This window comes from Falco rusticolus, chromosome 11 (assembly GCF_015220075.1).
Source record: "Falco rusticolus isolate bFalRus1 chromosome 11, bFalRus1.pri, whole genome shotgun sequence".
NCBI lineage: Eukaryota > Metazoa > Chordata > Aves > Falconiformes > Falconidae > Falco > Falco rusticolus.
In genome coordinates, this window is record NC_051197.1 from 1824875 (window position 1) to 1893482 (window position 68608).

At 47.6% G+C, this 68608-nt stretch overlaps 2 protein-coding genes across 2 annotated transcripts; both read left to right on the top strand.

The window, feature by feature from the left end:
- The first annotated feature begins 11676 nt into the window (after positions 1 to 11676).
- WLS (Wnt ligand secretion mediator) lies at positions 11677 to 48453 on the top strand. The gene is made up of 12 exons (XM_037404329.1): positions 11677 to 11785; positions 27106 to 27378; positions 36619 to 36743; positions 37914 to 38075; positions 39021 to 39157; positions 39527 to 39695; positions 39882 to 39979; positions 40137 to 40200; positions 41079 to 41222; positions 42858 to 42941; positions 44403 to 44556; positions 45088 to 48453. Exons 1-12 carry the CDS (start codon positions 11680 to 11682, stop codon positions 45195 to 45197), a joined length of 1626 nt encoding a protein of 541 aa, XP_037260226.1. The 5' UTR covers positions 11677 to 11679; the 3' UTR covers positions 45198 to 48453.
- A 6957-nt stretch (positions 48454 to 55410) lies between these two features.
- Positions 55411 to 57560, top strand: DIRAS3 (DIRAS family GTPase 3). The gene is made up of 2 exons (XM_037404834.1): positions 55411 to 56426; positions 56662 to 57560. The coding sequence occupies exon 2, from the start codon at positions 56746 to 56748 to the stop codon at positions 57340 to 57342; it is 597 nt and encodes a 198-aa protein (XP_037260731.1). The 5' UTR covers positions 55411 to 56426; positions 56662 to 56745; the 3' UTR covers positions 57343 to 57560.
- The last annotated feature ends 11048 nt before the right edge of the window (positions 57561 to 68608 follow it).

A 68608-nucleotide genomic window follows, 5' to 3' on the forward strand; every position in this document is an offset into this window, starting at 1 on the left:
TTAGATTGCATAGCAGTGTCATGTACTCACCGAAGGCAAGTGACCACTAACTCTGCCTTTGCCTTATGAGGTTATATTTTCATTCCAAGAAGAATGAATATATACTTTCATTCCAAGTCTTGCATTTATGCAACTCTGGGTTAGCAGATCATAAACAGGAGGAAAGCTTTGCCTGCATATGCATCCCACAGTACGTGGGGTGTTGTAGTAAATCGATAAACTGGTCCTCCAGTCGCAAATCTCTTTGAACTCAACTGTGAGGTTTGTCTCTGGATCTGATGCTGCCACCTGGTGTCTAGGTGATGCTCTAGGCTGGCTCCAACCGGGAGGTGAGGGCCACCCCTGGCCCCGGGGCTGTTGCCAAATATCCTATAAGAGCTTGGGGTAAGAGGACAGGGATAAAACAGGCTTGGTTTATGCCTAGCTGCACCTAAGGATCAGCTGGGTTGTCTCCAAATCCACAAAAAGCTAATTCCATCTACCACGCTGTCTGCAGCGGCCGGTGAGGAGGAATCTGCGTTGTGACAGTCCTCAGCACTAGCTCCGGTAGTGAGGAACCGGGATTCTTCTGTCTGGAGCAATTATGGCAAATTCTCATTTCATCTCCCATCTTCCCAGCAACAGCAGGTAGAAGAGTGGCCCTGGAGACAGAACAATCCCCACAGAGGGGTCCAGGGCTTTAGGATGGGTTAGTGCCAGAGTTAAAAGATGTCTCCTAGGAAGCAGAACCAGGCTTCACAGTAGCTTTCCATTTACAAAACTGGCCGCACAAAGTGAGCAGGACGAGAGACCCAGGCTCTGAAGGGTGGGAGGGTCTGGCCGGGCTGGCACTGGGGGTGGCTCTGCTGCCGTGTGGGGCGGCAGCACTGGGGGGCAATGCTTTTGGTAACGGTGGTTGATTACACAGCCCCCCCGCTTTTTCTTGTGTCATGATGTAATGTTGGTAAAACTGTGTAGCCATGCTGTGAATTAGGTTAGAAGCACTAAAATAACTTTGATGCTGTGATTCTGTGAACTAACACCCACCACACCTCTCTTTATTTTTAACATAGATGAATTCCTCATCCAGTTCACCCAGCAAAAACACTTCTACAAGAATTCGCACAACCTCTTGATGAACCGGATGGGAAATCAATCCAGCTGGAAAAATAAACATCTACATCCCCATTCCAACATAAAAATTGTTTCCCTGCCAGATCAGTTCCTCAGCCTGTGCCATGCTGTGCAAAGCCAGGACAAAGTGAAGAAGAAGTGAAGAAACCCAGCCTTTGAATGTGAGATGGTCTAAGGCTACACCTGGAAACAATTTGCTCTCCACCTCTTTTTCTTTCTCTCTTTCTTTCTCTGCAGCATGCCTTTCTGCTTGGTATCTCTCCACGGTACCACAAACAGCTTCACGAGCATGGAGCAGGGATAATTCCTGTGCCCAGGGCTGGGCAGAGGAGAGGCTGCCTGAGCTGCTGCTGCTGCCAAAAGAAATGTCTTTGGAACTGGGGCCAAGTAATCAGGTAAAATGCTTTCTGTCTGCCTATGCCAAGCAGTGTCTTTTGCTATTCTCCAAATATTTATGTCTTTGCAAAACATAAACTTTTCAACAGTGGTCTCTTTAGCACTTATTTCTAGCACTTAATGTGAAGTTGCTGTTTCCATGCTCCTAAACCTCCTTCGATATGACTAATTCACACTGGGTGAGCTCCTGACTTGTCTAACCAGAGGCACGTAGCCCCATAATATGAGAAACAAACTCAGACAGAGAAGTGACGGGAAGTGGTGACGGGGATAGCTGCGCTGCTGCGTGTTCACATACCTGCAACTGAAGTTCACATGTCGTTATTTCTTTTTCCTTTCTTTTTTCCTTCTTTGTCCTTTCCCGCAGTGGTTAATATAAGAATTTGAGGTTTAAAAAGTGCCTGCCTCTGAACTTTCCAAAACTAACAAAAATGCAGGAGAAGTTTGGAAAGTTAATGTAAATCTATATTCAGCCGGTATATTACAGTTCAGTGTCTCCTTCACTATTTATTAATAATTTACACACTTAGCATATCTTCTCATCTTAAAATTCTGAACTCCTCACTGATCTATACTAGTAAACACCCCGTCACATAAGAATTTCCCCAGTTAGGATGAGTAATTGAGGAGCTGAATTAATCAACATCGTGTGTTCTGTGGCAGCCAGAAGATAAAACTCCCGAGTCCCCGTTACTTCATTTACTTTCTGCATAAAGCCTTCCTTTTATATTTTTAGCGCTTAGAGGATGGCATGTACATAGCAAGTTACATCGAAATAGCACACTCTCCAAAAAGTTTGCTATTTTCTTAATGTTCATGAATATTTCAGGAACTCGTGCTAAGAGGTTTCAGTGCATTCCAGGACAATGATTTCAGGTTTCTGTTTTGCCTTAAGAGGAAACATGGCTTACTGTGACACATTCTACATGGTTTGCATTATTCTTTCAGACAGGCTTTATTACTGTTACAGAATCGGATGTCCTGAAAATATACTACCTTTTTTCTTTTTTTGTAAGAAGGAGTATATGTTCTCCCAACCTTCTCCCTGTTTTTCCATTCTTGTCATCAGTCCTCGACATGAGATGGGCATAGTTTTCAGCTGTTGTGAGAGCAGAGGTCTCTCTAGAATTTCATTCTTACAAGTCATGAGCAACACTGGAGTTAAGGAATAAAGTTTACTTTTCTCACCCTTTCAGTTTATTGTTTTCCATTGCTTGAACTGGTAAATACACTTGGATAAAAATTTGCCATGACAGCAACTCACAAGATAGCCACATTAGTCTTTTCCAGCTGAAATGTCTGTGATTCTATTGTAAAATGACTACAGCGATTGGCATCAGCATATATTATAGTATTTGGGAAATGTTAACTTAGTCACAGTACAAGTTACATTTAAATATTTAAATGTGTGATTGCATTAGTAATCTTCCTTTTCTTATATTGATGCATTTTTAACACACCGTAAGACCTCTTGAAAATAATGCTCTGTTTAACAAATACATTTTCTGCCTACAAGGCACATGTTCTCAGAAAACTGAATGAGCGTTTCAATAGCATATAAAATCCATGTCAGAGTTCAAGATACATACTTACACTGATTGCTTTTACTTTAAAGAAATGCCTGATAGCAAACTAAGGAAATTATTCTAATTTAAAACACTAGCATGTGAGAGAAACCAATATTTAAAAGTATCTGGGTCATTCCTTCTTGTAGTTAGAGCAGAGAACTCAAAGAGCGCTGAGACATGAGCTCCAGCAAGTCCCTCTATTGTAACGTAACACGAACTTGCCTTACAGCTGGTTTAGGTGGGTTTGCTGTTAATTGGAGCAGCTGAGATGCAGCCATTTTGCCAATTTGCATTTGGGAGCAGAAAGGCAGAGGGCTCGCTAATAACCCAGACTGCCATATATGAATGTGTATCATTGCATGAAGACTAGAGACCACAGATTATTTTTCCCTTAAGTTAGCCATGTCCTTCATTAACTATTTTAGACTCAGAGTAAAAAGAGGATGGCCAGGTTCAGCAATGCAATGTTCTTTGGCCACATTAAATATTTGTGTTATTTAGCTCAGTTAAATGATGCTAGAATAGTCAGTGACACAGAGACAGCAATTTACTACTCCAGTTACAAGGCACTTCCCTGCCAAGGGACACGGAGCTGTAACTCCTAATTACAGGTGGATTAATCTGTGACAACTGAGGCAGTTATTACTGCCAGCTGCACTCTTCTGCCGTGGATCACCTCCTTGCAGGTTTGGGATCTGTCTGTGCTTCTTGGCCAGCTCCGTTTACAGCCCAATATAGTGATGTAATTTGAAATCAGTGACAGTTAACATAAATACGCTGGGTTGTGAACTGGGACAGCTGAGGAGCAGAAGGTTCCTTGACTAGGATGTGTAGCTACAGGGATGGAAACCTCCAAGGAGCACAGCTCACAGCAATAATTGCTTTAGCCACCCCACCTCTCATCATCTGCTCTTGGAATAAAAGCCCTGCACTTGGGCTCAGATGGAAAATAAGATTAACAAGAAAACCATTTTTCTTTCTGAATTTTTACCCTGTCTAGTACACGCACTTTTATTTAAGAGGACAAAAATCCCCTATCTTGCTAACTCCAATTCAGTCCCTAGTCTGTGGGGCAGCTTGCCTTGATTACATTGTATTAAATTACTCATCTTGGATATATGCTTCCCTTTATTTTCTCTGCCAAGAGCAAAAATATGATATTATTTGGCAAGAGGAATGTGTATCTGAAATGTCAAATTACAGCTCATAACTATTACGGGATAGTTTTGGCGATAGCCCTTTGTGATTGTTCCAAAACAGATGTCTCTTTCTAGGAGATCCTTAAAACTAATACAAGCTTTATGTTTGGTTTTAGGTGGTATTTTGAGAATGTCTCACAAGGACATTATCTGGGTGCATGCATTGCTTTAGTTTAACTTCTTACTTCTAATTTCTCAAGACTTTAGAGTCTTCAAATTGCATTAACTGATAATTCTGCGTGTACACACAGCGCAGACATTGAGAATTGCAAGGCCTTTTTTACAATATCCCGTACAGCCAACCTATGTAACCACATGTTATTCAACATAACAGAAGAAGAATAAAATGATAAAGCTAGTTCATATTTGTCAACATTTTCATCTGTGTTAAAAGACTGTTACCACTGGAACTTGATTAAATCTCTCGTGCCTCTGCCATCTTAACTAACTAGTATCAGCTTTAACTAAAATTGAATTAAAGTGTGTTGCTTGGTGTTACAGCTCTGAAGCAGGTACCACCATTACAAATGCTCAGCCCATGTGCATTTGTTCACTTCTCGTGGGAATACAAAAAAATGGCTTTGTTTTAAATTTAGCTGCATCTGCTAATTTGGTCTTCAGCACTGGACTTAGAATGGATTGAATTCATGGGAGTATAAAGGCTTAACAGAGAAATGGTAGGAGGCTGTCAAAAAACCCTCTGGAATTCATTTTTTGTATTCTGAACACCGATAGGAGCGATTGAACCATGAAGATTTTACTATAAACAACTGTACAATTCAGCAAGTAGAAAGAATTAATTTTTGTTAGTCTTACTGTCCTAAGATAGTATACTGGACATAATTTTTAATATAAAAGTATCCATATCTATTATTTTAATATTACAGTATCCATATCTATTAGTAATACAGCTTTCTTTGCTTGCTTTTGAGGAGGTTACAAACCTGGGAAAGGCAGTCTCCCAGCCTGGATGAATGCTCAAAGCCATTCTGGTGGTTCGCTGCTCCTGCATGTGGTGCCAACAATTCCTTGGAGACCCTTAACCGTGTTTAAGCTGGTATTGGTGCTGTTCATCACTGGAGTGGATGAAAAGACAGACACGTAGGTAAGGAAATGCCAGACTGGTGTGGTCTTTGTAAAGGAAAGCCATGATATTATGGTAGATGCCAGAAGTGGCAAGTTCTGAATGGGGTTTGATGTGGAGATTCAACACAAGGTGAGAAGCCCTGTGAGAGGTGGAGTGACTGTGGTAAAAGCCATTGCGGAAGTTTGATGCGAGGTGGGAGGTTCAGTCTGAGGGATGGTGGCTGAGGAAAGACCCGGCTATAGAGCGAGCCCTAAGAGAAAATAAAAGAGCAGATCTCTGAGCTTGCATTTTCACAAGGACTGAGAAGAGGTAAGAATAACTGGTGAAGTGGTCCATGGGAAAGCTGTGAGAGGCTGAGCACAACCTTGGCTGATCATATGTGGTCCACTGCACACTGATCATGCAAACTGACACTTGGCAAAAATACCAGGGATGCCATTTGAACTGGTACAACAAATTTAGACCAGGCTAGCATGGTGTATTGTCAGCTCTCAACTGCAGATAAGCAAAGCCTTCCAAGTGACCTGAGTTACATGGCTTTTGAGCTGTGGCTTTTTTTTAATGGATTTTGTAGAGGTGGGAAGTAGTCATGTGGGGGTGGAGGGTGTTAGGAGTGTTTTTGATGAGAGAAGTCTTCTGGGCCTCCAGATGATTACTCAATCAATCAAATAGAAGGATTCAAGTAGAGCTGTACTTACTGCCAGATGATCGTTATGTAACGGAAGAGGTTTGGATAGAGGAACTTGGAAATTCAATGATAGACTAATGATGAATCTTCCCTAGGCTTGTTCAGCTATCCCATTGCAGAAACTCTGCCTCTTGATGATTGGATTAATGGTTGAAAGAGACAGCTTGGCAGACTCAAATAAAAGGCTTTCCACAGATTTGCTTTGGAGGGCTTGAGCCTTTTAACCACATGGTAATTGTAAAGACTATAAATAAAACTTAAAAATCTAGCTTAAAGTGTCTTTAATAAATTATTTTAATGCAGTGTTATTGGCCTCTCCTTCAGGATATCACAAGTCTGCACTTTCAGTCTGACAAGCTAAAATGTGCTCTCTGTCAAATTATCAGCTCAGTTTTGTCTTGCATGCGGAATGGAAGCTTTGATGCCCCTATTTGTAGCTGTGGTGCTTAGGGACATGGGTTAGCGGTGGGTTTGGCAGTGCTGGGTTAACGGTTGGACTCAATGAGCTTAAAGGTCTTTTCCAGCCTAAATGATTCTATGACTCTGCTGAAGCTTCATCCTAATGCGAGCAAGGTTTGCCATCTGATTGAAAGCACATCAGAGAAGAGCCATCAAGAGAGAGTAACCTGAGACTGTTCTCTCAATGTTTTTCAGATGCTGGTCCACACCCAATGAATTATGGCTTTTCTTGCCCAGTTCCCTACTGAGACAGGCAGGACTTGGTGAGAAAGCAGAGGGCAGAGTGGAGACAGTTGCTCTGGAGGACCTAAGTGGGACATTGCCACTCACCCAGTGCTGCTGAGGAGTCCGGTATGTACAGAGTGGCTGCGAGCACATGTTTGGGGCTGTACTGTATAGATCTTCTTAGCTATTTGTGGTCATTGTATGCTTTAAGATTAAAATCTGGGTGACTGGGTAATTCCCTTGCTAAGATTGTGTTTCTTTCTTTCTTGCCATCTTGTCATCAAAGAAACCATGCAAGGAGTCCATGACTCCTGGCAGAGATGGAGCTTTGGGTTGCACATGTAAAGCCTGAAGAACAGCATGGGATCTCAGATCTAGCAGGCTGGGTGGCACTTAAGTAAAAGGCATCATGCAGGGGGAAAAAAAAAAATAAAATTAAGCCTAGCTCTCTTCCCAGATGTAGAAACAGTGGCAAAATTCAGCTGTCCTGGTTCCTAATAAGTGGATGAATGTTTAGCCTTGAACTACAACGGGGCTTGGAAATCCCTCAAAATATTTATGTTATAGAGTGGGGCTTGCTTGAGATGAAATATTGCATATCTGTCGATTTCCTTCCTAATCCAAACCGCAGTGGGCAGTTACAAGTTGCAGATCTCTGTCTACTCACCCATCTCAACCCCCACATGCTTTTTTTTTTGATGCGTGCTGCGCTAAGTTTTACATTTGAGTATCTTTACAAACCATAGAAAAGGCTTTTCTTACAAACATAAAATGTTCCCCACCATCTGTGCACTAGAAATAACATAAAACGCCCTTTTCCTGTTCTATGAGAAAATTTTCCATGTTATCAGTATTTGTAAGAGAACAGAACTGTAAAGTTACCTATAAAAGCAGTTAGGAGTACTGAGAAGTAAGCGGTGCTTTTGAAGGCTTTTAATCGTCTTTCCCCTGTAGCAGCAAACTACACATTATTCATTACTAGGGGTAACTTTGTAATGTATTAGGTGTGTTCAGAACAAAACGAGAAACTGCAGTCATATCATCGAGCAACACCAACGCCCACGCTGAAAAATACAGCCTACAAACTGGAGACCAGAGCCAAAGCTTAATCCCCACAGGTCTGGTGGTGTTATGTTGCATGCTGTGTTGTAAATAAAGTAGGCAAGTACGAACAAGCATTCAAAAATTTATATCTAGGGGTAGATGACCATAATTTAATCATCTTTTTGTCCACTACTATGCTTTGTATTTTACGTGTGGGATCAGAGTCCACTGTTGTGCTGGTATAAATAGCAATACTACTAATATTAAAAAAACCTTGCCTTTGTAAAGCAAAAATGAAGCAGCTCAATAGTGGACTGCTATGCAGTGAATTAAGTCCAGATTACTGTGGTGGGGGTTTTGATTTTGGGGTGGTTTGGGTTGGGTTTTTTGGTGGTTTTTGTTGGGGTTGGTTTTTTGTTTTCCAAAGCTAGAAATTATTACTATGAGCATGTCATTTGATTTATTTGATTTTCTAATCTAGATCCTAGATATTCCTCTGTCGAGCCTTTATGGTGTATTTGAAGCATATGTCCTTTTCTTACAGTTGTGTTTGGAAAATACCTCTGAATTCTAGCCTTTTTTTTTCCAAATTATTTCTATTAACCATCCAATTAACATAAGACAACAGAGGAGAAAAAATACTGAAACTTCCAGAGAGTTTGATCTCTGTGCAAACTGAGCATCTAAAGAATGTTTCCTCAAAACTTTTGCAGTAACTTGTAGCACAGACACATAGCACCAAAAATTAGGAGTTTGTGGAAATTCCGCTGAGCCCTTACCTACATCTTTAGGCAGCTAAACCTCTTCGAAAATCTGGGCTTTGGGCCCAACCCTGCAAAGAGTTCTCTGTGGAAAGACTCCTCCTCCTGCCTGGGGCTGACTGTAGGATAGCTATTTTAATAGCTGAGGCTTTCAAAACAGCCTAAAGCAGTCAGGAAAAAATAATGTAGTAACCAGCAAGTAGATGAGTTCCCAGATGATTGATTCCGGAGATCTTACAGAGGTAGAAATTGTGATTTGTAAACAGCTGAAAAGGAAAAGCAATGGCTGGAGATGTACTTTCTAATATGCTTTGGGGCAGTTTCTTTCTTGGATGATTTTGTGTGTGGTCATTTTCTGGCAAAAGCGAGGTCCCAACTCACTATGGTATTTGCTCTATACGCCCTTTGGATGTATGTCAAAAGTCACATGTGATTAATATCTCTAAACTTTGCAGTATTAAAGATGTAGGAATGTGGCAGAGATGGCAAGTGTCTTATAAATTTATTGTTTCCTATGTTTTTGTTATTTTACTTTTTTCACTTAAGAGTTTTTATGATGGCAAGATCTTTGCTCTACCTCTTACATTTCTGTCCCAGAAATACATTGCTTGGAACAAATAGGACATTTAACAGACGACTGTAGCATGCAACTTTTGTAGAGTCATTAAGGCAGATTGGATTTAGTGGCACTCGTGGCTCCAAAGATGTTTGGTCATACAGGTCCCTGCATTTGGATACCTGTGGGACCTTGAAGGGTGGCCTGGACTTGTAAGGCTCTCTCCCAGTCAGCGGTGATTACAGACCGTAAGGGAACTGATGGAATTCAAAAGCCTGTGCCATTTCCAACGGAGAAAATAGCAAAAGTTGTCACTCAGAATCAAATGTTAGATTAGTATTAGATATTTCAAAATAAGCCTTTTTAATAGCAATTCAATAGCAATTGCTCTATGCGTTGGTTTTGTTATTATCATTTCAATATAAAGTATTTGGTATTTTAAGTCTTTAATTGTCTCTGCCAAAAGCCACTAACAGGCTTTGATTTTGGAAGCACGTCTGTGTGAATGATCCTAGTGGGATCATAATGGGTACAAAGGACTTGTCCATTAAGAGCTATTTTTAACATTGAAGGCATAACTGTAATGTAAAAGTAAAGATTAAACTAAAAAAAAAGTTAAACTTGCAATACGCTGGAAAATTAATCTGTCCTGCAGTCACAAAATGTTTAAAATTATCCCTAACACCTATAATTCCAACTTATATTGGCGGAAGAGAAGAATTATTTAGCTCTGCAAATTGAGAAAAGATCGCAGAAGTAAAACACCACAACAGCACATGAGCTTAATTTGATTTTGTTTTTCAAGCCCAACTTTGGATGCCAAAGACTTAGTGCTAGAAACCCAGGATAAGCATTTGGGGATCACCGCTGCAATGCTTTTCAGATGGGTTCTGTTGTAGCCAGGATCTTGATCGTAGCATGGCATCTTATGACATCATCCAAAATACCCCGTGGGATCACCGGCCGGCCTCTGGCGTTACGCCTTCGCGTGTCTCTGACACACTGGGAGCCCAGCACATTGAGTGCTCCTGGAGGCATGGAGCCTGGAGGACTGGGCTCGAGGCTCAGGAGGGCAATCAGCCCACGTCCTGAGGGGGACACCAGCTGCCAGCTGTGGTCCCTTCTCTGGTCAGGGAAAGGGTGCAAAGCAAGTGAGTGCTTGAGGCCTGATCTTGGGCAGGGACACATACCCTCCATCTTTCTGAAGGGCACCTCTTCCTAAAAATCTATCAACAAAACACCAGGTACATACAGTTCTTGCGCTCCCCTCCTGGCGTTGACTACAGGTTGTATGGCCAAGGTCTGGCACAGTCATTCCTTACGAGTGAAACCCCGCGCCTTCTGCTTCTCTGCTCTTCCTTGAGTTTCCAGATTCACTCTCTGTGCTGCTTACCCATGCTGTTGTAATGCGCCACGCTCCCATTAGGCTAGGCAAGGCAAATCAGCGTGCAGACGCTCTCTGTATCCCAAACTGACCGAACGCATTCCTGGAAGCCCAGTAGGTTTGGCTACAGGGCTACCACCTTGCATTGCCACCACTTCTGCAATCTTCCTGCCATTTTTTGTTGGGTTTTTTTGCATTTGTTTCTTCTGAACTTTTTTTTCTCATCGCTGACTCTTTGCTTCAGCTTATTATTGGTTTGTGCCTCTTGAGTATTCAACCCGATTTTCATTTTGGTAGTTCTCATCTATGTTTTTGTCACCAGTTCTTCCCTTTCACGGCTTGTTTGTCCTCAGGGAGGTTACTGGCAACACCCGGTCTGGTTGCGCGCGATGGCACTCTGTGCAGTGAAGTTGCACGGCGAGGAGGGCGGCGTAGCACGGATCCTTGTGGTATCCCATGAACTGCTGGAAGGCACTGCCGCTGAAAACCAGAGACGATGGCAGGGGGTAGTGGAGTCATCCTGGGTCAGCGCGTAAAGCAGAGCGCCTCAGACCGGGCGGCAAGCATCTTCCCGGCTGGACCGCAGCATCCCCGCTGCCAGCCCTCGCCTGGGAGATGGGGTCGAAGGGAGGGTGGCAAAACTCGGAGAAACTGCTTGGCGCGGGCTAGAGACGCATCGAGGGAGCGCTCGGGGAAGGACAAAGCATTGCCTGGGCGCCACGGGGCCGCCGGCAAGCCGGGAGAGGCAACGGCGCGTTTCAGCCGGAACGGAAAGCCGGGTGCCGGCGGGGGGCCGGGGGGCCGGGGGGGGGGGGGCGGGGGCCGGCGCCTCGCGTCCTGCTGCCCCCCCGTGAGGCTGCCGCCGCCTGCACCGCCCGTAGGTGCCCGGCAGCCCGGGCGTTCACCTGCAGCGCCGGCCGCGGCCGCCCCGCCCGCAGCCCGCCCGGGGAGCGGCCCGGGGGGCCGGAGCGGGCCCGGCGGCGGGGCTGCAGGACCGGGGAGGGGCGGCGGAGGCGGCGTCATGTGACCCGCTCCCAGCTCCTTTAAAGCAGCCACATGCAGCCGGGCAGCGGCCACAATCACGGCGGGCGGCGGAGCGGCGGCCGGCTCCCGGCGGGCCCGGCAATCAGTGCGGAGCCTGCCCGCCCGCCCGGCCCCCCGCCCGGGGAGCGGCGGGGGGCGCCCAGCGCCGGGCGAACATGGCTGGGGCCATCATCGAGAACATGAGCACCAAAAAGCTCTGCATCGTCGGGGGGATCTTGCTGGTTTTCCAAGTCATCGCCTTTCTGGTGGGAGGGCTGATCGGTGAGTGCCGAAGGTGCAAACTTTCTCTTCCTCCTCGCCTCGCTCGCGTTGTTTAGCTACTTGTTACAGTATCGCTGACTCGCTCCTATGATCTAATTAGCCCTGCTATTGTAGTTAAGAAAACACGGCTCCCTGGGCCTCTTTGTGCACATTTCACTCTAGTGCCTGCAAGAAAAGAAGGGGCAGAGAAAAAGTTTTTCTGGCCTGGATTCAGTCCGTACTTAAAGAAAGAGGAAGGGGGGGAAAAAAATCTTCAGTATGGCGACTGGTCGCGCAGGGAAGCCTTGCATTGCAAAGTTGGGTTCTTTTTCAAAAATATATTTATTTTTTTAATTTTTTTTTTTCTCCTCCACTCTTTTTCTTACCTCTGCCCCTCCCCGTTTCTCGGCCTCCGAACCGACCGCAGGAGGAAACCTCGCCGCTTGCCAGAATGATAACAAAAAAAAAAAAAAAGTAAAAATTAAAAAAAAAAAAGAAAGAAAAAAGGGAAATTAATGGGCGCTGCCCCGGGCGAGGCCAGGGCTGGTCCTGCTGTCCCGGGGTGCGGTGCCCGCCGCCCCCCCGCCAGCAGCCGCTCCCCGCGCCGCCGCACTCGCGCTTTTGTCCGGGGTCGTTTCTCCCGGGGACCCCCCCTGCGCCCCCCGATCCCCGCTGGAAACCGCACGGGCTCGGCCGGGGCTTGTGGCTGCCCGGGAGGGGGGCTGAACCCGCACCCCTCCCCTCCCCGTGCTGCTGCCCCCCGCCCAGCCCCGGGGGCGGGCAGCGCCCCCCGCGTCCCGCCTGCCCCCAGCCGCTTCCCCGCGCCGCTGGGGCAGCCCGGCTTTTCGCACGCGAACCTCCTCGCATAAAACTTCTTTTTTAAGCCCAGATTGTGTTTGTTTCTTGAGGAGCTCGCAGGGAGCGTTACAAAATCCTTGGGGAAGCGCTGGCACGGGTGGAAACTTTGGCAACAAACTTGCAGTCGGGAGTTGCCATCGCTCTACCTCCGAGGGTTTTTGGGGTTTTTTTTATTATTTTTATTTTTTTTCCTGGAGTTGGAAGGAGAAAGATGGAGGAGAGCATGGTTTTGGGGCAGTCCCGGGAATTTTTATTTATTTATTTATTTGTTTTTTTACTAGAAAGCAGCTGAGTTATGCGCCAGCTCCTTGGAATGAGCTTCGTGTATATGTGGCTACTTTGGCGATTTGCGGGGGGGAGGGGGGTGGGTGATACCCTCCTGCGGAGGAATCCTGCCCCCCCAAACCCTCCCCGCAACTCCCTTCTCCCTCGGGGCCAGGGCTGGCTCACCCAAGGGACCGTCCCCCCCCCTCCTCTGGTGCAGGCTCTTCTCGGGGGCTGCTGGCATTTTCCATACGGGCTGTGGATAGCTGAAGTCCCATTGCTCTGAAAGGGCGTTGGGAAAATTATTGCACTTATTTGGGAGACTAAGGTTGGACTGTCCAAGTGGTGGTCTTTATATTGAAAAAATATCTGTGGCCATTCTTCAAAGCAGATTCTGTGTTTTCTGGTGCACGCCGGTGCTTTGTATTTGTGCCCTCTCTAATTTTCAGTTTCTAAGAGCTATAGACATACTACTACATAAAATTTTGAAAAACTAAAGTTCCCCTTGTTCTCTAGCTTCCTCGTCTTTGCTTAATCACAAAGTTGTCGCTGGCACATAGTGGATAAAACCCAGTTTTTCTCGTCTTGTGGGCCTGAACCAACACTGGAGGTTGTCAGGATTGGCTGGGTTTCCCTCCCCCTTTCCTTTTTTCTCTTAAGAGCTGGTTCAGGAGTGGGTTACTGAACGCGATGCTGATTCATTAGATAAAACGTCTTGGCCTGTGTTGTGTGGAGAAGCCAGGCTCGGTGTTCAACTTCAGTGTTTTTTCTAGTAGCTTGTTGCTTCCAAGTTTAAAAAAAAAGTAAGTTGCTTGTACGAAAGGAGGGTGTTGGTATCAGAAAGCCAGGTTTCTGTTGTCATCTGGGGGCATGTGTGATAAATAGATATGTTTCTGTTTACAGGGAATGAACAGAAGTATTTCTGTTCAAGTTTGTAGGGATTGCGAGATGAAAGAACTTGGATGCTATTGGTTCAGTCTTCCATCTTCCCTGTTCCTTCCCTCACTGGCTGCTTCTGCATCCATGATGGATCCCCATCCTGGGTGGGGGGCCCAAGCTGATGTTAGGGCTGGAAAGCTGCCTAGGCAGGTCGGTGATTTGGGGCTGGATCTCAATGCCTTGCACAAACTCTGAGTAACTTCATACAGCTGGAGTAAGTGCATCTATCTGCGGGCGAGTCCTAAAGGGTTATTGTGGGCAAACAAACTTTAATAGCTGGAAAACCCCACTTCTGATCTTCTAGCAGATTAAACTGCCCTAATCAATCACCCAAACTGGTTTTTCATCCACAGTATTTACCACTTCTGAGTGAAGAGGCTCATACACTGAAGGGTGTGGAGGTGTGTGTAATGGCTGTGGGGCAGCAGTGCTGAGGGGCTCCTCCTGGGAGCTGGAAACTTAAGCTAAGCGTATATGTGCCTGTGAAACAACTCTTTTTAAGTTCTTACATGTAAACTAGTGTGGTCCACATCTGGCACTGCAACACACGGGCAGGGCATCGCACCTCAGGGGTCTACATGAAACTTCCTGGGAAGCTGCCTTGGATCTCCCCTCGCCCTTGGGGTCCCTGTGTCCCTGGAAGCTCTGAGCCAGTGGCATGTGGTGGACCCTTAGGCTTGCAGCTGTGGGGTCCTGGCCCCTTCAATTAGTTCCTAGCACGAGGCATTTTCTAAGAGGCATCTGGTGAGTAATGGGTCGGTGGCCGATGTTCTGTGGTGTGGCTGGAGGCAGCTGGTAGGGAGTGAAGCGGTGGTATGAGTGCTCACACTGCTGATAGCTCTGGCAGCAATGACATGGCCCAGCTGCTTTTCAGAGAGGTGTGACACAAGGTGGGATGGGAGCTGAGGTGTCACTGAAATAGCGTTCTTGGTCTGGTTTGATCCAGCGCACCAAGGATCTAGTTATTTTAGTTTATTCAGGTCTAGACAAACCAAAATATGTACACAACTGGAACACAGCTACAAAGCTAAACCAGCCTTTCCTTTAGCAGTCAGTTAGGTCATAATTCAAAACAATGACTAAGTGCTCTATTTTAACAGATTACTTGTGCAAGTCCAAAATACAAAAATGCATGCATTGGTACCTGATACGACAATGACAACAAAGCTTCATTTTTCTGAAACTGGGGGTTTCTGCCAGTGGTGGTTCTCTAGCTGGTTTTTAAGCAGGTAACTGTGAAATGTCTGAGTTTTAATACTGCTTGCACATTTCTGACAGCTCTTTTTATCTAGAAGCAGGAGTCTTATTAGCTGTCACATGGGTTTTGCTTAGAACTCTGTTGGCAAAGCATGAGATGTACATGTATGGGAGTCATTCCCTTACCGAGGTGAAGCTCCTGTGACGGTCTAAGGAGGCTTTGCAAAGATGGGGGGGTCAGAAAATGCCTCAAAAGAAAATTTTATCGAGCCATTTCTTTGTTGTCATGCTGTGGTAATGAACTGTTGGCTCCAGACAACTGGGACTGTCGCAGCTTCAAACTGTCCGGTTTTGAAACGCTGCAGAATTTTGGGTGTCTGTTCTGTGGTAAGCATCTTGTTTAAAGGTTATGCTTCTGGATTGCGCGTGTTGTGTTCAGTAAGGATGTATCAGTACTTGATAAAAAATTATTCATAAAATTAGTTGTAATACAGCCTTGTGTTCACTATCTCGCTATAAATGCTAGCGTACATGTATTACAGGAGAATGGAATCAAACAAGAATGCTTTCTGTTATCATTCAAGGCAGCATTAATCTTTGTGAGAAATTAGGCTAACGCTAATTTACAGTCATGCTGGCAGTCCCAGGAGCCCTTGCATGCTATGCATATGTATGCTCTGCCTTTTCAATCTATGGTGGGGGTTTAGCCAGATACCTGGCATCCTGGCTGGCTCCAGGAGTACTGCCAGGCTTAAACAGGCATTGAGTTGTGCTAACCAAGTATAAGAAGCCAGGTTAGCTGGTGACGGTCTTGGACTCGGCATGACGACAAACCTTCCCACATCTGGACTAGCTGCAGCATCTGTCTGGCCATGCTTGTTACTGGGAGTTTGGATCAGGGTGTTTCAATGGAGGTCACGCCACGACTGCTGCTCCAGGGCCAAAGCTGAGCTAGGACACCTTGTGTCCTCTCCTGACTGCTGGCTGGGTGGTAGAAGTGTTGTCTGTATGGAAATCTGACTTGACTCTAGTGTGGGCTGAATGCCTCTTGGTTTGCTGTAAACCAAAGCTTTTGATTACAAATTTTCTTCCTCTGTATACCTTGTGGGAAGCTGTTGTCGGTGTCCCTCTTTCTAATTTCCTTTGCATCCTGGAATTCTTTTATATATATACACCATTTTACAAAGAAGAAGAAAAAGGGAAGAAAGAAAACAGACTTTACTGCTCAAATCCGTCTGGAGTTAATGGGGATAGCAGGAAATTTTGGGTTAATCAAGTCCCAAAGCGTGGGGCACTTTTCATAATGCTCCGTAGCTCTGCAGCTCCTGCAGAGTCCTGGAGAATGCTGAGCCTCTCAGGTGCTGCTGGCACCCAGGCAGGATTTCGTGCATCTCGGTGGGCTTTGTGCCACTGCCTCATCGCCACAAAAGCAGCGGGGCAGCCGTACAAACCTGCAGCCTCTGGCACGCTTGCTGGCTTGCTGTTAAGGCAGCTTGTCCTGCACTGAACAGTGTGGTTTGTTCTAGCAACCCAGGGTCAAGAAATTACCCCACCTCCCCTGCAGCTTTCTGTCTTTCCCCATTGCTTTAGTCGAGCAAAGCAATGTGTATCTTTTCCCCTGGTTTTCCAGTACCACAGGAGGATGTAGGAAAGAGCAAAGCTGGGCAGATAGGCAGGCTGAAATGGAAGGTGCGGGAGGAAACTGGGCAACAGATGTCTGTGCAGCAATATTCCTGCTTCAAAACTGGTATTTTTTTTGTTTGGTTGGTTTGTTCCTTTAAGTTATTGAAAAGGCAACTGCTCAATAACTTATTTTATGCAAGTTACTTCCAGGACTCCAAGGATGCCTCATCCCAAGTCACAGATAGATAGATAATCTTGGTTTCAGTTCAGATGAGCTGCCAATGCAGGAGAACCTCTCTGTGATGAAGAGAAAGTCCAGGAGCAGGCATACATACAGTTAAGGACTGAAAGTCTGGTGCCCAAAAGTACACTTTACAAATTTAACTGATTGGAAAAGTGGAGGTATTTATTTAGCACATGAGTCTTCTGAGGCAAGGGGGATGCATTTAAGAAGGTGCAGGTTCACTGCTCCCTTGCCTCAGCTTAAGGTTGAAAAAACAGAATTGTTTTGACCGGAGCAAATAAAACTCTTACTTGCGTGTCTCGCCCAGAGAGATAATGAGTCATGTGTATAAATGGCTGAGTAGCTATCAACAATTCCAGTTCATTATCTAAATGTCTGATTTGGCTCCTGAACAGTGAGTTTCCAGGATTTAATTTTCTTTCCTGGGATTTCATTACCTTCTTAGGGCTGAACTGATCTTTTGATGGCAGAGATACTCTGATTTCTAAGGTATGTGGATATAGCCTGCTTAGGGAAGAGTGTGGGCTCCAGGACAAAGACCATTTTTATGTGCCTGACTTTCTTTCATCACTGGCCTCTCCAGAAGATGGGCAAGCTGTGCTGAATAGGTCGGTGCTGTACCGTGGACATGAATGCCAATAGACTTCTCTGTATAGACACATTCCTTTAGTGCTGCAGCCTTGGCAGAAGCACTGGGAGCCGATGAAAAAGCAGACATGAAAGGTCATGTCTATTTAGTTTAGGTCTGCTCAATTCTTCTTTTTAAGAGCTGTAACTGTAGCTGAATGGGCAAATGTGCCAGAAATTGAGAGTTCCCAGGCAGCAACATCCGCACTGGGGGCCTGAGGAGTGGGTGGCACAGCTGTAAATCCTCCAAGGTGCTGGGGTTTTTTTTTTTTTTGCTCTTCTCTCAGTTGCATCACTTCCAGACTATTAGACTGGGGGGAGATGCATCAGGGAAGCTCTCTGCCTTGTAGTTTATGTGAAGAGGATGGTCCTCTTGCTGCCTCTCTTTTTCTTTTGTGTTGATTCTAACTAAGCAGGTTTGGTTTTAAAACATGACCTGAACGCTTACCAAGCGGTGGTCGTGCTGCCTCTCTGCGCTTTGCAAGGGATAACCCTTATGCAGGAAGTCTTTTTGTTAGCAAATAACGTTTATGGTCTTTGAGGCCAAGTTATAACTCTCTGATAGCCTCGGAAAGCCTTTGAAGGGTGGCAAGGTGTCAGTCTGCCCCAGGACTGCCTGCTGCTGGCCCCAGCCTGGGGATCTGCTCCCTCCTATTCAAATGCAGATGAAATTCTTTACATATCTTGAGCATTGGCGGGTTCAAGGTATCTTGTTATCTGTAGTGTGCCACTTGGGGAGTTTCAGGCTGTCGCTCAGGAGAAAAGCTGCTGGATAACGTCAGGTCATACTACTATTTTAGACCTCTGTTTGCAGGGATTTAATATCTTGGCTGGGCGTAGCAGGAAATGCATTTCATCTGAGTCGAGAATTGACAAAGGACGACTTGGAAGAAGATCAAACTGCCTGTGGCAATTAGTAGATCAGTTCTGCTTTTTTTTTCTCTCTCTCCTTTTAAATAAAATATTTCTGAATATATATTTCTGCCTTTATGGAACTCATACTGCTAGTGCTCTCTTCATCTGCATTTGTGGTTGCTGTTGCATATGTATATGAATCGTGGAGGTCACTCATTTAGTTCTCCCAGCAAATATATTTGTACTCTACTGCCTCATAAAGATTTTCTTGTGTTGTGACTTGCCTGGGGCTGAGGGAATAATCCCTTATCTCCGAGAGCAAGACTGTTCCCCAGAAGCCCTTTGGTTGGTACTCGGTGGCAGCAGCCTTGCAGGGTGCTTGGACTCTGTTCCCACAGTGGGGATCCCGACTACACTTTCAGTTTTAAAGGCTGCTGGCACAGCTGCTTCTGTGGCTCTTTGAGAACTTACTGAAGAAAATCTCTAATTTGTGCTGCTCTAAAGAGGCTGTGTGCTACATGGAAAACTTTTCTGCTGGTATGGCCCAAAGCTGCGAAAGTAGCATTGAGGAACAAATCTTGAGCAAAAAAAACCCAAACAACACCAGCTAGCCCTCCAACATGAATATGCACACGTATCTCGAGCTACTGCATGGTTATAGGGAGATAAGCAAGCATAGAAATTGCTCAAAACCTCAGCATGACTGTTCTGCTGGCTGTAGTGTGTGGTTAGGGACCTCCACATCCTGGCAGCTCACTTCCCACCCGGGTCTGGTAAGAGGGTACCTGGAGTTCGGCAGAGGCCTAGGCTGCCCTCCGTGATACCAAATACCGCCTTCATCCAGCCGTCCTCTGAACTGGGTCAGGACTCCCACCACCTTCCACATGAGGCAGAAGAGCCTGAGCCAGTGCAGTCCCTAGAACAGGCATGGGCACAGCCCGTTGCTGGCTTGCTCTCCGCATCCAAAGCAGGGGACCTGGATGCAGAACACCAGCTTGGGTCAGGAATCTCCCAAACTAGGCTCTGGTGGTTTGGGCAAGTTCATAGTCATGGTCCGAAACAAAAAACAAACCCAACCCCACCAAAAAAAAACCCCAAAAAAGGACAGAGAAACCTGTAGTATTGAAAAAATCCTATTCGAGATGACAGAAATAGAAGTGTTCAGCTACAATAGCATGTCTGGCAGCTCCCACTGTAACTAAGGATGGAAATGGTGCCCTGAGGCTTTAAAGGACTATGGCCTTGATAAAGCTCGAAGCCAAATGATGAGAAAGAAGGACCTTCCCCAAGGGGAGTGAGCTTCTGGGGGGGGAGGTGTTTTGTTTTGTGCTTTCTTTAGAGATGAGTGAGGAGATTTAAATATACAGCAATTCTGCACATAAAAGCTGCCAGTGTTCAGAAAAAGGCTTTCTTGTAGCTCATGAAATAGTAACTAGTAATAAAAACCCAGTAACTTAAAGACTTCATTAGTGGTCACTGTCACTAATGTATTAAACCGGTAGCGTCAAGGTCAGGAAAGAAAACTTTCACAGTGCAATAAATACATATTTATAAATAATAAGTATATGTAATGTTATTCAGGTTCTCAGTGTTCTAGTTGGAAAAGCTCAGTCTGTCCGATGATAAATTAGCTTGTTTATTCCTATCCTGCTGTTGGTTAGTGTAATGAAGCAGAAGTCCATTGTGTGTGCTCATTGGGTAGTGGTGGCTCTGCACAGAAGGGGGTAATTGAGTAGAAAAGCAGAATGCTCCTGGTGCATGGGAGAAGTTAACACCACATGAGGTCAGTAGGATTCAAGCTTTAATCAATGTAGACACAATGCAATTGAGAGTTTCTAAAGGGCTTGTTTATAGTGCGAGAGCAAGGGTCAGTAGTTAATCTGAAATGCTGTAGGTGTTCTAGATGAGAAGGTACAAAATATATATCATAGAGGTAAGTATTCATGTGGGAGAGGAGAGGGGATGTTATCCTTGTAACTGGGCTGAATGCCTTGTTTGCGGGAGTATGGAGGAGGGGAAAAGGAAGGAATTATTCGAGAGTTTATTGTGGGAGCATTTTAAAGATCTACTTAATTTTATTGAATCTAATAAACTGAGTGATGGTGGCTCTTACGCAATCTAGGCATATGTATTATTGTAAAATATTGAAAAATTGAGCTCACTTAGAGTAGAGAGTTTCTTTAATTTAAAAAATTAAGTCTAAATATAGAAAAACTGTTTCTTTCTTCTGAGGAATAGTTCCTAAGTTAAGCCTCTTTACAGGTAGGATCTTATTTGCTGCTTTTTTTTTTGCTTTTTTTTTTTTGCTTTTTTTTAATAGAAAAGAAAAGAACAGATGAATGCTTACCTGAGATAGATTGCTTCAAGGACAGTATAGCTGAAACTGAAGGAAAGCTACTTACTGAGGTACTAGAGAGAAGTTAAAGCTGTCAAGCCTTGAACTGGGGCTTTGAGCATTTAAAAAAAAATTAATAATAAAAAGTTCTATAGCTGCTCAGTGCTATTTGCTGACATCTTTCAGGGGAAGTCCAGTGAGCTGTAAATGGTGCTGAGTTTCTCTAAATGAGTTTTCTCTGTTCCACTTGCCCTCGCCCATCGCCACGTGCCATCACCACCGTGCTTTGCAGGAGAGGTAAAACCAAGAGATAGGTGGGAATAAGTTTTGCTTGTGGCACAAAGATGTTGAAAAGGTATTTATTAACAATGTATAGCTGTTTGGAGAAATTAGGCTTGCTTTCTTCTACCATTCTTAAAGGCATAACTGGTTTAACTTTTGGTTTTTTTTAAATGTGAAGGTGAAATGTCATTTTTCCCTATGCTTGAAGACTCACTAAGATCTGTGGCCACCAAAAGGCCTCCTTCCTCAAGTGTTACTTATTGTCAGTCTTTGTGCTTAACCTCAACTCAGTTAAGCTTTGGGACCCTAATTTTTCTGTAGGGGCAGCCAAGCATCAGCTGTAAATGCACCCAACAGTGGGAGGCAGTGAGTTGGGTGGAGAAGAGCAGAAGCATCTGTGGGGGTGAGGGGACAAAGCACTCGGAAGATCTGGGAGCTCTATGGAAAACCAGCTGTGACTTTTCAGAGTGGAAGAGTGAACTGTGTTGACCAGTCGTGTTTATGTCCGTACGATGTGCTCCCCGGCAGGTGCCCTCATGCAAATATACACAGATTGTAAATGTGATTGCTGCTTGGCATGGGGAGGCTTCACCCTAACAAAATAAAGGTTGGGATGCTCTAATTAATTAATTATGCTTGTATTGATTGGGGGAACAGGTGTTTACTTTTCTTTTGAAGTAACCAGACCAGGAGGGTTAAGTCTCAACTAAAACTTGCCAGCTCCCCCACCGCCAGAATACTCCTGTTTGTGTAATTTAGTTGGCCGCAGTATTGTCTTGAACGGAATTAAAACTTCCGCTTCTGAGGATTTCTGGAAGCCAAACTCAGGAGCAAAGTGGTAACCAGGGTCTAACCCAGTGATTCAAGAAAGCATGACACCAGTGACGGCCAGCCCTGGATCCCCCAGGTCCCTTCCAAGTACTCTGCTAGTTACCAGTTTGCTGGGTATTTGGGGTAGGATGCTGAGTTCCTTCAGCGGATGCTGTGGGGTTTTACTGTAGAGAACTTAGGGGAGCAGAAGCAGCGTTGGATGGCTCAGGGTGTCTCAGCTGTGTGATCAATCACTTTGGCTGTTTGCCTAGGCTCGTACTCTGTTTAGTCTATGTGAAGTGAAAGAATTCTGAATCTGGTTGAGAAGAGGGAGAGAAATCCTCTCTACCTTGGCAATGAGGATGGTCACCAGTGCTGAGAAACTAAATGATGACATCTTTTGCTGAATCAGGTCATAAGATTTTTGACCTCTCTGGCTACTAGCTATAAAGTATGCTGAGATGTCTCTTTCAGATCCCTTTAGCTGGAGTTGCTCTATAACACTGCCATCCTTGGGTGAAACACCACTACCAGCTCAACACAACACTGAGTGGGTTTGGATCATTCAAAACTGAAAGCAATTCAACTTATGTCTGCCCCCCCCAAAGTCTCCCTTGCTTTTAACTGCTGCTGTTTCTTGGGGACATACCTTGTGAAAATTCATATGCTTGAGCTATACGGCTTTTTTTATATAGGCTATATGGTGCTGCCAATATGAAAAGAGAGAAAAATCTCCCTGGACATAATATGAAAAAGTTGGTTCAATCCATAAGACGTAGCTGAAATGGCTTTGAAAGTTCATCTGAAACTTGCCTGGATGTCTGATGTGGTTTCGCTCCCCGGGAAGCGGTGGCTGTGCTGCTAGAAGGCACATTGATCTCCGGGGGCTCGCTGGCTGCTCACAAGGAGCCATGCTTCCTTGGCAGGGACAGCAGGATCTGCCTTGACCTCCTGTAACTTGGGATAGCCTTGAGGCCTTTGCAGTGAGCCGGGCACCTCCGAAGCCTTTGCTGGAGGAGATGTGGTGGGCCGTGTCCTCGATCCCCAGCAGTACACAGGCTGGCTGTGCCAGCCGGTCGCCTCCTACCTTTAAGACATTTTGTGTTTATAGCATATATGCAAACAAACTTCAAAGGGGCTAAACTACTCACTCCCCAAACTAGTATGAAAAGCAGTGAACTGCAAAAGAGAGGTTGCTCAGACTGCGTTGGTTTTATTTTCATGTCTGTGCTTGCCACTGTTTCAAGGACGATTTAATGAAGGTCTGTCCCATCGGAGCTAAGGAAGGTGACAGAGGTGCTTCCCTTGGGCACAGGCACGCTGGCTTCTTGGAGATCCTGCCTGTCGCTCTGAAAGCGTTTGCTGTGAATCATCCTGTCTCTAAACTTGTCTGTGGGAAGTTTTTTCTCTTAAGTAGGGGGGTTGGAAGTATCCACCGACAGTGCTAGCAGCTCTGGCAGCCTCGTGCCTACGGCTTTTGGCATCTGTGACCGCAGGGCTTGAAGCCCTTGGTGTGAGGGGTCCCTGCCCGATGCCTTCCCGGGGCTCTTTCACGGGGGCTCCCCAGGCAGCCCCAACCCAAGTGAGCGGCCTCTTGGGGAGCCACGTTCCTAACCAGCTTCTGCAAAACTTTCCTGATAAAAGCCCTGCTCTTTAGTTACTTTGTTAACCCCTCCAAATGGTACCTGCATTAATTACTGCAGTGCCTCTCATCACAGCAAGCAGACTGGAACACAGGCCGAAGCTTATCCGCTGTATTATGCATAAATGGCTATTTAATTATTTACAGGCTGACATATATCATTTAATATATAAAGCCGAAGCATCTACCAGCCCACAGGCAGAATAGCTGAAAGCAGCCTGCTTGGCACCATGTTTTAACTGAAATCCCTCGATGCTAGCTTTGTTTTGCATAGCACTTTGTAATACTGTTAGTTGACTTGGCTGCAGTTTCACAAAGCATTTTTTTCCACTTGGTTCAACACTCGCTTGAATTTAATGGGACTGGAGCCAAATAAGTAATGGGAGCCAAGTGCCGACGTTTGTTTGGTGTGCAGTTCCCAACAAGGAATATATATAGCGATTGTCTCTTGCTCCTCAAAGCTGTAACTTTGGCAGAGGGGATACTCAAGGGAGCATGCCAAGTATTTAAAATCATAATCGGTCGGTGATGAAAACATGTATTTATGGCTATAATGAGTTGCATCAAAGCAAGAAACATTAGTCTTCTCTGTAGAAGTAACAATGTCTTTTAATTCAGAAATGCCCACTCTTAAATCACACCGAGATTGGTCAAAGTTAAAAAGCTTGGAGAGCTTGGCCTGGATAGCTGGCTTATTTCACAGCAATATTCCTAATACTCACTTACAGCTGCAGTTTCAGCCGTGGTTACTAGGTTCTGCATCCAGGCATGATGAAGGAATGTTGCACCATTTTATGCATTTGTGGCATGTCATTGAAGTGTTCTGTAATCCTGGACTTGCAGCTAGGTTTTTTGTTTGCTTGTTGAATGCTTTTTTTTATTCTGGTTTTGCTGTTTCTTTCTGGCCCATCAATGATTTGTTCTTCTGGGGGGGCTGCTGTAACACATGAGCTTTCTGTGGTTCCTGGGGGACTGCTGGATGCAGCGAGGGTTTGAGAGGCAGCAGTGCTACATCTCTGTGATGTGCTTAGGCTGTGGATTGATAGCGAGAGCAGGTATGAATCTGGGAGTATTTCTGCTTAAGCAAATCCCTTTCCTTTCAGCCCACCCTTTATGCTAGCATCACTGCTGCTCTTCAGCAAGAAGAAACTTGCTGCTGTCAAAAAAATTGGAAAAAAATGCAGTTTATAAACAACTGCTTTTTAATAACTTCCTCCCGACTGGCACGTTGAGTCATCTCTCCCCTGCCTGTAGGAAGGAGTGCGGATGTCATCTTTCTGACGAGGTGGCACGTTAGGGAAGATGCTATGCAGGGTTCCTGGCTTGGATCCCAAAAAGCAATAGAGCTGGTGTTGTGATGCTGCGTCCAAATTACCAGGGAGCCAGGTCTGAATCATCTGGGTGTAGCGTGTGCAGATGTCGGCATGCTGAGCCGGGGAGCCCTGAGCTGGCCCTGCCCGGGCTGAGGCTGCGGGTGGCTGGGTGGGCATTGCTCAGGTTTTTTTCTTATTGGAATACTTGGAAGTTTGTAGGTAGGGTGTTGTTGCTTGCTGCTGGAGTTTGCTGGTTAGCTGTGATCTGTCCAGGAAGTTATAGAATCATAGGATGGGTTGGAAGGGACCTTAAAGACCACCTGGTTCCTGGGCAGAGACACCTTCCACTGGAGCAGTGCCCCATCCAGCCTGGCCTTGAACATTTCCAGGGATGGGGACCTGGGCCATTTGTCAGGACGAAGATGGTGACAACGTGAAAATAACCTTCTGCAGGAGCTCACGGGCTGGCCAGCTTATCCCCAATTTTACATGACCACCTTGGTGTCTTTTCTCTGCAGACTTTGACATGAAGTCATCTGTTATTCTGTGTGCCTGGGTATCTGTTATTCTATGTGCTAATTCTGTTTTAATTCATAGACAGGGACCTTTCAATGCTTATCACTTGTGTTAGAGCATTTTTACATTATTAGGTTTAATTTGAACTTAAATTTTTCAAGTTCAAGCCTTATTTTCATTTTAAAAAGGGCTGGATAGTTCGGGGTTTTTCATCAATGTCACTTCACAACTTGGTAATACATAACTTTAATTTCTTCAAATTCTAGTGAAAACAAATACCAAGAAAACTCTTGAATAGAGTTAACCTGCTCTGTCTGTTTCCCCAAAGCTGTGAAGCTGGAAGGAATTTGTTACAGCATGTCAATGGTACCTCTCTGGTAATACTTCAAAAAATAAGACCGTTCTGGCTTAATTGCAGGGAAATATATGGAGCTGGCCATTCTGCCAAAAAAATACTTTCTATGACAAAAGGGGAATAGATCTGTAAGGGACAGGAGAATTATCAACCTTCTGGTCACTGGATGTTCTGACCTGTGGAAGCCCCTTGGATCATACTGGGGAGACAAGGAACTGGAGCAGCTCTAGCTCTGCTTGTCTCCATGGTTTGCCAGTTCTGTGATGCATTAAAATAGCATTAAAATATTTATTTCCCAAATGATATTGGAAACAGGGCAGAACTGCTGTCATAAGAAGACTGTATGGCAGAACTGTGTTGGAAATGTATTTGAGTTTTTAAGAGCTTTTTTTTTCTCTGAGATTTGGAGATGTTATATGCTGAAATTCTGGCTGAAGGTGCAACGTGTTTCTCTTCTGCTTTCATCCCTATTTGTATGTCAGGGTTGGGCTGTTTCCTCATTGACATAAAGCCCAAGCAGTATACTCCTCCGTAGTTTTGTCTGATCTGGGACGTTGTACACTGACCTGATGTAATCACAATTAGTATCTGATGTGCATGCACCAAGCCTTGTGGCTTGCTGTGGCAATGGGGCAGTGCAGAGTTTGGGGAGCATTTCAGAGCCAAGATCTCTGCTCAGCTTCTTTTCTCCCAATATCTCAAAAAAAACCCCAAAAACCAACTAGGGGAAAGAGAGACAAATCTTTGGTTGTAATAGTCATTAGTTCACACCTGACTTACAGGAAGAGGAAGAACTACCTTCCTGCAAAAGGTTTTCCTACCGTTAGCAGCAGTGGGTGAGCAAGGATCTTTGGAGCATCATGGAGGCAGCCAGGGTACCCGGTGTTTTCCACAGGGGGAGTTTTAGCAAGGCTGAGACGGCTCCCACAGCAAGTTTGCTGGGCTGGGTTAGATGCAAAGTGGCGCTGCTGTCTTCCCTTACCAAGCAGTGAGAAAAGCCTTCCTGCTCAAGGAAATGTGTGTCTGTGCGTGGTTTACATCATTCTAAGTCCTGCCCTGCTCTGCAGGACCACACGGTTTAGGATTAGTTCGTCCATCTAGGTCTGCGATACAGGTACGTGCTTTGCATGTGCGTGGATTGGCTTGAGTGAGCAAACCAGAAGGGTGTATGCACAGAAAAAGACGCCAGTAACTTTCATTATGATTTCTGGTGTAACTAAGGTATCTGAGACTGAACCAGCAGATTCCAGCTGCTTTAGCTAATCCTAATTTGATCCCACTACAAAGTCAGTAATATGTCTGTAGATGCACTAAACTTAAGTAATTAACTGCAAGATCAAGGATCTGTGAAGGAGAATAATTTAATGCATTTGTTTTAAATTGCCTTCAAATAGTTGAATATATAGCTGCATATTTTGGTGCGGAAACCACTATATAAGATATCTCAAGATGCTAAAAATGCACTTCTCTTCCATTTACAGCTCCCAGCCCCACTACAGCTGTTCCTTACATGTCAGTGAAGTGCATTGATGTAAGAAAAAACCACCACAAAACCAAGTGGCTGATGCCCTGGGGACCCAACCACTGCGAGAAGCTCAAAGACTTCGACGAGGCGGTGAGCAAACAGATTGAAGCCAACGACATTGTGTTTGCCGTGCACATTCCCCTCCCTAGCAAGGAGATGAGCCCCTGGTTCCAGTTCATGCTTTTCATCATGCAGCTGGACATCGCGTTCAAGATGGACAATGACCTGAGTAAGTCACTCTGTCATTTGTTAGTAGATTTCCCAATGCGTTTCTCTTAAAGTCACTTTTCTCTTGCACCATACGTTAACTGCTGCAGTGCCTCCATGCAGTGAGGTGATGCAGGAGCACGTTCTAAAGGTGGGAATCGGTAATGAGACATCTCAACATATATCTCTGCAGGCAGGGCTGTTCATGCCACACTAGTGAGTAGCTAAGCCAATGATGAGCAGGTTCCCTGTGGAAGTGTGTAGCCCATCACGCTGGTTTCAATCCAGCAATTTGCTTTTGTAGCATACACTCCTGGGTTTTATACAGTTTTTCAAAATATTCCAGGATGCTCAGTGCACAGCAACAGTTCACAGTTGTTAATACATACAGCCCAACCCTTTCAGCTGCTTCTTTCCTCCTGTTTCTACTTGTTCCCATCCCATGCCTTGTGCTGGGTGTGCACGTGCCCAGCCATGAGCTGCATCATGCAGCCTCCCCAGCGGATGCTCGGGTTTGGCTGGACGAGCTCTCTGAGCAGTGAGCAGGTTGAGTTGGTTGCTGCCATGCAAGGTAGCGCCAGGGCCGGTGCTGAAGATCTGCTGGAGCAGTGAGGAGTGGGGATGTCCCTTCTGGAGGCACCGCGTCTGCCGGAGCAGCAGTGTCACCTCACACTGCTCTAGTCTGGGTGTCTCACTCTGTGTTGAGGTGGTGAAAAATCAGTGTCGTGAGGGGTTTTAATTTTCTATTTATTTTTATAAATGTCCCTGCCCCCAAAATCCTTTATCTCAAGACTCAAACTGGTTTCCCACTGCTGAAGACTTTAAGCCATGCTCTTCTGCTCTGTCTTTGCCAAGCCCTTTTGTGTGATAAGTTTCTAAAGTGCAAGCCAAAGTAGTCAGTAAATGAAATTATTGATCTGTAAGCTTATATCAGGAGCTTGTAAGAAGGAATGCTCGTGTCTGGGTTGTTAAACACGTGCTCTCCATTGGGCAGCAGTTGCAGAAGAGTTGATGTTTATTTACTGAACCTTTGTCGCAATAGCAACTTCAGCCTTTTCAGTTTGAGGTTGGTTGTTCAACTGAAATAGCTGCCCTACCTTCCATCAATTGTTGTGAGATACATTTTTTTTTTTTTTTTCCTGGGATTTGATACATGCAGATGGAAAGTCGCTTCTGGCCTTGAAACTACAGCTGTCCAAATTAACTGGAGGACTGTATAAGTACAGGAACTGTGGAAGAAGCTGTCTTACTGGGATTCACCCTTAGTACCTGCAAGAGGATAAAATAAATTAAAAAAAACCCCAAACCAAAAACCAAAACACCCAAAATCAAAAATAACCCTGCAAAAACTCTTCAAAAGGATGTTGGGAGCAGCCAGGGCAAGACTGACCTGCCCCTTACTGAAAGAGGAGCTGTACATGTGTTTGCATGTTTTAAAGTGTTTGGGAAAAATCCCTCTCTCGAACAGCTGTAACCTAACAATGAATAAGTAACATTCAACCACACTGGTTGAACTGGGGCTTCTGTAGCTGTTCCTCTGGCTGCAGCCTGCCTGGAGGTCTGGCTCTAGTGTTCACATAACTGTGTGGCAAATCAGTTCGGGGAGCAAATCTGCCTTGGAACCTGGCTGCTGGGCTGGGGCTGGGGAGTAGCGAACCTCCGTGCTGGTGCCAGGGGAGCTGGAGCCTGCAGCCGGTCACCCAGGGTCTGCTGGAGCTTTCATGGCAGCTTTGTTTCCTTCGCTGCCTTGCCTGCTCAGCGTGGACCTGTTCTTCCCTAGCTATTTAATGTATAATCATTAAGATAAGTTAAAGATGAGATTGTATAAAGCTTACATATTATTCTTATCCCTATAATTATGTCTAAAATACAGAGAGAGTAGCTTTGTGATTTTATTAGGGCCTCAGCTTCTTAGGCTTCAAGAGATGATTGCATTTGGAGAAATAACACTTTGTTCAGAGGCTTTTAAAGTCAGACAGCTAAGCTGGAGTCAGTAACTGGCTGAGCACCTGTGAGCAGGTTGCTAGAATGCTAAACAAGCTTTTGACAGTATTTCTCCTGTCTGGGCAGAGAGCCTTTTCGTTCAGGTCATTATTTGTGCTGTTCAGTGACCAAGTCCTTAAAGGTGGGAACTTTTTTGGGGATTTAAAAGCAAAAAAGCTTGTCTTGGGCTGCCCTCTGGGTAATAAAAGCAAGGTTTGACGGTGAGCTGTACCACTTCTGCAGCCGGGAAAGACTCAGATTCTGGTCATTATCAGTTCAGCAGGTGCTGGTAATTTTGCTTTAAGAAGCATTTGGAGGCAAGGGACACTACTACTTCTTGTGGTCTGAGCTTGCTTGGCACATCTTGAAGGTTTTCTTTTGTTGACTGAAGAAAGTATTTTAAAATGCTCTTTTCCTACACTTGGTGCCAAGCTGAAGGCAGATGTAAATTAAGTGTAAAATCTGAGAAACTAGTGAGTAACACAGTTGTTAGTTGCTAGATTGTGTTGTAATAGATTAAAAACCAACAACAAACAAACCCGAAATAATTGCATATGGGTCCCTGTATTTTGCTGCTAACTCTGCATTAGTGTTAAGAGCTTCATCAATCGAGTAATTGGAATCAGGTCATCCAAAGAGGCAATACTGAAAATGTGAAATAACCTCATTTCTTCTTTTAAATACACAGTTCAAGTTTCTTCTCTCTTAAGCTTTGAGGGACCTCAAAGCCAGCAGTCATCCTGCTGTAGTTAATGCTGGCAGGGGCTGGTGCCAAACCAGGGATGGCTCCTGGAAGGCTTCGCGGCTGTTTAAGCCTCTGCTAGTCACAGTCATAATGACTTGTCTTGAAGCTGCCCCAGACCATCTAGGAAAGTAGCGCCGCCTGGTAGCTGCAAATGCTCTTACCCGCCTGAAGGAGCTGGCTGCCGGGCTCCCCGTGAAACACCCTGGGCTCTGCTGGCTCCCGGAACCCTGCAGTGTGGTCTGAAAATGTTGAAGTTCATGCAAGATGCGCTGGGTCCTGCGCTCAGCCACGCTCCCCTTCTCAGTCTTTGCTGGGGATGCTGCTGAGCCATACCTCAAACTGTCACCCGCTTTCCTCCTCAAAGGTGCTTGGTCGTCCCCTTGCCCTGCAATCTGTAAGCAAGGCCCATGCACAGAACAAAAACTTGCATCTGCCTCCAGGGTGCTGGCTGTTGCAGCCCTCCTGGGAGAGGGATGCTCCGGGGCGGTGGGGCTGTCTGTAGGGAGTTGTCAGGGTGACTCACGCGTCTGATGCAGGCGATGCTTCCCCTCATCTCCGGAGAGCCGGAGTCATGGCTATGTGTCAGCCCTCTGCATCCCACCAGCAAGGGTTCTCCAGGGGTGGAGGGAAGGGGCAGCCCTGGCCAGGTGCCCCAGGGAGCAGGAGAGCTGCACCAAGCCTCCTGAAACACCCTGTGGGACCTGCACCCTTCAGAGGAGGAGCCAGCCTTAATCACACTCGTCTTGGGAACTTGCTCCAGACTTGCATAATGCTGATGTTTAGAAGTTTTTTCAAAATGTGGATGTTTAGAAGCTGAGCTACTTCCCTTGTGTTTCTCCTTCACGGAAAGCCAGGAGAGACTCAGACTTGCTGTTTCTCAGAGGAAAAGGCAGTTTCTGTGCCCAAGCTGTCCCTGTCCTTTTTTGATGCATTGTGCATTCAATTATTAAAAAAACCTTTCCAGAACAGGCAAAAGCAATGGACAGAGAAATGAGATGAAGTTATCTTAAAACTGCCTGTACCTCAATTGCAAAAGCTGCGATGGGAAATCTTAGTGCCACTCACGAAGACAGCAACATCTGCAAGCAGGACTTGCTCCTGCTGCGGTGCAAAGCGCCCTGTTTGCAGGGAGCCCTCGGGTGCTTGCCCAACCGCTGGCACAGGGCAGCAGCCAGACCCCTGCATGGCAGTGCCGGTGTGCATCCATCCATCCGTCCATCTGCAGTGCCACCGGCCACATCCCCAGGGGAGCAGCCGCCATCCTCTGGTTTCCAGCTGTAAGAAATACCTTTGTGCACAAAAGATTTCTTCTAAAGCTCAAGTGTTACTCCATCACCGCGCAATTAGGTCTGGTTCCCATCACTGGATTTGGGGAACACCGGGTGCTTTCAGGAGAGGGATGAAGGCTGTTTAGCTCATCAAGGACTGTTCTCCAAAATAGCTCCTGCCCTTGGAAGGACAGTCCCTGCTCTCAGACAGGATGGGTGTCCACATGGCTCCTGGAGCCACCTCTCCTTCCCCTCCGCAGCACTGTGGCCATCTGTGGGTGGGGTTGCTGGTAGCAAATGTGCAAGTCCCCTTTCCTCAGTAGGTTAGGTGGTCATCTCTGTTCCCTGCGCATCAGGGTCACTTCAAAAATTCAGTCCTGCTTTAGTAGTTGCTGCTGGGGTCTCGTGGGCAGGATACCTTGGAGAAGGCAGAGAGGATGTGCTGTGAGCTTGGAGGGGATTTCTCTCTCTTTTAATTTGTTTTTTGGGCTGGTCTATTGTCATGGGTCTGGGCCATCTGCATTTGGCAAGCAGCAGGGTTCTTAACAGGGAACATCAGTCCTTCTCTCTGAGCTGCTTTGCAGTACAACCTTCTGCATGCCAAGAAATAATTCAGTGGTATCTGTCCTTAGCTGGAGCAGGGACCTGGGTGCTGCTTGCTCCCTGACTGCTGTAGGCTTCAGGAACACCCAGAGCTGGGCTCTTCCTGCCTTTCTTTTCACCTTGTGGAAAAGAAAACCTGTAATTCTTAATACTGAATTGACACCCAGTAGTGCAATGTCCCTGGGGCATCAAAGTGATGGTTGCACTGTGCTGGGCATTGGGTAACGGCGCCTTTATTTTTCAGATAGTGTAACAGTATAGAAGGGCCTTGACAAATCTACAGTCTAAAACCCACACATTTTCCTCTCTTTTCATATCTAGTGAACTTAAACTGCTAGTAAGTGAGACTTCTGGGGTTTCTGCAGTTGGAAAGCAATTGTGTACAGTCAGATGGCTGAGCACTGCAGACTGCTGTTCAGATTCATCCAATTTTGGTCTCTTTGGTAGGTTTTGTAATTTTAGAGAGCTGGTGAAGCATGGAAGTGTAATGCAAATAATTCTAGCATTTCTTCTGTTTGCTTGCATATGCTTCTTCCCAGACTGCTGTATTAGTATGCAGCTGGCACAGAGGCATCTTCTGAAACAACTTCTCTATTTTTAGACTGTTGTAATGTGAGTGAAGATATCCTGTGTGAATATCACACTATAAAGTGAATCATGGAAAAGATCCTGGGCACTGAAAGTCTGGCAATAAAATGCCAGTGTGAAAAAAATAATATATTGGTGGTGCTCAGAGCATGACAGGTACCGGGGGGGTCCCTTGCTGTCAGAGGGTCACAGCTCTGATGTGCTTCAGAGCATCTCATAGCCCTGTGAATGGAGAGTCATCGAGAAAGCTCAAAGCTGGGAACCCTAGCAGGAGCATGTCTCCTCGTTGGTCATCCCTAGAATGTGTAATCATCTAAACAGGCCTGTCTTATTTCTGCAAGGGTTTTAATATAATCTCATGATATGGTGAGGCTGTCAATCAGCAGTTAAGCTGCTGATACCAGAAGTGATTTACCAGGCTCCAAATTATCCAGAGGCCATTACAAGATCTGTATGGGCAAGGTTAATCTAGAGCATGTCGTGCAGAGGTGCTCTGACATGGTTCTTGTGAGGTGAGGTTTCCTGGCATGGGTAATTTCAGCTCTCAGTACTGAATAAGACAGAAATTTCTACCTACCTATGCCTACCTTTTATTGTTGGGAAATTCTGGAGAATCTTGATTAACGTGCATGAAGCGAATAATTGCTTTCCTCAAACATGTTAACGCCTCAGAAGCTGAGCGTGGGTTTGCAGTGGCTTTTTCTCTTCCTTCCTTGCATGTATTCTTCCTCTTCTGCTGTGGCTCAGCCTTGAATAATTAAAATACTCTGCTGTCTCTCAGCACTTCCAGAAGTAAAAACTGACTTGACTGTCAGTCTCTTGCCTCGTGCTTGCTCCTCCTATCCACTGTTTTGATGGTAAATAACACTGGTTTAAAACACCTTTTATCTTGAAGCCAAGCACAGCGGAACATCAGCTGCTGCTTCTCTCCCTCTTCCCCGGTGCATGTATGCCTGTGCAGGCACATCGCCTGCCCTTGGTATTCACAGAGCTGCAGGAGCATTGATGCTGCGCACGAAAAGGGCACACACCACAACCCCCAAATTGTTAATCACCCTCTGACATTTCTATATTAATGTGGATAAGGCATGAATCTTCTTAAAATTCACTTCTCTGCCAAACAGTGTGTCACTGTGGACAACGAGGACTGCTACTGAAAGGCTGTGAGTAGACTAGGGTAAGACTACCAGTCTGCTGTGCTGGAAAAAAAAAAAAGAGTGGGTGTTTATGCCCGTATATATACCTACATATGTATTTTATGTTGACAGCCTTGAAGGGTCTTTGTACAAAACTCTTCTACCAGGAGCCGTTGCCCCAGTGCAGAGACTGATGGAAATTCAGAGGGAGCTTCTAATCCCTTGGTCTAGAAAGGCACATACTAGTATATCTTCTGCTTTCTGGTTTTCAGACTCGATGGCAGCAGCAACATTTGGATTGCAAAGATGAAATAATGAAAGCTGTTTTTGTTGGATTTAATCCCAAGCATTCCAGTTGGTTTTATGGCTTCTGAAATGAAGTTTGTAGTTCTTTTTAGCTGGGCCAAGTTTAACCTTATGTTCCCATTTATCTGTGTTGCTGGTCTTCTAAATAGCGGATCTGAGATGGCAAATTAGTGTTTCATGGAAACCTAACTAATGGCTGCTGTGGAAAGGAACTTTGTATCAATCTGGATGGTAAAGGTCATGTGTGCAAGAAAAAAAAAAAAGCTCAGAAAAATCTTGATGCATCCACATCAGATGCATAACAGAGCCACCTCCAAACACTGTATAAATAGCAAGTCTAAACCACAGATACCATCCACACCCCTTCCCATCATTTTGGATGAGTGTGCCACCACATATTCCCAACAAAAATATAACTGAAAGATGACAAATATATGGGGGACACAGTGCTTGAAAGACTCATGCTTACTTGTAGACATGAAACAGCCTCCCTTCAGAACTATGAAGACCAGATTATTTTTGTTCTTGGAGCTGAACTTCAAAGTTCATCAAGTCTTGTTATGTCTCCGCTGCCCGTTGCCCTGTGCGTGCTGCTGCTGCGAGAGCAGGCAGCCCTGCGTTCGTACAGAGGGTTCCCAGTGAAAAGCTGTGGGCACCGGCACTGTGTGCGCATTCCGCGTCCTTACAGGCTAGAGCACGTGCGGCGGCGCCTGCAGTGACGCAGCCCCAGTGGAGAGTCTGTGTGTGCCAGTTTAGATCTGCAGAGGCGTTTCTGACCTGAATGAGCTGAGGACCGTGCCACAGTGTGCTTCTAGGGAGCTTGCAAGCGTGAGTGGGTTGCAGTGAGAGCCCAGTGCCTTGCTGTTGGCACAACAAGTGGTTCTGTAGCCATCTTCCAATGCTTTTCCGCGGCGGATGGTTCTGTAGCCATCTTCCAATGCTTTTCCGCGGCGGATGGTTCTGTAGCCATCTTCCAATGCTTTTCCAACAGCTGTGGCTCTCGGAGTTTGGTGATCTGGTGGTGAAAAAAGGGTAAGTTGTAGTATGCACGTGCTTGTTTCAGAACGTGTTCCTCTTTCAGAGCCTTCTCTGGGACCTGTGCCTGGTAAATAGGAGGGTTTTACATCTGGTAGAGCTGGTACAGACTTGCCTCAGGTTTTCAAAGCATATTTGTGTTGGTACTTGGCAGGCTTCAGCTGCCCCATTTCATGAACTTGCTCAGTTATGGTGCCTAAATAAGTGTGTTCCAGCCCCACTTCCTTCTTGCAGCGATGACCTCCTGGCAGCATCCTGGCAAAAGCATATCTGAGGGCAGTTATATCCCATACTGTCACTGTGAGCATGTCCAGGAAAGGATGAACTGTTTCCACACAGATTTGATGCAGCAACCTTATCTGGGCGTATAAACTCCGTGTGTGTTTATTGACATGCAAGTCAGTGCATCTGTAAAGGCAGAAACAAGTCGGTACTGGTGTGGGCCCGGAGTCTTATGTAGAAGTCTTATTCAAAGGTCTTATGTAGAATGACTGAAGCTAAACAAAACGTACAGAAAACATCAACTCCATCGTGTGCGGTAGTTTCTGAGGTTTTTACAGCAAGACCAGCGTATCTAAACTTCAGGGTGTTTATTGTCTTTTTAAAGGAACTTTGTGTAGCGTTTTCTTGTTACTCTGGAGACTCTGGCTTACCTTTTCAGAGCAGAGAACCCTAGCTGTGGGCAATTTTGAAGCAATTTGTACTTTTGTTGATGCATTTTGACTTCTCCCAGCAGTGCCTTTCCCTACCTCCTCCCTTCCCATCCCACCTAAAGGCCTCTGTGACCCTTTGTGTTTCTTTCACTTCGCATCTGTCTGGCAGAATACATCTTTAAGGGGCGAATTCTAGATAGACCTTTTTATTCAAGATGTTAGGCTTCAGTGTTTAAGGATGGTGAACCTACAGCCAGAAGAAACTGAAGGTTGCACTGATAGATGACTTCTGCTATCATGCTTAAGTGAGCAAAATGCACCATTAGTTGCATGGTTTCTCCTTTATACAGTTCTTCTAACCATATACAGTTGTATACGTCATCTTTTTTGTGGTTTTCTGTAACTAAACACTGTTTCAATGTTGATGTAAAGCCAGTGCTGTAATGTAATATAGTTGTTCCCCGAAGCAAAGGACCGATTGCGCACCCTTGCATTGCCTGCAGAAGGTAGAAGCCTGTCTTATTGTCCCTCCTCTAACCCACACTGAAAAGGCTGCTGGATTGCTTCTTGGCTTACTGTCTACCTCTGCAGCTGTCTAGGTTCCAGTTCTATGGTTATTGAACGATAAAAATGAGTTACTGTTTCTAATGCTATATGAATAAATAATGCTCTCACCCACAACCATAACATAAGCTGTAAGTCATGGTATGTTAGAAAGACATCAGACTTGTATGAGCAGTAAAAATTCTGTCTCCTCTCTGGTAGAGAAGAAAAATGTTTTGAAAAAGGTAACCCTATCTGTATTGTTTGGAATGCAAAAATTTCCGTTCCCCTCCATAGCTGTGTGCCTCTCAGAGGTCCTTTTGGTGTCTAGAGGCTCTCCCACCCTTCTGATGTGCTGTACCGTTCCTCTCTAACGAGCCTGATGTCTCCTTACTCTCGCAGAAGAAAACGCAGAAATTACCCTGGATGTGTCATTAGCATATCGCGATGGCGTGTTTGATGATTGGGAAGAAATAGCACATGCGATAGAGATCAGGAAGCTGAAATGCACCTTTGGCTCACCAAAAGTAAGATGTTTTGATGATGCTGGAGGTAGGGGGAGGTGTGGGAGTGTGGTGGGAGTTGATGTCTTCCTTTCCTTCATGGTGCTTCCTGGAAGCTCCAAGTTGTTCAATCATAACTTTCAAATGTGTCACCTTTCTTGTGGCTCAAAATCTTTGAAAACCTGATGAGCTTCTCACATGCAGTTGGTTCTGTTTGGCAATGCAAGAGAATGGGATAAAGTTGGAGGTAGACTTAAAGCCTAGGAAGAAAACGTGTGAGGTGTTGCAGAGGTGTTGGCTGGAACTCAAACACTTCATGATCTGTATACCCCAAACCATCCTAGAGAACTTGGACCTTTCCATCTTGAGCTTCTGTGATGGACAAAACCTTGTTCTTCAGGAGTGGTGAGGAAATAGCCCACCATTGGCACTGCAGCACTCAAAGAACCTGAAGAGGTGGGGCGAGAGTTTTCTAAAATAACTTCTTGATGCCTCAAGCTTCAAAGCTTAGGAGCAGAGAGCATAGCTAGCAGTTGAGAACTGAGCATCTTGTTTAAAGATGTTTCTTTTTGTGCTGCAGACTGTAATTCCTGTGCATAAATTGATCTGGTGTCTCTTCACCATGCCATATTTTTCAGCTGTGTGTCTTGTTCTGCCATTTCACAGCCCCTTTCAGCCACCCACTTATGTCTGCAGTAATGCCTGTTCTCTTCCATACAGCCACATACACACAGTAAATACATATGAGGTGCAGAGGGACTATTGCTAGCAAAACAGGGCTTAAGAAACTCCACATCCAGACATGTGTGAGGGGGTTATTCTGGTTTATTCCAGAATTTATTCTTTGTTTTCTGGCTGAAGTTGTCCTTGTTGAGGGAGGAGGCTCAGATCCCAAAGTAGCTTTTCGTCTTGGAAGGCTCCCTTGGCTTTAAGAGTATTCAAGAGCCTGAAACGTGAACCTGCTTGAGGTAAAAAGCTATTGACTCAACACCCCAAAAGAATCAGAAACTTGAGGGAAAATGTCCTCAAGCCACTGAGTGCACAGGCTCTCCTCAGACGAAGGCTGGAGTTGGCAAACAGGCTCTCGGTGCTAGTGAGGGCCCAGCTGAGGGCTTTTGCAGGCCCTCGCCGCAGAGGGTGTGCTGCTCTGCCCGGGGCTGACCGCTGTGGTGCTGCTCTGTGCCCTTTCGCTAGACCCTGGAGTCTGAAGGCCGTCACTACGACTGTGACTTCCTTCCTTTCATGGAGATCGGCAGCGTGGCCCACAAGTACTACCTCATCAACATCCGTCTGCCCGTGAACGAGAGGAAGGGCATTAACGTGGGCATTGGGGAAATCAAGGATATCCGCCTCGTGGTAAGTGTCTGTCTTGCTTCTGTCCACGATGTCTGCCTGGGGGCTGCTGCAGCTCCTTTCTAGATCTCCCCTTTGATCTGCAGCAAGGTCTTGCTCTTCGTCATGGCCAGCTCCTGCCTGCAAATGTAACTTTCCTCCTTCCCAAGGAATACTTTCTTAGACTGCTGTCTTCTGAGTGCCCTCCTCAAGCCTTGAGCAGTGCCACCCTCCTGCACTGCCCTGTGAGCACCTTCGGAGCTGAGCTCTCCCCACGGCTCCAAGGGCTCCCCTGGGTCCTCCTCCCCACCGCCATCTGGCTTGGGTGCAGAGTCCTCCACCTGATTAAGCCTCTCGCAGGTAGGAGCTGAGGAGAAACAGAACAGCAGGGTTCAGAGGGGACCTGTCTGTCTTGGAGTTGGATATGGCCATGCAGTTGTTTGGGATGGCTGTCCACTATCCTTGCTCGTGCCCTCCCTTGAGGCTTGGTGACCATGGGTGCTTTTGCCAGCTGGAAAACCTCTCACCACAGTCCTCTCAGCAGCAGCAGCAGTGAGCCAACCGGCTGTGGTGGCTGCAGACAGCAGTGGGAGGGCATGTGTCTGGAGAAATGCATTAATTTGGCTGATGCTTTTCCCACCAGTGGTGACTTGGCTCCATGAGTGTGTTGTTACTTTTCTGAGAGCAATTCTGCCAGCTTTCCCACGCTGTGTCAGAGTACCCCTCTCGCAGCTGCTCTCCACCTTGCAGTGGAAGCTCTGTGTGCTGGTATCTGTTTCCAGGACCTTTGAAGCCTGCTGAGATGCCTGGGTGCTGGTAGGCACCTGCTCCCTTTCCTGCACTGGACAAACCACATCTTTCAAAGAGTAGTTGTGTCCGTGTGTGCTTGCGTGTACTGCCATGCGTGTGCCTCTCCTGTGAGGAGAAGTGTGGAGTAATGATGTTGCATTCCACCGTGGTTTTCCTTAGGGCATCCACCAAAACGGAGGCTTTACAAAGGTGTGGTTCGCCATGAAGACCTTCCTCACCCCCAGCATTTTAATTATCATGGTGTGGTACTGGAGACGGATCACGCTGATGACACGCGCTCCTGTCCTGCTAGAGAAGTGAGTAGGGGCTCACACGCTGGCTAAGGTGACCCTCAAGCAAGAGGACCCTGACCAAGGTGGTTGTTGCTCCCAGGTGGTTTGAGGAGGCAGGAATGGCCTTCTCTGTCCACTGCCTCCATCCAGGCATACTGGGAGGAGGAGATCTCAATAGCTTCTCTTTTCTTTCCCACTAAACCCACAGAGAATGTGGAGCTGTTTGCCTGTGGCTGCTCGGAGGGGCTTAGTCCTGGAGGGGTTGCTGGCAGGAGGTGATGCCACCCAAACAGTGCTGGATTTTCTTCTGTTGCTCTTCATGCACAGCTTTAGTTTCTGGGGGTATGTCCTTGCATTGCAAACTGGAAAGAGATGGTGTTTCTGCCTCTCCAGGGTGATCTTTGCTCTGGGAATTTCCATGACGTTCATTAACATCCCCGTGGAGTGGTTTTCCATTGGATTTGACTGGACTTGGATGCTGCTCTTCGGAGACATTCGACAAGGCATTTTCTATGCCATGCTCCTGTCATTTTGGATCATCTTCTGTGGGGAGCACATGATGGTGGGTGCAACACAGAAAGGAAGGTGGTTTCCAGCCCCACTTGCAGCAATATGTGGCAACTTCCTTGTACTTACTGAGTGCTGGAAACGTTGCTGTGGGGACTTAGACCACATGAGAGGACTTCACACTAACTTTGCTTTTTCCTTTTTTCTCCTCCTCCTCCCCACCTTGTGAACCTCTGATTAGGACCAGAATGAGCGGAATCGTCTCTCGGGGTACTGGAAGCAGGTTGGACCCATAGCTGTCGGCTCCTTCTGCCTCTTCATCTTTGACATGTGTGAGAGGTAGGTGCAGCACTGCTCCCCAGGGTGAGCCTTCCATCTCATCTCCTCTCCTGCACTGGAAAGCAGCATGGCTGGCTCTTTCCAGGCTGCAGAGCGGATGTGGGGCTCTCCAAGCCTGCTGGCTTCTGTGGCAGCTTGGTGTTTTCTCTCTTTGCAGGGGAGTGCAGCTGAAGAACCCCTTCTACAGCATCTGGACCACTGAAGTTGGAACGGAGCTGGCTGTATCCTTCGACTCAGCTCGGGGCAGGCTTAGTCTGCATCGATAGGAGGGGGAGGTGTTCCCCTCTTGCCAGATACCTGTGGGTTTGGGAAGCCCTCCTCCTTTTGGCAGGCTGGGACTGGGGAGGAGGGGGGCTCGAGTGCTGTGAGAGATGCTAGTGTCATTGGGAAGAAGCAGTCCTGGCTGGCTGGGAGCTGGGTACCTCCGGGGACTAGTGCTGTGCTCAGGGAAGTCACTGGAGAACTGAACATCTCCTCAAGTTGTCCGAGATTTGGGGGAAGGCACAGGGGATTTAGGTCCTGGATGTCATTGCAGTAACTGCAGAGCCCACGCCGCTCCAGCGGCGCCCGCTCTGCTTCCCCCCAACCCCAGCTGCGACAGCATCTGCTCCAGGGCCCTCCATTTGCTGCCATTACCCCAGCACATGTTGCTGAGGCATTTCCATGAATTCCCCTCTCGGGTGCTGCCGGAGGAGCTTGCCTCGCTGCCGTTAATTTTGATTACTGGGCTGAGATAAGCTAATGCAATTAGTCCCTTCCACAGCGTCCAGCCCTCTCCCAGGAGCCCCTCTGAAGATCGTTGGTGGGTGACTGCTCCCCAGACCTCCTCTGCAGCTGCCACCCAGGCAGGCGTTTTGGTGTGCTACCCCTCCTCGCTGCCGTGCCAAGTGCTGGGGGACACTGGACTGGTGCTCCCACAAAGCCGGGGTCTCACGCAGCACTGCCTTGATCGCGGGCAGGCTACCATCCTGAGTGATTGCTGCCCACTAGAAGTTTAAGTATGATCTTCGGGATATAAAAATAAGTGAATCACCTGAATAATGTTTTTTATTATTTCTGTTTAGCTCATACTGTTTTTCTCTTAACTTGTGCTGCCCAGATGGCCTTTATTATAGTCGCAGGAATCTGCTTGTGTCTCTATTTTCTCTTCCTGTGTTTTATGGTCTTTCAAGTGTTCCGAAACATCAGTGGAAAGCAGTCAAGCCTCCCAGCCATGAGCAAGGCTCGTCGGCTTCATTACGAGGTAATGTCCCTCCTTGTTGGACAAATGCTTTATTTTTATAACACATTTTTGACCCTCAAAGTCTATTCTGAGACTTTGTCTATTCTAAATTGGAAGATCTGATCGGTATCAGCTTTCTTGTATTGCTCAAATCCCCTAAATGCCTTTCTGTTTGGCTGTCATGAAGCTGCTGCTTTATTCAGGTCTTTAGTCCTAGCTCTCCTTTCTCATGAGTAGTTGTCATCTTCCAGCTTACTGAACAGTGTTGGAGGATAGAAGAAAATGGCCCAAATGACCATTTAAATTACTGTGTTCTGTAAGCACATCAGTTCCCCGTACCTCCAGTTCTTCTCCTGTAATATTAATTGCTGTGTTTAATGGAAAGTGTTGCTCAGACTACCCTGTTTTCCCATGGTTTGAATTTGGATTTTTGGGGTTGTCTTTTCCTAACCAAGTTGCAGGAGGGAAACTGTCCTCCTAGGATCAAGCTGTGAAGTGTTCAGCCCCTTATCTCTGCTTTTAGCCTGTGATTTTTTTTTTTATGTTGTTTCTGTCCTAGCTGTCTCTAACTGCTGCAAAACGTGAGGAGCTCACTTCAAGGGCTTAAGCTGAGAGGGCCTGTTGTTTGCGTGGGTGTGTAAATATTTATCACCAATGTTGTTCTGTTAAATGATGGTCACTTCTGATTTAAACAAGTCCCTTACCACCCATCAGGAATGCATGTAAAAAAAATAGAAAATTGGACTTGAGAGAATTTGAAGACAGTTATTAGCATCTTTTTCTATCTTTCCCTTAACAAAAGGCACAGGACTTCAGCTCATGTTGTAGAGCTGCTGCTGCCGTGCTCTACATACAAACATCTGGCAAGCATGAATCTGATCTGGAAGAGTTAAATTAATAGCCATTTGTTGTCACAGTGTGGCATAGTAATTACGCACACTGACATTTCCACCAAAATTCCAGAAACAGGTTAAAAAAAACTACATGCACACAAAAAAACAAAACCAAAAGAATTTTTAAGTAAAAATGTAAAACTAGGAAAAGCCAGTACGGTATGCAGTCAGATTCCCAACCAAGTGATCCTGAGCCATAGTTTGGCTTATCTACATTATTCTGTAATAGCCAGCGTCGTTTTGACAAGCGTTGGAAATCGCTGCAGTTTCCTCCCAGACAGACTCTGGAGGTGAGGATTAGTCTGGTACGGACCCAGTACCCACACTCCAGAAACACCGACGCGTCTTGCTAAGCCGTGCAAACTTTCTGCCAATGTTTGTTTTACAAAAGCTGCGAACTATTAGGCTGGCTTCTAGTGAAACCCATGCCTTACACTGACCTGCCTGCTCTTCCACGTTAACTCTTGGTAAATCGGTCACAAAAAGCAAATGTAATGGAAAGCCAGAGCTGTCCAGACATGCACACCCCGCTCGGAGCATCCGGGAGGAATGCAGACGTGTGGGGAGCGGAGAATATGGGCTGTCGTGAACACGGCGCAGAGGAGTGGGTGGAGGTTGTTTTGCTTTGGGGTTTCGTGGGTTGGACCCTTTTTTTCTTTGTCTTTTTTTTTTTTTTTTAATGCTTGTGTCTTGTATGTACTAAAACCAAAAATGGGTTTTGTGGATTCTGTTAATGTGACCAGTGACATTTCTCTCTAAGCAGGGGCTGATTTTTAGGTTCAAGTTCCTGATGCTCATTACCCTGGCTTGTGCAGCAATGACAGTCATCTTCTTCATCGTGAGCCAGGTGAGTGGTGACTTGGCTTCCTCTGAGAACATCAGCCTCCAGTTCCCTAGCCGCTAACAACGGCTTGCTTGGTGTCCAGACAAGGCATGCCTGTTACAAGAAGATTTGCTAAGTTGCTTTTTAAGAAGTTGTTTTTATTTATTTGAAACACTACCACAAAACTGCTCGGGCTGAAGCCTTCAAAGGCCTTCAGCTCACGTCAAGGTTTGGGGCTGTGCTCTTCAAAGTATCAGCTAACACAGTTTAGTCATTTCCGAGAACTCAGCAAGAGGAGAAATGTTCTGTTCACATTGAAAGAATCCGGTGGCTTTGTATGCCCACAGAGAAAGAACAGAACTCAACCTTCCCTGGGTTGACTTTGCAACCCTGCTGTTCCCAGCCATATCTGTACCTATTTATTCTGAGCTCCGATGCAGTCTCTGTACAAATGATCTTATGTTGCTACTTAAATGTCCTTTGATGGTTTGCTCCAAGTGACTTTTCAGATGGCATCTGTTTCAAAGATGCCATTTGTGGTTGTTCCTAAGCATAGGCAGCTTGGAGCTTCAGGAGAGCCATGGGTACAGCCTCACAAGTCCAGTGTTGCAGAACTACAGGAGCAGTTTCTCCCTCACTGCACCACTTAGGCTTCAGGGGTACGTGGTGGGTCCCAATGCAAAATACAGTACCAGATGATTTTACTTTTAAAAACACCTCTGTTGGACTGAAGCAACAGTTTGAGCAATGCCACTTGGCGATCCGGCTCATTGCTGAGCATCGATGACCATCACTGCGTACGGGCAGAAGGTAAATCATCTTGTCCAGTGACTCTTTTTAAGCTAACAGTTTCAGTCTTTCCCCTTACGTCTTTTTCATTAACAGAGAGCCAACATTGCAGTGTGAACAGTCTGTATCTTCAAGTAGTATTCACGTTGATGATATTTTCGTAAAACTTGACAAATCTCTGCATGTCTAAGGCTGATGCTGTCAGCCTAGGCCCCTCGCGTAAGACAGAAGCAGCCCGGCAGTATTCAGCACATTAGCTCTTCGCATTATTCATGATGGTTTTCCTTCTATAAAAGGTCTATTTATAGAAGTCTAATGTTTTCAGATGTAACTAGTTGTCTCCTAGGTACTGCCCTTTATGTGGCAGTCTTTGCTGAGCGCATCGCTTACAGCAGGAATATATTGCAGAACGTGAGAGATTTTGTCACGTTTAAGACTGATAAATCAAAGTTAAAGAAATCCTGATGCGATCATTTCCTAAGGGCCATTTTTTCCCTGCAGATTGAGGCTGAAGAGGAGAATCCTAGCCTGACTTCTGCGTCACTTAGTCTGTTACACTCCATTTACTCGATCCTGTTGAGTTGACACTGTTCTTATTGATTTACTCAGAGTTAGTGCTTAAGGGTGTCACTTCTGTATTGTTACAGAATTTGATCTTACTGACCAGCCCATTTGTGGCTGCTTTCTCCTGGGCAGGTGACCGAAGGCCACTGGAAGTGGGGAGACATAACTATACAAGTGAACAGCGCCTTCTTCACTGGCATTTACGGGATGTGGAACCTCTATGTCTTTGCCCTGATGTTCCTATATGCACCATCACACAAGAATTACGGTGAAGACCAGTCAAATGGTAAGTGCCTCTAAGTGATCCGAAGGCTCGATATAAAGTGGGTGATACTTCTGTGCATTGGGTTTTGTTGTTGTTGGCCAAAGTGCACATTCAGCACCTTGCAGTGTTATGCAAATGATGATTTGGTTTTCCTAGCAGACATTTTAGTTAATGACTAGGTTAGACAGGTTTGATTGTTCAGCCAAGGCCGTCTAAAACCTAAACGGTTTCTGTACTTTTAGCATTGCCTAGTTGTAATTGCATAGCTCAAATGGAGGGGCGACGAGAGGAGAAAATAGAAATCTGGGCGAGTGGAGAGCGGCAATGCTGTCGGATTCATTTATCAGCAGCCTTCAGTAGCACAGAAATCATCCTTTGGCGATATGCTTGTATTTAAATAACTGTGTAAATAAAAGCATTTACAGAAATGTTGCGTAGGTCATAGCTCAGGTTGCTCCTGAAAGCCTGGGGGGACTAAATCAGATCTTTTGCTTTCTGATTGTCAAATATTTTATTGTGAGACCAGGCTAATGAAATAACTTTGTTTCTCAGGTGACCTGGGAGTAAACAGTGGGGAAGAGCTTCAGCTCACCACCACCATCACCCATGTGGACGGGCCCACAGAGGTTTATAAGCTGGCTCGCAAGGAGGCTCAGGAGTAACGCCGAGGTGGCCTCAGCTGGGACCCAGAGCAGGGTGGGGAGCAGAGGACAACCCAGTGTCCTTGGCAGGAGACCTCTCTGACTTAATTTGCTTCTCGAGCACCCCGTACCTAGTGTATTTTCACAGAGCAGTGACTCCAAGCAGAACGTTTGTAAACTCTTTAATATGGTGTAGTTATTTCTGGGGGGAGGGATATGTATATTGTGTTACACTCAAGCATGTAAAAACCGACTAGAAAAGCATTAAGGTTGCAAAGTCGTGCGTTCAGATGTTAGGAAGGGGCAGAGCTGACACTGGGCGGTTTTTATTTGTCTGTTGTGTGCCTGTGCGTAAAGGTGGTGCAGGGAGCTCAGTCGGGGAGCATGTATTTGCTACTCCAAGTTTTCTTCATGTGTGCTTTACATAAGGTGTTGGTTGTGGAGAGGAACTAAAGTCTCATTGTAAAAACATTTAATTCCACCATCTAGAATTGTATTGAACCTTGTCTGGCGTCTTTAGTACGGCTCTGCAGCAAGCCTCTGTCATCACTGAAGTGAAGCACAGCTGGGGAAGGGAGTAGATGGTTTGTAATGGGTGAGATTTTAGTAGAAGCAGCAATGTGCTTTCTCAGTAGGTTTTACGGTTGTTTGTTCGTGTAGGGGAATGTAAAAACTGGATGCCTGAGCTGAGCGGCAGGAGAAAGGAGCGCTCCTGTCCCGGGTTCCCATAGGTACTGGTCCCACAGCCAGCTCCTGCCTATTCTCAGCCCCTTTGGCTTCCATGGCTTTTGTTGTCTTCCTCCATCTCACCTTTTTGTTACAGCTCATTCATTTTTATGCTGCTTAGGTGCCATGGGGAGAAGAGAAAGGCCGTGGGAGGGACGGTGCGTTCTCAGCTCCCGTGCCTGTGAGCTGGGCAGTCCCACTCCTCCTTGCACTGCTGGGGTGGAGCACGCTTGGCAGAGCTAGATTCAACCAGGGATTATCGGACTTGAAAAAAAAATCTATTTGTCATGCACTAATGTTGATGTTTGCTTTTCGGAGCAAAAGCAGACGATGAGGTTGCTCACCCCCGTGCTGTGCTTGGGCAGGTCTGGCTGTGAGATGGTTGGCAGTGCAAGGGGAATGGGAACTGACCCGGGGCAGAGGCTTAAACTGGACCATGCTGGGGACCACTTAAGAGACATGTTGAATGGCACGTATGGGAGGAAGCATGGCCAGAAAGGTCTGTGCTGCTCAGGGCACACCTTCCAGGGCCTGGAGGATTCAGAGGGCCTCCTTAGCTGGCATTAGTAAACATCTGTGTTAACTGCTAGTAACAGTAACTCAGCCTCCCAGTTTTGTCCCTAAAAGCTAAGAATCTGCTACCGCTGTCTGTTGCTGAAGGGTCAGAGATTAGGGGAAGCTTCCAAAGCCGCTGGACAGGCAGTCGTAGCAGGTACTGGTAGAAGCACACTGGCCTGGAAGAAGGGACATGTTGTCCTCAGATTCTTACAACTTCTGAAATTACACATCAATTTTGAGGGTATTGAGGCTGCAAAATGGAAGTATAATAGGGAAATACCAGGCATGAGATCACCGATGAAACCTTAACCCATCTCTAGCCAGTGTGTGCGTTCCGACATGCAGTGAAAGCCCATTGCATGCTGGCTTCACTGTCACATTCACGTGTGTTTGTGGGTTCGGGGCTCTGGGCAGGAGCTGAGGCCATGCTGCTGTGGCTCCAGTTTGTACCGGGAGGTGCTGGTCCATCACGATCCCCACCCCAGCAAACGGCTCGCACTCGGTGATGCTGCGGCTGCCCAGCGTGCCCCAGCCTGCAGACCCCCACCGCTCTTTGCACGCCGCCGCTCAGTTCAGCTCTAACCATCATCTCTGTCGCCATTTCAGGCAGGTTAGTAACAAAACACAGCACCAGCTCTCCTGGCCTCTTGCTTTCCTTTTCCCCTTTCTTGAGGTGAGTCAACACCTCAGCTGGGGTGAGGTGTTCAGATAATTCTTCCTCATTTTCCCAGTCCACTAGGGAATGGGGCCAGAAGGCTAGCGACTGCCCCTCAGCTGCGTGTGGGGCCAGCTGGGCCCCCCATCTCCTCGCCAGCCTTTCCCCAGAGGATTTCTCACAGGGTCTGCTGGCTGCACCAGGCATCGCGCCAGGAGGTGCTGGGCTGTTACAATCCCAGTAAGAACAGCACTCTGTGGAGTAGAGTGTAAAATACCATTTACTGGAGCTCAACACGATGAAGGAGAAGAGGGTAGTGCAGATAACCTTGCATCCTTTTGGTTGCTGGGAGCCCCAAGTTGTGCACCATCAGATGGGTCTCCGGGGTGTGGTGTGGCAGGCAGACCCCATCTGCAGAAGGGCTGCTCACTTTTTGTTAAATGGAGCTACTACAGGATTTTCTTAAAAGAAAGCAATTCTGTTCCTTGTTCTGTTCGCCCTCACAGGGATCCCCAGCTGCCCCTGGCAGCATCTCAGCCAGGATGCAGGGCCAGAGCCGAGGAGCACTGAATGCGTCACTGCGTGTGGAGTCCCTTGTGTGCTGCTGTGCCTGAGCATGTAAAGTCACCGTAGCACAGAAAATGTCCTAAACAGTACTTAAGGAGGTAGCTTTGGGTCATTTTGGATACTTGAACTGAAACACTAACCATTTTTTATAAGTTTGGGGTTGACAGTGCCCCTGTACTGAAAAGAAATGTGGTTTAAAAGAAGAGAAAAAGGAGGGCACACTTACTGTATGTGGAATAAGTGCTGGGACCGCACCTTCAACGCAGATGGCGAAGGAAAATAAGTGTTGGTAGGTCCGAGCAGTGTTCCTACTTGCAGTGGTTGTTCAGTTACAAAGTGAATTACATTAACGCACATCATCATAACTCTGGCATGCTCCTGGCTGAGTGCTCGACTTTGCAACTTTAACATCCTTTTTATGTTGAGTTCTTACGTGATATTTATGTTGTTTCGATAGATGTGTCCATGGTTTCTTTTACAGCTTACTATAACATTGCATTTTGTAAAGACTCCCTATAAATGGGGAGTTGCAGCTTTAAAACCAAATTTTGTGTCAAACACTAACAATTTGTTTATGGGGCGCGTGTATGTGTGTGTGTTTTTTTTATTTCTTATTTCCTAACCCCTACTCATATGTCTCGGAAATAGTCCCTGGGTCTTATTAAAATATATCCTTTTTTTGTTTAGGTTGAGTTCAGTTTTTACAGACTGCTTTAAGCAACCTGGAAAACGCGTAGTTTTGTTAATTTAAATAAAACATACAATATTGTGGATTTGTCGTCGGCCTGGTTCACTGATGGAGACTGCCTTCTGCTGTGATCTGGTTTGCTTTTATTTGGTCTTTCACTGCAGGCAGTTGCAAGTCACACAACTTGTTGCTGAGAAAAATGGTTGACTCACTTGGACAATTTTTTCCTGCTTCTCTCTCCAAATGCTTTGTGGTGCGGAGACATGGTGCTTCAATGCTGGTGGCTTTTGTGACTTTTAAAACCTTTGCTTTTGGACTAATTGTTAGCAGGGTGTCTCTGCCTAGTCTCTGGAGCATTGATTGCAGCTTCCTTCACCCAAAGAATGGGGTGCTGAGTCCCCTGTTCCCACCCGCCCCAGGCAGCTGGTCTCTTCCCATGGCAAAACACAACCGCTGGGTTTTCCTTCAGGCTCTGTCCTGTGGACCTGCCCGTTCCTGCCTGCCAGCCCCGGAGCTGTCACAGCTTTGCTGTGAACCTTGCCTGTTGGCTGTTACCCCACTGCGATGGCAATTTGGACATCCTCCATCTGCTGCCGTAAGTGAAGTCGGTGTGTCCTGCTCTCGGAGCCTGCTCTCCCCTGTGTTGGCTGCCTAAAATCCAGGGGGAGAAAAAAGGTTTCCCAAGACTTGCACTTAGAGTAATGGAGAACCTGATGACAACAGGTGAAGTTCCCATTGCAAAATGGGATGCTTTGATGAAAGGGCGCACAAGAGGGGAACAGGGCTGCAGAGTTTTAGGCAGAGCCAGTGGCTCCATCTCTGCTGCTGCCTGTGTTGGCTACAGCTTCTCCACCACAGCGAGGAGCTAGGGCTGCTCAAAGACAAGCGAGAGGCTGTACAGCAGTTTCAGGATCTAATGAATTTCAAAAGAGCAAATTCATGAATTTTAAATAACTGTAAACCCACCGCCACCTTCCCACACGCTTCTCTCCCCAGGTTTCTTTGCGAGGCTCTTTGTCGGCAGCTGCCCTGGCAGACCTTTGCTGCCCTCTGCTGCCAGCAGAACAGGGCTTTCAGCCAATTAAAAAAAAAAATTAATAAATCCCTCGCTTCTAAAAATGGGAAATTTACTTGTGTAGGTTGTTATTACCTGGAAGGTGCTGCTCAGGACACAGTCTGTCCCAGGAGCTTTGTGCTTCTGTGCCACCAGGCAGGGACACAGCGAGAACTGGAGAGGAACGGGAGAAAAATACTGGAGAGTTTCTTTAAAAGGCTGTCGGGTGTTGCTGTGCGCAGCCAAGCCTTGTGCAGGGAAATGGGTTACAACAGACTTTTGTGGGTGAGCTGGGGACCACAATTTTTGAGGTCGGCAAATGGGTTTTGGTTGGAACAGTTTGGTTTTCCTTACTAGAGTGCCTTCTGTGTGTTCTTGGAAGTCTGGGACCAGAGGCTCCGCCTGCTCTCAAGCTGGTTTGTGACTGAAGAGCAATGCAAGGAGCTGCAGCGGATGCCGGCGCAGCTCGTCTGCCGTCCCTTTGCTCCCAGGCGCGCCGGTGCAAGGTGAGGTGGCAGCGGGCAGCGCTGGGCTGGGCCACCCGCGAACAGGAACCTCAGCGTGGGGCGGCAGCGCTGCCGGAGCCCCCTTTGCTCCTTCCCCCCGGGGGGGCCCGTGGCCAGCAAAGGAGCCGCAAGTCTGTGCTGTGATACCTGCCACAATGTTCTGGGACGCACTGGGGGAACTGGGCTTGTGACCCTGATGCCTGTCCCCTTTCATGAAGGGGAACATTGGATCTAGGAAAGGCTCAGGGAAGGGCAAGAAAAACAACTGAAGGTCACACAGCTGTCTCTCCCCGCACACCTGCTGGCCGCCAGCTCCAGCACAGCTTGAGGGATGGATCTGGCCTGTGTTTCCCAGCTTAGAAAGGGAAGAAGCAACAGGTGACTAGGTGAGTTTGAGTGTCCCAGCAGCAATCTGAGGCTGTCACCTGGTCTGATGGTGCTGTCAGCCCTGGCTGGGGACAGGGAGGTGCTGTCCTTTCCTCCTTGTCCTTTTTAAACCCACTCCCAGCAGTCCCCAGGCAATTAGTGTCTTGTGGGACACAGAAACCCGTCCCCTCTCCCAGCGCAAATCCTGTAGCCCAAGGCTATTGTGTGGGATCTCGTTATGATGAAAATAAAGGATTAGCTGTACTGCTGGGGAAAGAATTGCAGGAGACTGAACTGTAGGAGATGGGGTGTGCAGAGCTGGGGACTGCTGCTCACGTCTGCTCTGGTCCATGTTACAAATGACTGTTGCTCCTGCTCTCAAAGATGAGACAAAGTCAGTGCGTTTTTGTTGGGGTAAAACAAACAATAAGCAGCAGCAGATTTATTTTTAGAAGGATTTTGCTCTGTGGCTGGCACACAGACACGTCATGGGTCTGCTTTCCTGCTTAGCACCTGACACTACACTGTACAAGAGCCGATGGCTCTTTTGAGTTTTTTCCTTGTCAGAGGCTATTATAGGAAATCAGTACAAACTTCAGGCTTTAGATCTAGAGCTCTAAATAAAAAATGAGATCTCATCATGGCTATAATCACTGGCACCTTCTGCCTTTCCCTCTCTGACACCTAAGGAGGTAAGTCCAGAGCTGGTGCTGCACAGGGCAAGCCTTCCCGGAGCAGGGGCAGAGGCTCAGCCACCTCCAGCTGCCCACACTGCTCCAGCGGCGCCCGCTCTGCTTCCCCCCAACCCCAGCTGCGACAGCATCTGCTCCAGGGCCCTCCATTTGCTGCCATTACCCCAGCACATGTTGCTGAGGCATTTCCATGAATTCCCCTCTCGGGTGCTGCCGGAGGAGCTTGCCTCGCTGCCGTTAATTTTGATTACTGGGCTGAGATAAGCTAATGCAATTAGTCCCTTCCACAGCGTCCAGCCCTCTTCCAGGAGCCCCTCTGAAGATCGTTGGTGGGTGACTGCTCCCCAGACCTCCTCTGCAGCTGCCACCCAGGCAGGCGTTGCTCCCCACTCCGCCACCGGTGCTGGTGCTCCCCGCTCGCTCGCAGGCAGGCTGCAGGTCAGGTGTTTGTTTCTGACTCAGGTGAGTGGACATGCAATGGCTCCATGCAGTGAATTCCTTGCCGAGATGGTTTAAATATTGTCCTGTCCTTTGGCTGTTTCATTATCTCGAGTCAAGGAATGTTTATATCCGTTATAATAGCAGGCATTTGGGTTTCTTCTATTTTTTCCATCCTTGTTTTGTTGTGCTTAAAGCCCTTGAGAGTTTTCAGAGGAAAGGCACTCTTCCAGGTACAGTCAAGGCTTGCTCATGAGATGGATGTTCTGTCTCAAAAATAGATAAGCGGCTCTGGAACATTTTCTAATAAATATTTTACAGGCTGAACTACACTCCCAAGTATCAGCATTACTGGGAAACATCCTTTCTGATAAGCAATATGCACCAGTGACACACATCCTCTGGTTTAATAATAATTTATGTAATTCCAGAGAAAAACTCTATTCCTGCCTTCAGCTGCTGTCTCGTACCCCTGCACAGGAATCGGTGACACTCAAAGCAGTATGAGGAGCATGGCTATACTGGCCGTGATTATCAAGCTCTGCATCCCACAAGAAAAGGAAAGCCTCGGTGGGCTCCAGAGGCGGGCCTGGGTTAACAGCTGGACTTGATGATCTTAAAGGTCTTTTCCAACCTAAATGATTCTACAATAAAAGCAGTGGAAATGGAGCACAGTGAAGACAAAGCAGGACAGGTGCCTGTTGCTGAGCCTTGGGGTGCTGTGCTCCCTGCTGGACCCCAGGTCAGCCCCCAGCAAGACCCTGAGGGCCTTTTGGAGCTGTTAGTGCTGGGCCATGCCCCAGTGGTACCCAAAAGTTGGACATTTTAACTTCAGGAGGTCAGAACTGGAGTTCACAGCACTTCCTCTTTAGTGGTACAGGAAGTAAAAGACATGGGTTTCTAATCTGGAGTTGCCCCAACCGCCCGTGGTCTGGCACGATTCCAGCCTGGCTGCTGCTGTGGTCTGGGCAAGGACGGGCTGCATGGGAGGCCACATGGAGCTGAGGGCTGTCAAACTCTAAATGAAGCCTGTTTCTGGGGTGCCCTGTCTGTGCTCGGGAACAGGCACCCCTCACTCACCCTCCCTGCTGGGAGCAAGTGCAAGGGAGACCGTGGCGGGGGCTGTACATGCGAGCCTGCAGCAAGGCCACCCCTCCATCCCAAAAGCAGTGACCTGCATGATTGCAGCTGTGTAGCTCCAGGATGAAGGTCAAAGCAGACCCTGCAGTCTCCTCTCCAAAGGAATCCGATGGAATCCCGACCTGCTTGCTCAGCAATGGGAAAGGGGGATTTGCTACCCTCAACATGGATAGAAAAGCTGCGAGAAGCACTGCCTGGGCTTGGTGACGCAGGAAGGTACGTCCTTGTGCGATGCCCAAGTGACTGTATAACAGTAATTATATCTGGCAAAGTCACTACAGAAAAAGGATCTGATTATCTTCACCTTCTGCGGGTCCCTACTGCTCTCCTGCACCAGCTCACAGCTCCGGGAATTCCCTGGGCAGTTTTCCAGGGCAGAAGGAGGAGGAGGCAAAGCAGCACAAGGTGTCTCGCCCCTGATTCCTCTGTGCTCTGCTTCCCGGAGGGGCTCTTGCAAACAGCTGATTTCCATTTAAAATTTCCTTTTAGAATTTCTCCTTGTTGTCAGCTGTTGTCTGCTCCATCCCAAGCAAATCCTGGCCAACAGGGGCATTCAGCTAGTGTCTCGTGGCCATGTCCCTCCTGCGCTGGTCTGTCCCACCCAAGACAGAGGTACTGCACAGGACATGTCTCTCCCCTTTCCACTCTTTCTCCCAGGATGCAGGAGACCTTCCCACGCTTTTGCCTCTGCTAAGTTGACTCACGGCTCCTTTCCTACTGTTCTTACTGCAGGAAAGACGCAAATCCTTCCCCGAACACAGAAGCCTGTTGGTTTTTCATGTTGCCTTACTTGCCAAACAAATACTTCTTTGAAAGAGCTGCCCTGTGGCTCGTGCTGGTCTGGCTCAGCTCTGTACCCAGCTAGGTACAGCCCTTGGCTGCACAACATGGGCAACACTCAGCTGCCCAGCTGGGCTCTGTGGCTGAGAGGGACCTGCCAAAAAGAGCAAGACCCCAGCCTGAACCACCTAATTGGGTTCAGATGGACAGTGGCTGAGGGATGGTAATCCACCCAAAACCTCGGAAGACTTGGAAAATATCTGAAAATGGGGTGTCTGCCTTTGAGCAAATGTGGCTAGCTGAGATAGCGAATCAGCTACTAATCACTGGTTAGCATTTCATTGTGGCTAATAAATACCTCATAAACACCAGAAATTATGTTTTTATAAATCAGCTGTGGAAGTCCCCATTAATCAGAATCGTTTAGGTTGGAAAAGATCCTTAAGATCATCAAGTCTAACCGTTAACCCAGGCCTGACAAGGCCACCGCTAACCCATGTCCCTAAGCACCACAGCCAGAAGCTTCCACACTCATCCCAGCCTGCAAGCAGCAGCATCGCCCTTCTGTGACTGGGATGTAATTATGGCTTTTGAAACCATGGGTTATTAAGCACTGCATGTTGGGATAAGCAATAATTTCTTCGCAAGTTTCACCTGTGACAGTCACCGCTGGTCTACACAGGAGGAGCAGGGGACTGGAGCAGGCAAACTTGCTGTCCCAGATATGCCACCAAAGAGCCAGGCAGAAATATGTGTACTTGGGGTGCACAGGAGGCAGGGCAGGTGGTCTGCAAGAGAAGCTGGGGAGAACTACATCCCTGTAGAGTTTCAGAAGTGTTTTAGAGCTGTTATTCCCCAAACCAGGCCCTGCAGCCCACAGAATCAGGGGAAACATTTAAGGCACCATCTTTAACCATGTTTTCACTTATACCATCTGTGCGAGGGACAGAGCTCTGGACTGTCCCGTCCTGAGGTCAGCAGCACAGGGAGGCCCTCAGGCAGCTGTACCAGCTGCTCTGGCTGCAGTTTGTATTGCTGCAGTTTAATAACAATAAAAAAAGTAAAGCTTTGCAAAAGGGTTTCTTAAACACCCCTGTCTTGGCCAGCACAAGAGTTACCGAAGACAGATCCTGAAGACACCCCTTGGCCAAGGGTAATACTCAGTTTTGAAGCCTCCCCGTTGGAGCTGAGCTCTTCACATGGACATTTGTCCCCCTTGCTCTCTTCCTGCTTAATCTTGTGGCCTCGGAGCACCACAAATGCCTTTTGTCACATGTTAAAATTGGAGTATTCCTCAGCTCCCAGCCCAAGCATGCTGCTGGGGACCCCCTCTGCCCCCGGCAGCTCTGCTCCACGCCGGCTGCCTCAGGGCCACCTTTTTCGTTTACAGACTTCCAGGGGGAAAGCTCTGGTCCAAGCCCAAGGTCAGTCTCAGAAAAAGAACACCCCATTCTGGAGAAAATAAGAGATTTTTCATCCAAGCAATGCAACACCCCCTTCCCGGCCACAGTTGGACACAGGGACGATTTTAATTGTCACGGTGGGAGATGCTGCTGTTTGTACAATCTGGCTGTCTTCAGGGAATCAGGGCTGAACAAACTGCATCCATCAACCCCAGCGTGAACCCTCTGCTCCACAGCTGGCGTCCTCCGGCCTCGGCGCTCTGCAGCCAGCAGCCAGGGCTGAGCGGACCCCCCCAGCACGCCCAGCAAAGGCAACCAGCCCCTGTGGCGGCCGCCATGGCCAGCTGGCCAAGATGGCCGTCTGAGGGCCGGGAATGGCCCCTGGGGGGGAGGCCGGAGCGGCCCCGCTCTGGGTGAAGACGGGCAGCTCTGGAGAAGCAGGCTGGGGGTCTGCCCGCGGCCTGGCCCCTGGCTGGCGCCCGCCTGGGCATGGCTGCCCTCAGCCCGGCGAGTGCCCCTCCTGCGCTCCCGCCATGGGGGCCGGCAGCCATTTTGGAGCGTGAGGGAGGGCAGCGCCTCGGCGGGGGCTACAGCCGGGATAGGGACGGCGGGGCCGGGGAAGGAGCTGCGCTCGGCCGCTCCCGCCGCTGGGCCATGAGGCGGCAGGCGAGCGGGCCCCCTCTCCCGCCCAGCATGGCGGCGGCCGGGGCGGAGCGGGGCTGAGGGCGGTGGGAGCGGCTGCCGCGGTCCCGGCTCCCTCGGCAGTTGTGGCGGTGCAGCAGCCGGGAGGTGGGCGCCTTCTCCTGCCAGGCACCGCGCTCCCCGCGCCGCTGAGCCGGCCCGCCGTCAGAGGGGGTGCGTGGGGAGAGGGCGCCTGGGGAAATCCCCCATGAATGCGGGAAATACCCTAAAGCCTCTTGTTTTGTTTGCCAGCGTGAGGGGGCAAATCAAAGCAGCGGACCGTAGCGCCCTTAGCCCGAAAGATGTGGTGGCTTCTCTGGGGGAAAGGCTGCAGGAGTACCTCAGGTCAGCCCTGCCGCATTTAATGGCAGCGCGGGTGGAAAGCTGACTCGTATTTTAAGTGTTGAAATAAAATCAGCCTTAGATATGAGCCGTGGAGCAAGCCGGGGGGGGGGCGGCAGCGCCTGGGCTCTGCGGTGCCGGGCGCTGAGGGAGGCGTGATGGAGGGAGACACTCACTTGTGTTGCTGTGTGGGATTAAGAGGGGTGGAGCACATCCCGTCTCCAACAGCTTTAACCACCACATTCGACTTGTTGTGTCGATTATTATTTTTATTTTTTGACAGGGGGGTCGAGGGGAAGGCTAGGTTTACGGTGCCTTTTTGAGGCCCGGGGGTCCCGCTGCGGTACCCGCCAGCCATCGCCAGGGACGCCGCAGCGCCCGCCGCCCCCAGCCCGGCAGCGCCGGCATCCCCGGGGCCCGCCCGGGCGGGTGGATGGAACGTAGAATAAAAACGGAGAGAAAACCAGCAGCGCGGGGCCGCAGCGTGGCCGCGGGTGCCGAGCGGGAGCGGGGCTCTCCCCGCAGCCCCGGAACCGAGCTGAGGCGAGCCCGGCCTGGCCGCCGCGCCGGGGCTCCGGCCGCAGGCGCCGCTCCCCCGCCGCCGGTAGGCGATTTTAGACTGGTTTGGCTGGACGCTGGAGCTGATGGCTACAGGTGAATTCGTTTTCACTTGTCATAACGTTAAGTGTGCGTGGGATGTATGCCGAGGAGGGGGTGGTGGGGGGGTGGTGGTAGTGGTTTATTTCTCTGTAACGCAAGAAAAAAGGGTGGGAGGGGAGCGACTTAATTGCTTATTTCAGAAACGCACCGTAAAATTACCGAGATGGTGTGAACGTTGCCTTTCTTGTTCCTCTCTCCCTGTTGTCCCCTCCCTTTCCCCTCTCTGCAGGCCACCTCTGTGTAGGGGTGTGTAAAGTTGAAGAACTCGGGCTTTTTCAGTTAAAATCTTCACTCGTATCGCAGCGCAGCAAACATGCCTGAACAAAGCAATGATTACAGGGTGGTTGTGTTTGGAGCAGCGGGGGTTGGCAAAAGCTCCTTGGTCCTTCGTTTTGTAAGGGGAACTTTCAGGGAAACCTATATCCCCACAATCGAAGATACGTACCGGCAGGTAATCAGCTGTGACAAGAGCATCTGCACCCTTCAGATTACAGACACCACGGGAAGCCATCAGTTCCCTGCTATGCAGCGGCTGTCTATATCCAAAGGGCATGCTTTCATCTTGGTGTACTCCGTCACCAGCAGGCAGTCCATGGAAGATCTTCAGCCTATCTTTGAACAGATTTGTCACATTAAAGGGGACATCCAAAAAATCCCCATAATGTTGGTGGGTAACAAAAGTGATGAGACCCAGAGGGAGCTGGATGCTAGCGAGGGGCAAGCATTAGCCAGCAAGTGGAAGTGCTCCTTCATGGAGACGTCAGCCAAAATGAACTACAACGTGCAGGAGCTCTTCCAGGAGCTCTTGAATCTGGAGAAGAGGAGAACTGTCAGTCTCCAGGTGGACGGAAAGAAGTCCAAGCAGCAGAAAAAGAAAGATAAACTGCAAGGCAAGTGCTCTGTTATGTGATTGACTTTGACTGGACTTGCACCACTGCATGGTGTAATCAGAGCATGGACTCCCCCAGAAAATAGTTTCTGATGGAGTTTTCAGACAAATCCATGCCTTACAGAGCTATTGCTTTTTGCTAACATCTCAGCTGGATTATTTTATGGGTTGGTTTTAAAGAGGATGGCTTTCTGCATGTTTGTTTTTTAAAAACAATAAATGTTCAGTGTTAGTTATGACATGTGGCTAGAAGTTTTTAATGCAAGAAGTTTACAGAAGAGAAGAATGTCGGTCAGAAACAAACATCTCTATTTCAGTGAGTACATGCTAGTTCTTAAGTATTTCCAGTCTATTAGCTCAAAAGAAATCATAGTATCTATAATATGTAGACTTCAAAAATTGTTTTCAGAAATCTGTTGACCAGAGCAAATCTTTATCAAAGCTGGGCATTTGCCCTGCAAATGAACATGTATGTAGCTCCAGATGCTTGCGGTTTTGGCAAACTGCTTTGCCTACCAAAGACGCAGGTTTTCCATGGTAGAAGTTTTCCTGTGTGCTATGCAATTCCTCAGACTTTTGCAGTTCCGTGAGCAATTACAGCTATACCTGCATATGATGAGGCTGTTTGCTTTGTTATCCCCTTTACTCTGACTTGCCCTGTTCACTGAGGCAGGAGGTTCCATGTGCTCTGGCTCCAAGTTCAGGGTTGATTCTCAGCATCCTTAAGCAGGAGCTGCCTCCTTCATGAAGGTAATCGGGTTGTTTTAAGTGCCAGTTGATGGGGTAGCTGGTTGTCTTTGCAATTCACCTTTTTCAGTTGTCAGTCTGGTTTTGCACGTAGCTGAAGCTACATTTGCAGTCTTCCTGGAGTTCTCTTAGGTGTTATTTTCCCCCCTCTCTTACTTCATCCATGTTACTTGGGTTTTAGTTGAGACATGACAAATTGATTCAGGTAACGCTGCTTCGGTAAGAAACATCTACTCTCGGAAGCTGCATGTTAAAAGCAAACTTCTCTCTGATGGTAAGTGTCTGCTAAAAGTCTCCAAAATTAAAGGACTAGAGGTATGGGCTTAGTCTATCTCGTCTCCCTCCCCCTGCTGGGTTTTGCTTGGGTTTGGGTTTTTTTTGCTATTGTTAACTAGAGACAAGCATGATAAACCTCATCTGCAGTGTGTTGTTGAGAAAGATTTCAGGAAAGTGCAAGTATTCACTATCAGCCTGTGCCATAGATCTCCTGTTTTGTGTGTTAGTCCAAGCAGAAGACTGTAAGGACTTCAGTATCACACTGCAGATTTGATTTTTACACAACAGGGTAGTCTTGACGCAAGAGACATCGGGGAAAGGAATTGCTTCTTTTTATAGCACTTTTCTAATGAAATAATGTTATTGTTGAACAACACGCGGAACGGGAGATGCTGGAAGGTTCGTACCCCTTCTTAGTTTGAAAGCGTTAGTGTCTATTAATGCCTGCTGGGTTTCTATGTAAGATGCTAGAGGAATGCTAGAGATGCTGTCAGCTGTTATTTGTTCACGTGTTGCAGACCCATGCACAAAGCCAAGAAGTTTGTATCCGTGTTAGTATCTCACGTATTTGAACAACTGAGAGTCGGTGCTGGCTCCTGATTGCTCCATTGTCTCCTGTGTGTGTCCATGAGTGGCTTTTCTAGTCTCCTCAGGCCGTTCCTGCACAAACCCGGGGGTCAGTTAGCTCCGCGTGTGCCAGGGGAGCTTGCCCCAGTTACAGCTGGAGCCCTCGCGCCGTTTGATTCAGCAGAAAACCTTTTAATTCATTACGATTTAAGAAACCCAAGCAAGTTATGCATGAGCGTTTGGTGCTGACTGACACACTACGTTTACCTGCCAAAATAAAGTGCTGATTTGCTAAGTTGATACAAAGGCTCTACACCTGGTTTTTCTTACTGGAGATGATACCCCACAAGCTTCCAGTGGTGGTGCTGGTGCAGCCCTCTGTGCTGGTGCTGTGTGTCACCTTCACTTGCGTTGCAGTCAGGGGTGGGTCAAGCTGAAGGGCCACTGTAGAAGCAGCTGTAATGGCTTTGCTTGAAAATAACTCTTGCTTTTTCCTCTCTAACTCTGGGCCTGGATTTTGATCGTCTGTTCTTTGTTTCTAAGCCCTTACGCAATGCTTCTCTGTGGGTCGTTTTTAGCATCTGGCAATTACTATTGCAAAGACTATTTCAGTTCCATTCCAGCCTTTGAAACCCCTATAAGACAATTTATATTTAAGCTTTTTCAAAATGTCATGGGGCCTAATAATGTCTCTACAACTCCCACTGCCTTCATGGAGATGCCTGTGCAACGGCAGAGCAGCGTGTCTCTGCAATTATTCACACAGCCGAAATGTTCTGTAATGTGTCATTATCACTGTGGTGTTTTCCCTGTACATGGTACGGAGATCACGGGAGGACTGGGGTCCGGCAGAGCACAAGAAACAACTTAACATGAACAAAACAGGCTCAGTCCCGCTTGCCCCTGGGGGAATCGCTGGCAGATCCCCCTCAGCTGCCTTTGGTGGCTGCGAGGGGAGTCCCACAGGGCTGCGTGGGCCATGCAGGTGCTGGGGTGCTCCTGGTGATGCAGGATGGTGCGTGGTGGCATTGGCACCCCAAGTCCAGCCTAGGAACCAGAGCAGACTGGGAACAAGTGATGCCGGGTGCGGCTGCCTTTCGTGCCGTGTAAATAATCTATGGTTTGGTGTGCTAGATCAATTGTATTGTAAATTAAAACTGTATTAATAAATAAATTGTGTAATTGTATTTGTTTCCATGTAAACCAAACTAGTCTGATTTTTGTGTGTGTGATTTATCATTCTTGTAAGAAGGGACGTTTATTTGAATTGAACTGACGCTTGTCAGGATGTTGGCTATTAGAATTTCCATACAAATCTAAATTACAGGGCACAGTCTTCCAGGGAGCTATGTAGAGAATGACTGTAGTTAGTAACAGAGTGAAAAAGACCGTACTGCTTGGGGACGCTCATTAACCGCGCTACGAAACTGCGGCCATGTTCCACTTGTAAGTGATGGTTACTTCATAAAGCTTGTATTCGGATCTGCATCCTCGTAAGGCGGATCTGGTGGGTTTGTGTGTGCTGGGACAGGTGGTGACACCATTCCTCTGGTGCTGGCATAACCAGTGCTCCTGGGCTGACGTTCTGGAGCGGTGGCGTACTGTAGAATTAACGGCCCTTGGACTAACTGGAGAATAGCTGAAGACCTGCCATTTTTAGGGACTCGCAGGTAAGTTTTTGCTAAAACCATACTTGGAAGTCATGCCTCTTGCAGGGAGCATTTGGGGGGTTCACTGCACGCATGCTTAAGTGTATTTCTCATGTAGGAGCACTTTGCTGAATTAAAGGAATAATGATTTTTCTTCAAGGGTTAAAGAGTTCTGTAGTGTAAGCAGTATGTGTTGGAAGTAAATGATTTAGCCATTTTTTTGATAAGTGCAGTTTAAAAAACGGAACAGATCTGGGGCTTTTTGTATTTTTTTGTGTTTTAAAAAAACCCAAAAAACCTCCAAAAAAACAAAACAAAAAAACCAACCCAAAACAAGGCAGGAGATATTCTCATGAAAGATATTCCGGTAAAATCATTTGTCTGAAGTAAACAAGCAGTTCTGATGTCTGATAGAGCTAGCTCTTGTATTGTATTACAGGCTTTGTCCTCAACTGCTGTTTGCCGACGGCATGCTTTTTCGTCAGGCAGCAACAACATGTTTTTTGTGGAGCTATTTATGCGTCTGTAAACTCTTCAGCTTGGAGACATGCCTTGACACACTGCTCATATCTGGCAAGCAGAATGGTAACTCGCAATTTCTCAAGTTCGTTGTTTTTCTCTTTTTTGGGGGCAGTGGGTTTTTTTGTTTGTTTTCCCGTGATTTAATCAAGCTTCATTCAGGCCCAGAACTCTCTGGTTTTCTGAAATGTTCCTCACAAGTTCAGATGTGGTGAGCAAGGTCATGGAAGATGCTGATACAACTTGTTGAGCTGCTGTTAATGCCTCCATAACATCTTTCCAGGGTCAGGAGGTGAACACAGTTGACTAAAACTTCTCTGTGCAACATCCTGGATGAATCATGAGACCTGTCAGTAGCCTGGGCAGCTGAATGAGGGCCGAGGCATTTCAGGCAGGGTCACTTACTGCATTTACTCGCGACCCCCTCTCTCAGGACTTAACGAGGACTAGCAATTCCTGGCTTTGACCAGCTAGGTATGTATTTCCAGAAATAATTTAACCCTGTCTTTCAGTTCTTCCACCAAGCAGCTGCTTTAATTTGGAAGCAACACAAACTGAGTTGAGCATTAACATGAGTTTTCCTTAGATCTGTGTTTCAGGATCTCGAGCTTGCTTTAAAGCTTGGCTCGAGTTTTGCTCACAAAGATCACTTCCTTGCTTTCTACTACTGTAGAGCTCTTAAATAATTTCCATAAACAGCATTGCAGGGTGTTTCCGGGAACTTGTTAAGCAATACTCGGACTAGGAGGTGTTAAATCATAAGTGTTTTATTAGACAAAGATAATAGCACTGCAGGCCTTCTGTTTCTTTCCTGGAGGAAAAATATTATAGCACCTCTCATTTTAAAGCTGTTCCAAGGTTTCCGCTCTGCAATCCAGAAATCCAGACATTTCTCAATTAGTAATATTTATTATTTCCATGCAACACTTCTCGACTGGCTTGAGGCAGCTTCCTTCCCGAGTCTGGCCAACAAATCAGTGTCAAGAGAAAACAGCAGGGAGGAGGATCACGAACAGCTCTTCTGTGACTTGCAAGAGAAAAATGTGAGCGGTAGCTGGAGTGTCCACCCACACATGTATTTTAAAAACAAGCAGACAGAATATCGCTGTATTCTAATTCCTCTTCCCAGAGCAAAGCAGGCACCTGAGTAATGCAACAGCCCTGAATAATAAGCAATATCACTTTATATGCATGGTCCATAGCTGCAAGGTACTCGGCACACTCCAGAAGAGTAAAAGCACATCTTAATCATCATCTTCCACCTTCCACGGTTTGTGGTGTAAATTAAGTACGTGAAAGCATCTAAGAGCTCATGAAAATGCTAAAGATGGCTTAAAACTAATTGCAGCGCAGCAGTCTCCTGGTTAATGGCTATTGCCGCATGCTAGGCTAGTGCTGCTACCCCCAGTGATTTCCTTCCTCCCCCCGCCTTTGAACGTATATCTAGTAATGCAAAGGGACAGGAGGAGCTGAGAAGGGAGGGAATGATGGCTTTCCTCTTGTGCGAGGTCACCATATCCCTCATGGCAGAGCCTCACCTCGCTGGCATGGCAGGCACGGGGTCTGCTTCACCCGGCCCGACTGCTGCTGTTGGTTCTTTTCAGATTTCCAGCAAGTCTGAAAATTAGAGGAGGAAGGAATGGGGCAAATTGCCTGGCTTAGCGCACAGCCGGAGCCTTCCAACCCAACCATCCCTAACTGCTCCTGCAGCTCTCCTGTTGCCCCCCACCCTGGCTGGGTGGATCAGATGGGTGTGTGGGGAGCACCGTGGGCCATCGCTTCTTGGCAGCCGGTGCTGAGAACTTGCTCCTTGACCTGAGGAGACGGCAAATATGATTTGCTGCAAGACAGCTGCTCTGTGAACCCTCCCATGAGCTCTTCTGACAAGGATAAATGGTATGAGGTGATGGGGTCTCTTCCCGCTCCAGCAGGACACTGAGACCTGGGAGCAGCAGCTGGCATATGACAGGCATCCTCAACAGTGCTCCCAGGGCCACGTGTCCACAGAGACTCAGCTCCTGGATTTTATCAAGCTATTTGGGGTCAATTCTCTATTTATATTTATTTAGCTCTGGCACGTGCAGTGATCTGGATCTGTTGGAGACTGACTCCTACTTAGCTCCAGTGAAAATTAAGCACTTGGGCAAGTGCTGGCAAAGAATTGGAAGCTGAAAGCAACCAAAACTTACTTCTCCTTGTGCACAGCGTTCCCCAAGTAGTGCTGAAGTGACTTGGGTGCTCAGTCCCTTTGGCTCTGGGAGTCCAAGTGAATAAGGCACTGCGCAGCCTGCATAGTTTGCTAGTGTGGCACTCATACCATCCCCAATATGCAGAATTAATTCAGCCTGCTCTTCTAGGCTGCTCCCCTCGACCAAACGGCCAGGCAGGGCTGCAGCTTTTCTGTCTGAGCTACTTAAGATGTGGGTCTAGACAAATCAATGAGCGAAAACCTGATCCTCCAAGAGCTGCTGTAAGCAGAGGTAACCTCATTGCTGCCGTGAGTAAATACAGTGATAACTCCAGAGCAAAGTACATGTGTGCTCCTGGTTGGAAACAGTCTTTTACTGAAAGGTGTTGGATCTATCTTTAATGACTGCAATTTAAAACATTTTACTGATAACAATATACTATTAACACACCTGTGATGAGACCCCTGCCCCTCACCAGCTGAGCTGATGATGTCTCCTCCAGGAGACGAGATGGTTTTCCTGCACCTGTGAATGCTGCCCCACCGCTAAAACCTCTGGGCAGCACAGGAGTAAAAGCCTCACGTCTCAAGTGGCCGCAAGAGTCTTGTTGTTTCACCTCTGTTCTTTTTGAAAGGGCACTTGTGAGGTGACAGCTGTTTGTACCCAGACGTGAGGCTAAAATAAAACCCGTCACTAACATAACAATACGCACGGCTGAGCAACCTGCGTGTGCAGTGGTGCTCCGGGCTACCCATGAGAGGCAGGGATGCTGCATTTGCAGTTCGTCGACCAGAAGCAGGCAGAATCTGGCAAACATCAAAACATCAACATGGACTGCTCAGCAAAGCCTCTGGGTGAGCTTTAGCCAGCCCCTGTCTCCTGGGGCTGAGCCTGTGGCAGTGCAGGACTGGGCTGGAGGTGCCCATGAGCGGCTCCTGCAGCCCCCCAGACGCGCGAGAGGGGGGTAGGACGTGTTCAGGGTGTGCAGCGGTGTGACGCAGTGCCCTGGTGTGATCACATCCTCAACACCAAGAGGCAGCACAGCCAGATGGTGAGAGCTGGCCAGCAGAAATCAAAATTTTTTTCTCCCAGTGGAGAACAGAAAGTCTTTTTTACCCAGAATGACAGTATGGGCAAGGATGTAACATGTACCTTGATGAAGACTCTCCTTTTAAAAATGCATCCTGTTTTCCCACCCAGGTAACTGTAAGACGAAAGTCATCTCTGATGGATTTTTTTTCTGCATAATTCTATTGTTTTTTTTTAGGGATCAGTATCTGAAGAGCTTATGTGCGTGCACTGCCTTGTGCTCACGTATGACTACAAGGTTTCTGTTGCCCGTGATGGAGGGATGGTTGAAGGTCCCGCTGTTTGCTGCCACCAGCCAGGCTGTCCCCGCAGCATGAGGGTCGCCCGCCCCACTCCCCGCACAGAGAGGGCTGTGCTGTGGTGTCATGGGGGCTGTTCTGTTCCTGACTGGGCTCCCTTCCACCCCCTGGAGCCCCTGCTCCCACCCTGCCGCAGGGCAAGCGTCTGGCCGGGTGGGAAGCAGGCAGAGCACCACACCAAAGTCTCTGGCGTGGAGAGCAGCAGGGAGCTTTCTTTTTATATCTGAGTGATGCATTTGTGCCTTTCAGACTAAAAATACCTAAGGATGGAGATATGAAGACTCTTCTCTCCTATGCTGTAGTTTTTCCCTTGTTCCTTCATGGTTTTCTGCAACCCCTGCATCCCATTATCTGCCTCAGGCTGCCTGTGGGCTCCTGGCGGGCGAGGGATGAGCAGCTCACACCCAGGTAGTGAAAATCCCTCCCTGGAGGGAAAAATCTGAGTCAGGTGGAGCCACTGGACCAAGACTGAGGTCTCGTCTGAGATAGGAGTGATGAAAATGCTTCTTCAGCCAGTGCTGGCTGCCCATGTCCTGCTGCCGTGGAGCAGACAGCTCTTGACTGCATCACCGTTGGTGATGCTACCGCCGGCACGGAGCATCCTGGGGGGGCAGGGGATGGAGCAGAACCCAGCCAGCGGATAAAACCTACCTCTGCAAAGTGCTCAGCCCTGCACAGGGCTGAACTAAACGTGGAGGTGAGGGAACAGCTGAACAGGCTCCCTCCGCCTCCGAGGAGCAGCACACACCAGAGCTGCAAGATCTAGGTCTGTCCCCGTGCAGTCCTGGCATGTCATTCCTCCAAAGTAAAGCCCACAAAAGGAAAGGGGAAGTAAATGAATAAATAAGGGGATGTTTGTGCTCAAATTGTTTCAGCGATTTCTGCCGTCAGATGCTTTACCAGCTGGCCAAGCTGGAATGGAGAGATTGGCTGATCTCTTGATTATCTGCAGAGATCAGCCAGAATGTGGCTCAAAAATGAAAACTATTTCTATTGACTGTAAGAAATTACTCTTTCCCACAGGCGTAATTCCAGCCATTGATTTGTTATCTTGTTTTTTAGGTGAAAAAATAGTTTCTACACACAAGAAAGAAGATGCTGATGGCTGGCTGATGTTTGTCCATAATGTGAGTCACATGTAACAGAAGGATATTGGCTGGTTAATATTTTTTGCTGCATTTATTGCTGCTCGAAACAGCCTTAGCATGGTGCAGGGTGCCACCTGACATGGCCCCCCAGCAGCAGCTGGGGCAGGGCTGGGGGTGGGTTCAGCCCATGGGACAGGGATGGGGTGATGACCAGCCGCATCTCTGTGGTGTGCCGGCCGGTGCTGGGGGTGCTGCGACGCACCCTGCAAGGGAGGCAGGTTGTGTGATTTGGAATATATTCAGCAATTTTATCAAATTGTGAATGCCTGGGGAGATCTAACAGGTCTGCATTTTCTTTACGTCACGATTTAATCGGTCAGAGGGTTTTGGTTATATGGAGCATGGGAGGGTTACAGCCCTGTCAGGCAATTTTTGGCCATCGCGTGTTTTCAGAGTGCAGGGTGGTGCCCGTTGCTCTTGTCGTGTGCACAGTGTGAAACAGTGGGGGTTTCTTACGGGACAACGTAATTTATCACATGTGCTTCTTTTGGACAGCCTTTTCCAGGGAAGGCTGGGTCTACCAGCCCAGTGGTGGGGATTTAAGTGAGATACTCCATCATTTGTGAAAGAAATATATGATAAATAGTAAAGGAAAATAAGCATAGGGAGTGTTCAGACCATATTGCTGGGGGCTGGCTCCTTGGGGCGTGGGTGGCCAAGCAGAGGCAGCAAAGCCAGGGGAACCTGGGCTCTGGTTTCTTCTCCGGTAACACTGTAGCTGGCTGGTAGCTCTTCCCCCTTTATCCATTTGCGGCTGCTGCAAGGAACCAGGGGAGCCTTTTCTGAGCCTTTTCCCTGAGCATCGCAGGTGCCGGTGCCCCTTCCACCGACTAGCCCTCCCTGGAGCTCCCCCACAGGCTGACCCCCTGCCCTCTGCTGTGCTGGAGCTGGCCAGTAGAGGGGAACAGCTATATTTCTCTCTTGGTCTTTCTCCTTTAGCAGAGTCCATTCAACAGAACAGCCAAGATACTGATATTTTTTTTCCGCCCATTAATTCAAACTTTGTTCTGGGAATGCAAGAACATGCAGTGCCGGGGTGGCTGGGATGGAGCCAGCTGCTGGCAGCATCAGGGCACGGGGCCGTCACTGGAGGGAATGCCAGCTGTTAACGAGGACCATCACAGGGAACCCTGTTAATGGGGCAGGGACGGTGATGGGAGAGCAGGGACCGCTCTTGGCCAGGGACCACGGTCACAGGCAGAGGCTCTAACCCCTGCCCAGAGGAGGGATGAGGGATGGCCGCCCTGTAAATTACATTGCGCTGTCTCCTGTACCTCCAGTTCTCCTTCCCTGCACATCGACACGGAATCTGATTACTCTTCTGCTCTAGGAAAACCTTCCCTGACTGCTGGCTGTGCGTATCCACCTGGTTTATTTACCATGCACCTTTTTGTAACTGTTACCCTGGACTCTGTGCCCAGTGATCTAAACCCACAGGGTAGCTGGGACCACCCCGTTCCTGAAGGACATGACGACCACCTCCACGCCACAGCAGCACCTAACCAGGAGCAAGCTCTACCCTGCTCTCAGCTGTTTGCAGGATTGTTCTTCTGTGCATTTCTAGTTAAGTACAAGCTCAGCAGAGCCACCAAGTCAAAATTCCCATTCTGCACAGAGCTGGGGGGGGGGGGGGGGGCGGGGGGGCGGAGAAATCACTGTTTTTTGAGGGGGAACATGACAAAACTTTGAGGCTTTCCTAGGGATGGGAAAAGGCTAAGAACTGAGCTTTTCTGCCCCACCTGCTCTTGGCTGGCTCCTGCCTGCTCCATTCTCCCTGCCAAGACAGGGGCAATGGCTGGGCCCCGGGGGCTTGGCTGCAGCACAGGCCAGCCTGGCCAGCTTGGACCCCCATGCCCATGTTGACTTCTTGGGGCACCTTGCAAAAGAAGTGGGCAATTAATGCACTGTTCTGGTGTTTCATTTTTGCTGACTACTGCTAGTGTGTCCAGCACCTTGCTTTGAGGTGCAGGTTCAGGAAAGCATCTTTGCTGCTGGTACTGTTGGACCAAGGCATCTGGCTGATGTTTTTCTGACAAAATAAGTCTTTTTTACAAAATGATGAATGCTCAAAGTTAAAATGCATTATAAAAAGTGTCAGTTTTAGAACAAACTCCCACTGAATGCAGCTCTGGACACAGGCACCGGGTGGGTGCATGGCAGCTCAGCACTGTGCTTGCGCTGGGTGCTCAGGCTGACCCCACCACGGCACAAAGACAAACTGCTGCTTTGCCCTTGGAAAGGCCAACCCTGCTGCTGGCAGCCCTTAATGTAGGCTTGGCTTTTGGTCAAATAGATGGAAAAAAATCACTTTATTTCTTTTTGTGCGTCACTCCCCCCAGGATGACGCACTTGACCTTTGGGCACTGCTTGTCCAGTGCTGTGACTGTGAGGCTAATGCTGATTTTCCACGATGCTGTCGCTGGGGCTGCAGGTCCCCTCCTTCACTGCAGTCTTGACAACATCTCTGAGCACCCCAGAAGTTATTAGCTGCTTGCAAACACACACGACTTTTCATTTCAAGGTCTGCTGCCTCTCTGTTGCATTAGGTGCTGCATCTTGTTCCCTGGCAGGGAAGAGGTGATATGCTCACCCCTGGAACTGGATTATTTGGGAGATGCATGCTTGTGCCTCCTCTCTGCGATGCTCCTACCAACAGTGGCTCCACTAACTGCCTTTAAGGAAAGATTTATGCAAGCACTGCTATTTCTCTTGCTCAGCTGGTTGTGCACCGTATGTTCCAGGTATGATCATTTTTCAGCGTACATGCCTCGAGGCGCCTGGAGCATCCTCTGTGGCTGCTGCTG

Bases quoted from the DNA above. Each gene is read 5' to 3' on its own strand.
- WLS (XM_037404329.1), top strand. From the start codon at position 11,680: ATGGCTGGGGCCATCATCGAGAACATGAGCACCAAAAAGCTCTGCATC. The intron at 38,076-39,020 runs GTAAGTGTCTGT...GGTTTTCCTTAG, and splicing joins TCAAGGATATCCGCCTCGTG to GGCATCCACCAAAACGGAGG. The intron at 39,696-39,881 runs GTGGGTGCAACA...ACCTCTGATTAG, and splicing joins TCTGTGGGGAGCACATGATG to GACCAGAATGAGCGGAATCG.
- DIRAS3 (XM_037404834.1), top strand. From the start codon at position 56,746: ATGCCTGAACAAAGCAATGATTACAGGGTGGTTGTGTTTGGAGCAGCG.